We start from the raw sequence: 68,131 nt of genomic DNA, 5'->3' as shown, positions 1-68,131 counted from the left end.
GCTGAAAGGGTCACACGCATATCTGCCCTCTCATTGGCTAGAATGATCCCACTTGATGTTGCCTTCTCCTGACTGCCTTCCATTTTTAGAGTGGCCCCTTGGCGTCTGGTCAATATAATCAAAGAAAGTACATTATGAGGCTAAAATTGCTTCTCCGTTAGAAATCCCCGATCACACTTGTAGGCGATGTCATGCCGACGTTGGCTAGCAAAAGCTCATGTCATCGGCTCAAACAGTCGTCTCGTGCCAAGCTGTGTATGTGTAGGCTGTCAAATCAAAGGCACACCTTTGATATAAAGTTGTTTTTGACAAAAATGAATACCATTCAGTTTGTCACTTTCACAAGGTTTGAGTAATAACATGTTCAACTACTTAAAACATGGGCTCAAATTTAGGTTGTTCCTTTTTTAGATAATACTGTAGCGACCCGCACAGACAGCTGTGTGTTATGTGTTAGGCTAGGAGGTGGTTGTGTTGTACTGACCAGTACCCGGTGTTCGCGGGGTCCGACCTGTCAATCAACCTGCTATCTGCCAATCACGGGAATGCCTGGAATGTTCTGATGCCGGGCATCCTGGTGGTTGGCGGAGTGGCATGGAGGGGGGTTGGGCAGGGGGGTGGAGCATTGGAAGTTAAGACCAGGTTCAGCCTTTGTTCTCTCTCTCTTACGTCTGGGTTTCACAAGAGAAGGTCACGATTGGCTTGTGGGTTATCTGTCATCTATTTGGCGTGTGCTACGGCCCAAACAGTAGCCTGTGTAAAGTTGGTGTAATAAACCGTCAATTCGTAAACTCAAGCCTCTGTCTGGACAATTGTTCATTTATGATCTAGTCAGGTCATTACATTGGTGTCAGAAGTAAAAACGTTGATACAAGTTAGCCAGCTAGCTAGCTGACTTATGTGGCTAGCTACCGTAGGTGAGAACGGGATTGAAAATGCTTCGAGGGAATCCGAAAGTGAAGGTGGAGGTAGGGGACGATTATGGCCAAGGAGGTGCGTGTGAATGGACGTCGGGGGCTCTGTCTGAGGAGATCGCCAGGGCGTCGGAGCACAGAGGCCGCTTGAGGGAGGACGTTAGAGCGATGGCGGCTGAAGCGGGCATGAGTGCTTCGTCGAATGTATTTCGCGGGGATTCTGGTGGGCGGACCGTAGTGGTGACGTCGACGCGGCGTGATGAGGAATCTGGGGCTCAGGATGTAATTATTTATTATTTATTATTATATTATTATTATTAAACAAACATGGTGGCGCCCAGTTCCCGGCTGCGTCCGTATCTGTTAAGACCCCGAAGTATTCCGGTAAGGCGGATTGGGAAGCTTTTCATGCTCAGTTTGAACTGTTAGCTCATTTTAGGGGGTGGTCGGATGAAGAAAGGGCACTGCAGTTGGCTTTATGCCTCACGGATGAAGCTCTGGCCTGTTTGATATTGATTAGCCCCGAGGACAGGCATGATTATGGGGCTTTAGTGGGAGCACTGAGGAGGCGCTATGGACAGTGTGTACAGCCCGGGCTACTGCGCTCCGAACTGAGTAATAGATGCAGGCAGCCTGGAGAGCCTCTACGGGTGCTAGCTAATGACATTGAGAGCCTCTCTCGGCGGGCATATGCTCACATGCCCCCCTCCGTGCAGAGCGAGCTAGCACGGGACCAGTTCATACAGGCGCTCTCTCCTACAGAGCTGCGCATACAGACCCAGCTGGCTCATCCTGAGTCATTGCAGACAGCCTTGGAGATGGCTTTGGAGAGGGAGCTGGTGTGGGCTGGGGCTTCAGCTGGGGCTTTGGTGGGGGTGCAGGGAGACACACCCTCTGTGCGAGCTGGGGGGCAGAGCAGCCCGGAGCCGGAAAAGCCTGCTTGGGTGGCCGAAATGACAAAACTCATTCGTGCTGTGTCGCTACAGGCGGAACGAAACACACGCCCTGGTCCCAGGGTCTGCTGGGGTTGTGGCCAGCCAGGCCATCTGCGCCGAGTTTGCCCCATGTCCCCCAGAGCTCAGGGAAACGGCTCGGGGTCCGCATAGACCGGGTAGTGCGGACCCCTGGCTTTCTATCCCAACCACCATCATCTTCAGGAGGAGCCCACCGGCACAGACGGGGAAGCAAGGCTCCACTTCCCCCAGAAGCAGACGAGGGCAAGCGGATGGAGCCTGTTGTTGTGGTGGGCCGGACCTGTGTTGGGGACATTTGTCATGTCCCTGTCACTGTGGAGGGGGTGCCCTGCTCCGTCCTGGTGGACACTGGGTCCACAGTAACCCTGGTGAGGCCAGATATTGTGCCAGGTTGGACTCAGTGTGAGCCTACAACTGTGCAGCTCCGCACAGTCACAGGTGAGCTGGCACCCATGAAAGGGAAGGGAATAATGACTCTGACAGTAGGGGGCAGGACTGTGCGTCATCCTGTGTGGGTGGCGGCTGTGCAGGACCCTTGTATCCTGGGGTTGGACTTTCTTAGGAGCACAGGCTGCCAGTTAGACCTAAATAGGGGCACACTGAGCTTCCAGGGAGGGACGGAAGTCACCATGGCCCCCCTAATGTCACATTCACTCAACCCAACAAACCCTTTACTCCAACAGTTAAAGCAGCAGAGACTCATGGCTGCGCCCTCCCCCACAGCTGTGTGTGACTTTTCCCCAGTCCCCCTGTCACCTACGGCGGTGTGTTACATTCCCCCAGCTACCTCCATGACACAGCCCTCTGTGAGCCCGGGTCGCACCCCCCCAGCCCAGCTACCCCAGATGGGTGAGGAGAGGACACTGTCTGCAGTGAGGGAGATATGGGGGAGGAACTGTGTTGGTCTTGACCCTGAGCAGCAGGAACGGTTGTGGCAGTTGCTGTTTGAATTCAGAGACAGCTTTGCGTTGAGTGAGGAAGAGGTGGGTCAGACTCATCTGGTGCAGCATGAGATCGACACAGGTGATGCTCGACCCATCAAGATGCGTCCCCGCCGTATCCCGCTGGCACGCCAGGAGGCGGCAGACAAGGCTGTGTTGGAGATGCAGCGGGCAGACTTCATTGAGCCCTCAGACAGCCCCTGGGCGGCGCCAGTCGTCATGGTTCCGAAGAAGGGGGGCAAGCTGAGGTTCTGTGCGGACTACAGGCGGCTGAATGAGGTAACCAGGAAGGACTCATAACCCATACCACGTATCGATGAGTCGCTGGACCTGGTTAGGGGGTCCTTCTGGTTCTCCTCACTAGACCTCCGCAGTGGCTACTGGCAGGTGCCCCTCTCCCCAGAGGCCAGAGCCAAAACTGCGTTCTCCACTAACAGAGGACACTGGCAGTTCAAGGTCCTGTGCTTTGGCCTGTGCAACGCTCCAGCTACTTTTGAGCGTTTGATGGACAGGGTGCTGGATGGCATCCCCCGACAGCAGTGTCTGGTATACCTCGATGACATCCTGGCCCATGGCAGCTCCTTCCAGTCAGCCCTGGGGGCGCTACGGCGTGTGCTGGAGAGGGTGGCTGCCGCAGGTCTGAAGCTCCACCCCGAGAAGTGCCACTTCATGAGGAGAGAGGTGTCCTTCTTGGGCCACCGAGTGGGGAAGGAGGGGATCAGCAGCATGGAGGACAAGGTAGGGGCTGTCAGAGACTGGCCCACCCCCACCGACCAGCGTCAGCTGAAGAGCTTCCTGGGCCTGGCCTCGTACTACAGGAGGTTTGTACGGGGCTTCTCAAGCGTTGCTGCTCCACTGAACCGCCTGCTGCCGAAGGACAAGGCTTTCACTTGGACAGTGGAGTGTGAGGAGGCGTTCAACACCCTCAAACGTGCACTGATCGAGGCCCCCGTGCTCGCCCCCCCTGACCTCACCTTGCCCTTTATCCTGGACACAGACGCGAGCAATGTGGGCATGGGTGGGGTGCTGGCCCAGGTGGGGCCAGAGGGGGAGAGAGTGGTGGCGTACTTCAGCAAAACATTTGACAAACATGAGCGCCGCTACTGTGTCACCCGGCAGGGCTGTTGTGGCTTCCGTCAAACACTTCAAGTACTACCTGGGTGGTCTGCCCTTTACTGTAAGGACTGACCACTCTGCTCTCCAGTGGCTCATGTCTTTCAGAGAGCCAGAGGGGCAGGTGGCACGCTGGTTGGAGGAGCTTCAGCCGTATGACTTCACGGTGGTGCACAGGGCAGGGGCACGCCACTCCAACACCGACGCCATGTCCCGTCGGCCCTGTACTGCAGACGGCTGCCGCCACTGTGAACGGAGAGAGGGACGGGAGAGAGAGCTGCGGGCAGAGGAGGGTGTCTGTGCCACAGTGTGTCGGGCGAGCGGGCCTGTCTGCTGTGAGCTGCAGACTGTCGATGTGGCTGAATGGCGGCAGCAGCAGGGACGGGACACAGACCTACAGCCAGTGCTACAGTGGGTAGAGGCGCAGGTGAGGCCACCATGGGAAGAGGTGACAGCGCTCTCACTCGCGACCAAAGGGTTGTGGTCGAAGTTTGAGAGACTGCGGCTGGCTGATGGCGTGCTACAGCGGGCATGGAAGGAGTCAGCTACGGGAGAGGAGAGGTGGCAGGTGGTGGTCCCAAAAGCATTGCGGGAGGCTGTGCTCCAGAGTACTCATGGGGGGGTGGGGACTGGACACTTTGGGGTCACAAAAACACTGCGCCGTCTCCGTCAGGGCTTCTACTGGGGGCAGCACAAGAGGGATGTGGAGGACTTTTGTCGCCACTGTGACAACTGCACAGCGAGAAAGGGGCCCCCAGGCCGCTCTCATGCTCAGCTCCAACAGTTCCCAGTGGGGGCTCCCATGGAGAGGGTGGGAGTGGATGTAGTTGGGCCGTTCCCCACCACAGACAGTGGAAACCGCTGGGTGCTCACGGCCATGGACTATTTCACAAAATGGCCCGAGGCCTATGCTCTGCCTGACCAGGAGGCAGAGACCATCGTCGACGCCCTGACAGCGGGGATGTTCAGCAGGTTTGGAGCTGCAGAGTCCATCCACAGCGACCAAGGCAGAAACTTTGAGTCCCGTGTGTTCGCCACCATGTGTGAGAGGCTGGGTATGCACAAGACCCACACTACTCCTCTCCATCCTCAAAGTGATGGCCTTGTGGAGCGCTTCAACAAAACGCTTGGACAGCAGCTGGCCATCGTCTCCTCCAAACACCAGCGTGACTGGGACAAGCACCTGCCTATGGTCCTCATGGCATGCCGCTCCGCTGTCCAAGACTCCACTTCCTGCAACGCCTGCCCTCCTCATGCTGGGGAGAGAGATCCGCACCCCTGCGGAGATGGCGTTTGGTCGGCCCCTGGATAGCCCTCATGTTCCTCCGGGGCCGGAGTATGCCCGGAGACTCCAGGACCGCCTGGAGACAGCCCACACCTTCGCCAGAGAGCAGCTGGTGAATGCAGGTGTGAGGCAGAAAAGGAACTATGACATGCACACCCGGGGAAGGCACTTTGTGGCTGGGGAGCTGGTCTGGGTCTACAGCCCCCTAAGGAAAAAAAGGCAGATGCCCCAAGTTGGACAGTCACTGGGTGGGACCCTGCAGTGTCCTGGAGAGAGGGTAGGGGAGGTTGTGTACCGGGTGCAGCTTCCTCCCAGGGGGAGAAAGGTGGCACTGCACCGGGACAGGTTAGCCCCATACAGAGGGGCCTCTTCTCCCCAAACCCCAGGAACCCCCACAATTCCCCTCTCTGGCAATGACATTCTCCAGGCACCCACCCTCAGGTGCCGCAGACAAGGCTCCAGACAGCCCACTCCCCCTGTCTCCCCCCTGTGTCACTGCGTGGTTCCCCAGAGCCACGGACTGTATTACCCGTTCCCGCTTCCTTGTCACCCATATCCCTGCCTTCATCCCCTGGGTCCCAGAGGGGCACTCTGCGACCATCACGGCCACGCAGGCAAAGGAGACCTCCGGGTCGCTTCAGAGACTTTGTTTGTTCCCTCGGGGACGAGGGACTTTGTGGTGGGGGGGCTGTGTAGCGACCCGCACAGACAGCTGTGTGTTATGTGTTAGGCTAGGAGGTGGTTGTGTTGTACTGACCAGTACCCGGTGTTCGCGGGGTCCGACCTGTCAATCAACCTGCTATCTGCCAATCACGGGAATGCCTGGAATGTTCTGATGCCGGGCATCCTGGTGGTTGGCGGAGTGGCATGGAGGGGGGTTGGGCAGGGGGGTGGAGCATTGGAAGTTAAGACCAGGTTCAGCCTTTGTTCTCTCTCTCTTACGTCTGGGTTTCACAAGAGAAGGTCACGATTGGCTTGTGGGTTATCTGTCATCTATTTGGCGTGTGCTACGGCCCAAACAGTAGCCTGTGTAAAGTTGGTGTAATAAACCGTCAATTCGTAAACTCAAGCCTCTGTCTGGACAATTGTTCATTTATGATCTAGTCAGGTCATTACAATACGTTTTTAATTCTCATTCACTTTTCAAACCCCGACCTGGTCTGTTTCGCAAGCGTTCACGGTAGTCTTGCGATGTTGTGCCTCTGGGTTTAGAGACTGTGATATAATGGATCATCTTTGATGATAATAGAGAATTCAAGGCAGCTGGGAAATCTGAACAAAACTAGGTCAAGTCATGATGACAAGTGATCTTCAGGTCGGAAATCCGACTTGGAACTCAAAGTTGGATGAACGTTCAAAACAACTGTGAAATTGGATTTTTTTTAAACTAGCTCCGACTGGGATTAATATTTTATGGAATGCACTGAAATCAGAAGTTAGAGATTTCTGAGTTTGCAGCAGTTTCGAACAGTGAACCACAGTATGACTCATAATACCCATAAAACCTAGAGGTCAAACAAGGAAATGGTGCCAATTTCATTAAATTGACAATTCTGTAAACTGTCTAGTGCAAGTTTTAAATTGACATAATACCTGTTAGCAAAGGTGTCAACTGGAGATTACGTGCTGGAGCTTGCAGGGATTTGTAGTCTTGAGTCTGAGAGTAAATAGAGCCACATATATTAATAAAAGTCACCTTGTCCAATAGAGATTTACATTGTTATCCAAACGTCATGCCAGGGAAAGCCTACACGAAACACAGCTCTTATTTTAAGTGTTTCTAAAATGTCCTATGTGGAAAATGAATGGTGGATTATCGACTGGGACCATTTCCCTCCTTGACTGTGATGAGTGTGTGATGAGTGCTGCGCCCTCTCATTGAGTAACTCAAATTGAAGGCCGACTGGGGTACTGCAGGCTGTTAAAGGACAATACATCTGGTGTATTATAAGCAATTATTGGTACCAAGATTGTCTTCGAAACATTGTTTTATTCACGCGAAGATTGCGATGTTTACATTCAGATCCTGTTTTCTGCTAACAACGCCTGCAGTACCGCGGTCAGCCTTGAACTTCCGTGGACTCAATGAGAGGGGGCAGCCACTGAGCTATACTATGGGAGGCTGTCGTTCTTCACTTGCGGGAAGGAAGACGACAAGTTTAGGTCTAAAATAAGCCCATAGAAATGTATTGGTTTTATTTTGGACAATTTTAGGCGAGAGTGAATACCTCTCGTTTCACCTCTTCCTCTCTGGTTATGTACGTGAAATGAGCTAATTTGCGTTCAAGTGGCTGTGATTGGTTAGTTATCTTACCAACCACACTCCAATTGGCAAATTCTAGCATATGGGTGTGTTTTCAATAATACAAGGTGTCGTCATTTCCTCAACTGCGAAAGAGGGGCCTGGCGAGATCGTTGAAGAAGCCTGTCCAAAGAGTAAACATATTTCCTCAATAATATAGGATACACCTCCATAGACTGTGTTATCGTCTGTGTTGTGTGGAGAAGCTTTAAACAATTTACCCACAGCAATGTCGGCCCAAGCTCAAATGAGAGCTTTGCTCGATCAACTAATGGGGACTGCGAGGGACGGTGAGTAGCAAAAAGGCGGTGGCTAGCTTGTTAGCGTGCTAGCTAAAAGATGGAGCCAGTGTGGCTTGCAGTTAGCCTAGCAAACTAGTTTTTGTGTCGTGTGTCAGATGGGCATACCTTTAATGAATGGCGTACAAGAGGACGTTTGTGTGACACAAAAGGAGCTCATTCATGATTTGGTCCCGGCCTAGTTGTTGTTTCACGATTTAATGTTTGTATCCATAGCTAATGACGTCCACTTCGCCATTAATCGTTGATAGACCAGCCGTCTAGATCAGCGATTCTCAACTATAGGGCCCCTGTGGGCCTCAGAGTTTAAGGGGTCCCTGAAAAAATGTGGGATAAAACTCATGTTATAGCTACATTTTCATAATACTTTCGATTAACTCAAGAATTTTAAGTTATTAGAACTTGCCATGTAACTCTGGTTTTTAGAATATTATGGGTAGTTAAACATTTTTACACTATGCCACTATTACACAATGTTATATGCATGTGTGAAAAAGTATATTTCTACGTAAGTATTAAGCAGTTTGTTGTGCTATGAGGTGTAATGGATCATGATAAATGGATATCAAAACTTTTGGGAAAATTGACGTTTGAAGATGAGACCACCTAATACCCCCATCAACAAGGTTATACACACAACCCTTAATGACAGAAGCAAATGCAACATCCTACAATGCTTGCAGCTCTAGCTCCACCACAATGCCTGCGACTGTGGGTTAAAATGGCAAATAATCTAAAGCATAAAACAATGTTTAACAAGACATGATCACTAGAAGTAACTCATCAAAAATATGAAGTATATCTAACCAGTAATACGTTTTGGAATTGAATTGTGTGATTGAATAAAAGTTTTAGATGCTGGACTTTAACCTTTGGTGTTTAACAAACACACTATATTAATTATATTATAAATAAGAATACATCATGTTGGAAATACAAAAAAAAAGCAAATAGTGAACTCATTTTTTGAAAGTAGAACTACCACAATATTTGTGTTCATTGACAGGAGCTTAAAACTGTCATACCTTGCACTGTATTTACTATATTGTGTAGCATTTGTAGAAGCACCACTTCCATAGTAAATGACGTATCTGGCTACAAGGATACAAACATTAAAAACATAACAGCCGCCATTTAAGTAAGGATGTCACGTCTACAATGGTAACGTAAAGTCGGATAAACTGACTTCAATCCATGGTTCTTCTTTGGGCTTAATCAGACTAACATAATGAGTTTGTCGAGTGGGGTTGTGTGTGAGTGTTGAGATGAATTCAAATTTTTCCCGACATATGTTGCATACAAATTGAACAATTGTGGCCCCTTTATTTTATTCATAAAGGTTCAGTGTATCTTTGCCAGCCTACTTCAATCTGCAAAGGAGTTGCAGAAAAGCCTCATGTTCATCGAGCCGTGAGTCACATGATTTTTAAAGCTGTTATGAACAATAGTAATCCAAACAATTGTTTGCTTTCCGGAAGTTGTTGTACTTTTTTTTTTTAGCATCACAACAAGGATATTAAATTCTTCAATGACTCTTTGAATTACAATTTGGAAGTAGTACATGCAGCCTGAACTAAGACATTGTCTGGTTGCACTGAAGGCCAAGGAGCTTTAGCGGTCTATTGTCAAGCAAGACATCTATTATCAAGCAATACAATCTGACTTGTGTGTCATTCATATCAACTTCCTTACTACAGGTATGGGCAAGGAAACAGTTCCCATTTTATACTTTTCTACCGTGGGTTTAAAATTCTGCAGCTGAGGTCTTGAAGATGCAGATGGGTACAGTATATGTTGCAGCTCGCAGTGTGTATAAAACCATTTTTTTCCCCCTTCTTGGTTTTATTATTTACTATGTTGCATTTGTGCCAAGGACTTGGTTGGCGCCAACTATAGGCTAAGCCAAAATCTTTTTTAAGGGCCTTTTGTTTTGTTGAAGTTAGAAGATCTAGCTGACCCAGTAACAGCTGTTACAGTGACATAGGCAGCCCATTTAAGTTGAATGACAATGCCATGAGACCAAGGTAGCCTGATGAACCTGTCCATGTCAATCATAACACCCATACAGTAAGCTTACTACCATGTTCAACTAAAGAATGTTAGCCTATAGAAAAACAACAAGTGCTTTCAGAAAGACAGGAGAGTGGAAAGTCATTCTGAGTCTTAGCCAAACGTAGGCCTATATTATTACATTATTCATGTAGTTTCGAGGCTCTGGTAAGGTAAGCCTCCAATTCACAGCAGAAAATACATCAAGCCATTAGGGACACGCCACGCAGGCCCCAAGTGGATGTCGTGAATACTGTCCAAAGGCACACATTGTGTCAGTATGATACATTGTAGCTCAATGTATCTGTTCATATCACCCCAATAAGGAGAATCCCAAGATGCAATTGTAAAAAAAAATGTCAAGTCTATGCCCCTTTACCCTAATATGGGCACACATAGTTATGCTAAAGCATTGGATACCTCGCTCTAGTGGATGAGTATGTGAGGTCTTTCTAACTGTTGGGTTTTGTACTGTTTCAGGGGATGAGACGCGGCAGAGGGTCAAATTCACTGATGAGAGGGTCTGCAAAAGCCATCTCCTGAACTGCTGTCCCCACGACATCCTCTCCGGAACTGTAAGTAGACTCTTCTTCCATTGTGTCTCCTCCAGACAGGGTCGGCGGAATACGTTTTGACAGGGGGTGCAGGGAATAAATATTTCTTTAAAGCCTTGTTTAGTTATTTTTCTGCTTATAATTTCTTCCATTTGGTAGGCTATTTGTTAGTGAACTTGTCTCGTTGCGCTAGAATACTAAAAAAAAGCCTTGCTAACCAGAATAATGTCCTACATCGATAGAATGAAAGAATGCATCATCAATAATCTAGTTGACATAGGAAAAGTTTTCTTGTGCATTTCTGCTTCTCTTGTGGAAGCGAAGACATTTAGGGACCGGGAAGATTTTAGTGTCGTCAGAAAGTATTCACGCCCCTCTACTTTTTCCCCATTTTGTTGTGTTGCAGTCTGAATTTAATGAATTAAATTTAGATTTTGTGTCACTGGCCTACACGCAATACTCCATAATGTCAAAGTGGATTTATGTTTTTAGAATATTTGACAAATATTTTAAAATGACAAGCGGCTGTGTCTTAAGTCAATAAATATTCAATCCCTTTGTTATGGCAAGCCTAAGTAAGTTAAGGAGTAAACATGTGCTTAACAAGTGATACAATAAGTTGCATCGACTCACTCTGTGTTCAATAATAGTGTTTAACATGACTTTTGAATGACTACCTCATCTCAGTACTCCACACATACAATTTATATGTAACATCCCTCAGTCAAGCAGTGAATGTCAAAGACAGATTCAACCATAAAGATCAGGGAGGTTTTACAATGCCTCTCAAAGAAGGGCAACAATTTTAATCTAAGATTGCGGCGCAGTAGTACGTGTATATCTGTCTTTGTCTTTATCTTGTAAATAGCCGGTCTTTTTTCATATCTTAATCTCACTTCTATCTACAAACTAAATATATTTTCCTGCAACCCGCCTCACCCAATGCAGTTTGGCTCTGCTATTTTTGTTCCTTATAACTGGAACTTCCATCAGGAGCTAACTAGCTACTAGTCTTTGTTAGCCACGGCTAGCTGTCCTCGCCTCTTTTCCCTGGAATCAGCCAGCCTTAGCTCGGACAATCACCTGCCAGTCTGCACAGCGCGATATCAACCCAGAGCATATCGGACTGCTTCTCTCTACCATATCACTGGATTCCTGCCGTTCTGGATTATTACACTAGATCAATACTCCCAGCTAGCTAGCTGAAAATGAGTGGCTACTGTTAGCTAACGCCTCTGTCCCCAAGCAAGCACCAGCTAGCCTCGAGCGAGGCCCGTAGACCAACTTATTCTAGGTCTACAATTACCTCCTTTGCCAATTGGCCTGGACCCTTTATTGTCGACACGGAGCCCTGCTGATCCATCACGACTGGACTGCTGACGAGATTGCCCGATTTGGTCTCAACGGGCTATTCTGTTACGATATCGCTGCAGAACCATCTACGTGCCCCGGCCTGTCAGCTTTTTCTGAATGCTGTGTCTCCGGCTCGCCCAGTGTAGTAGTGAATACCGCACACCACCCTGTCTCACCTATTGCTATTCTTCACCCTATGATCATTGGGATACACAGCTGATTCCCCCTGGACTGTTTCAATAACACGGTAACTCATTTTATTTACCTGTCGGCCCCAGCCTCGAACTCAGGTCCTGTATGTATCTAACTGACCCGCTCTGCCCTTTCTTTGCCATTTACCTGTTGTTGTCTTAGCTCTCCTGATCAACGCCTGTGATTGCTGTATGCCTCTAATGTCAATATGCCTTGTCTACTGCTGTCTTGGCTAGTTTTTATTGCTTTATTTCACTGTAGTGCCCTCGGTCCCACCCAAATTTCCTTAGATAGCTCTTTCGTCACACCCCCACACACATGCGGCGACCTCATCTACGTTAATTGATGCCTCCGGAGGCAAAACCTCATCACGCAACGTATAGGTTTACCTCCACCGTACTCGCATCCTTGTCTATACATTATGCCTTGACTCTATTCCACCACACCCGGAAATCATCTCCTTTTATTCTGTCCCCAACGCACTAGACAGCCAGTTCTTATAGCCTTTAGCCGTTTCCTTATTCTACTACTCCTCTGTTCCTCTGGTGATGTAGAGGTTAACCCAAGCCCTGTAGCCCCCAGTTCCACTCCTATACCCTAGGCACTATCACTTGTTGACTTCTGTAACCATAAAAGCCTTGGTTTCATGTATGTCAACATTAGAAGCCTCATCCCTAAGTTAATTATTTTCACTGCTTTAGCACACTCCGCCAAAACCCTGATGTCCTAGCCGTGTCTGAATCCTGGCTTAGGAAGGCCACCAAAAATTCTGAAATTTCCATCCCCATCTATAACAATTTCCACCAAGATAGAACTGCCAAAAGGGGTGGAGTTAGCCTGCAGGGTTCTGTCATGCTATCCAGGTCTGTGCCCAAACAATTAGAGCTTACACTTATAAAAATCCACCTTTCCAGAAATAACTCTCCCACTGTTGCTGCTTGTTATAGACCCCCCCCCGCTGCGCCCTGGACACCATATGTGAATTGATTGCTCCCCAGCTATCTTCAGAGTTCGTACTGTTAGGTAACCTAAACTGGGATATGCCTAACACCCCGGCCATCCTACAATCTAAGCTAGATGCTCTCAATCTAACCCAAATTATCAAGGAACCTACCAGGTACAAACCCAAGTCCGTAACCATGGGCACCCTCATATATCATCCGGACCAACCTGCCCTCTAAATGAAAAGCCAACTGACATTTATTCCTGAGGTGCTGACCTGTTGCACCCTCGACATCCACTGTGATCATTATTATTTGACCCTGCAGGTCATCTATAAACATTTGAACATCTTGGCCATGTTCTGTAATAATCTTCCCCGGCACAGCCAGAAGAGGACTGGCCACCTCTCATAGCCTGGTTCCTCTCTAGATTTCTTCCTAGGTTCTGGCCTTTCTAGGGAGTTTTTCCTAGCCACCGTGCTTCTACACCTGCATTCCTTACTGTTTGGGGTTTTAGGTTGGGTTTCTGTACAGCACTTTGAGATATCAGCTGATGTAAGTGCTTTATAAATACATTTGATAAATACACCTCTGCTGTCTTCAACCAGGATCTCAGCAATCACTGCCACATTGCCTGCATCCGTAATGGGTCCGCGGTCAAACGACCACCCCTCATCAAAGTCAAATGCTCCCTAAAACACTTCAGCGAGCAGGCCTTTCTAATCGACCTGGCCCAGGTATCCTGGAAGGATATTGACCTCATTCCGTCAGTAGAGGATGCCTGGTTATTCTTTAAAAGTACTTTCCTCACCATCTTAAGTACGCATTGCCCCATTCAAAAAAGATTAGAACCAGGAACAGATATTGCCCTTGGTTCACTCGAGACCTGACTGCCCTTGACCAGGACAAAAACACAATGTGGCGCACTGCATTGGCATCAAATAGCCCTCACGATATGTAACTTTTCAGGTAAGTCAGGAACCAATATACACAGGCAGTTATGAAAACAAAGGCTATCTTTTTCAAACAGAAATTTGCTTCCTGTAGCACAAACTCCAAAAAGTTCGGGGACACTGTAAAGTCCATAGAGAATAAGAGCACCTCCTCCCAGCTGCCCTCTGCACTGAGGCTTGGAAACACTGTCACCACTGAAATCTACTACAATTGAGAATTTCAATAAGCATTTTTCTACGGCTGGCCTTGCTTTCCACCTGGCTTTCCACCTGGCTACCCTGAACCCGGTCAACAGCTCTGCACTCCTCACAGCAACTTGCCCAAGCCTTCCCCATTTCTCCTTCACCCAAATCTAGATGGCTGATGTTCTGAAAGAGCTGTCAAATCCGGACCGCTACAAATCAGCAGGGCTAGACAATCTGGACCCTCTTTCTAAAATGATCCGCCACAATTGTTTCAACCCCTATTACTAGCCTGTTCAACCTCTCTTCGTATCGTCTGAGATCCCCAAAGATTGGAAAGCTGCTGCGGTCATCCCCCTCTTCAATGGGGGAGGCACTCTAGACCCAAACTGTTAGACTTATATCTATCCTATCCTGCCTTTCTAAGGTCTTTGAAAGCCAAGTTAACAAACAGATCACCTACCATTTCAAATCCCACCGTACCTTCTCCGCTATGCAATCTGGTTTCTAAGCTGGTCATGGGTGCACCTCAGCCACGCTCAAGGTCCTAAACGATATCATAACAATACTGTGTAGCCGTATTCATCGACCTGGCCAATGCTTTCGATTCTGTCAATCACCACATTCTTATCGGCAGACCTCAACAGCCTTGGTTTCTCAAATGACTTCCTCGCCTGGTTCACCAACTACTTCTCAGAGTTCAGTGTGTCAAATCGGAGGGACCTGTTGTCGAGACCTCTGGCAGTCTCTATGGAGGTGCCACAGGGTTCAATTCTCGGGCCGACTCTCTTCGCTGTATACATCAATGATGTTGCTCTTGCGGCTGGTTTTTCTCTGATCCACCTCTACGCAGACGACACCATTCTGTATACTTTCTGGCCCTTCTTTGGGCACTGTTTACAAACCTCCCAACGGGCTTCAATGCCGTACAACAGTCCTTCCGTGGCCCCAAACTGCTCTTAAATGCAAGTAAAACTAAATGCATGCTCTTCAACCGATCATTGCCCGCACCCGCCCGCCTAGCATCACTACTCCGGATGGTTCTGACTTAGAGTAAGTATGTGGACAACTACAAATACAGTGGGGCAAAAAAGTATTTAGTCAGCCACCAATTGTGCAAGTTCTCTCACTTAAAAAGATGAGGCCTGTAATTTTCATCATAGGTACACTTCAACTATGACAGACAAAATGAGGGATAAAAATCCAGAAAATCACATTGTAGAATTTTTAATGAATTTATTTGCAATTTATAGTGCAAAATAAGTAAATGGTCAATAACAAAAGTTTCTCAATACTTTGTTATATACCCTTTGTTGGCAATGACTGAGGTGAAGACTTACAGAAAACGTTTGACAAGGTTTTCACACACTAGTCGCCTTATATTAGCCTCAATATCCGCTATTTTAACAAAGAGTGGAATCTTCAAAATAAATACTTTCCCGACGACCAAATGGCTGAAGCTATAGCATTGATGCTCTCACCTCCTGGGGACTCAGTCAAGACAGACAGGTCAGCATTACAACAAATAGGGGTGTGAACGTGGTGAAGGCTGCTCAAATCAACAAATGGACCCGAATGCAATGTTTTGGACGTTGTCTGCACTTGGCCAATGGTAAGTAACCTTGTCAATTGTGTATATTTGAAGTGGTTGGTAAGATGAAACTAAATGTGCATTTTTTTTTTCATCAACTGATTAAGTAAAATATTACAGTTGTCCATAACTAAAGAGAATTGTTTTATTTTTTTACATTTAACATTTCTCTTAGAGTGGTTAGACACAAACGGGTAGATCGAGCAATTGGAGTGTGTAAGAAAGTGGTAGGTGCATTTTCCTATTTGTGGAAAAAGAACAGAGACCTGGCAGTTGTTCAAAGGAACGCAACCTACCCCAGCAAAAGTTGGTGACAGAGTCACCTATCAGGTGGGGATCACGTCAAAAGATGGTGCAGGAGGGTACTGGAGCAGGAGAGAGACATTTCGCAGGTCTTGTCCAGTGACTATAAGACCTGGCACTTAACTCCCACCTATACAGGTACAGATGATCTTGAGTCCATCATTAACCAGGCATTGACCCCATTCCTAGAATTCACAAATGCTCTGTCTGGTGAGTCTTTGTCAGTGTGTCGTACCTGAAGCTGGAACTACACCTGTTCAATACAGACATCATGAAACAGAGCTCACCCATAACAATAGACATGGACTCTCTGAATGAGAAATATGATGACCTAGCCACAGATTACCTCCTGGACATAACCTCATTAGTCGACCCTCTGTTTAAATCAACACGAGCAAGAACTGTCACACAGATGGTCAATGAGGGACATGAAAACCCAAGCCCAGGACAGGGAGACGTTGCTGCTGCTTCACCACAACTGCCAGCTAAAAAGAGTCTCTGGGCATTTTTTTTCCAAAAAGCCACCACAGGTCTTACTGAAATCCAGCTGGTAGAAAAGGAACTCAGCTGCAAACTTCAGTCTACTGATGCTGACTGTGAAACCAATCCACTGGACTGGTGGACAATCGACCCCAAAAACTTTCCATAAATTGGCTAAGAAATTATGGCTGACCCCAATTAGTCAACTGGTCTATTGTTTAGTCGATAGGCTGTTGGTCGACAAATATTGTTGTTATTTTTGTCGAGCAGTAGCAAATATATGTATCTCTATACGCACATCTATACACACTTCCCCATTACATATAGTACATTCGGAAAGTATTCAGACAGGTGCCTTTTTCCACATTTTGGTACGTTAACGCTTTATTCTAAAATTGATTCAATAGTTTTTTTCCCTCATCAATTTACACACTACCCCTTAATTACAAAGCAAAAACAGGTTTTCAATAAAGTTCGGTTTCCTTTTTAGGTATTCCGATGCTTTACAAGCTGTAGAAACATCTCAAGGATGATCAATAGAAGCAGGATGCACCTGAGCTCTATTTTTAGTCTCATAGCAGTACTGAGTACCTATGTAAGGTAATTGTTTATTTTTAATACATTTGCAAAAATGTCAACCTGTTTTCGTTTTGTCGTTATGGGGTATTGTGTGTAGATTTGAGGGGAAAGGGTCTGAACTTAGGTGACTAATATTTCACGCTGTAACATAACAAAAATGTGGAAAAAGTCATGGTCTGAATACTTTCCAAATGCACTGTGTTTGGAAAAATACACATTGGCTGCATCATGTTATGCTTGTCATTGTCAAGGACCTAGGGAGTTTTTAAGATGAAAAGAAATGAAAGAGCTAAGCAAAGGCAAAATCCTAAAGGAAAACCCGGTTGTCTGCTTTCCAACAGACGCTGGGAGACAAATTCACTTTTCACCAGGACAATAACCTAAAACGAGGCCAAATGTGCACTAGAGTTGCTTATCAAGACCACATTGAGTGGCCTAGTTAGAGTTTTGAATTCAAAAAACATGTTTTCACTTTGCGATGGGCTTTTGTGTGTAGATTGGTGAGGGGAAAAATTATCAATTTTGAATTCCATCTGTAACACAATATGGATTAAGTCGAGGGGTATGAATAGTTTCTGAAGGCATTGTACATGCAAAATGACTGAATGTCATCAGTTTGACCAGTTTTAAAGAAATGAAAAGCTGTGAAAACAATCCACCATGTTTCTGATAGTGTTTTAAGTTGATCTTGGATACATGATTTATGTGGCTGAAAATGAAATGCGGTCAGCTTTTATGTCGCTGAAAAAAATGATCACGTTTAGGCTACACAAGTCCTTATCCATACATTCACATTCTCTCAAGATGCTGAAAGAAACAAGTCATATTTCTCTACTCTTGTTCCTGAGACAAATTTATAATTGGTGGGTCCTTTTACTGCAATAAACTTAATTATGCAGGAGTTAATGGTCTACATATGAGCCTACAGTCAGTGTCCAGACTTCAGTTATTATCACTGTTCCCATCTGAACTTCAAGGTTGCGCTATCCAGGTGGTGTTGCTGCACCCCTACTTTCGCTGTCTCTGCCTCCAGGGCTCTAAAGTGTGATCATGTTAGTCTTCTATGCTCCTACACTTTTATATGGAAGCTCCAAGGAAAAAAAACACCCAAACAATAATTGTAATGATTAGGCTTTGCTAGCCCAAACTTCTTTTGACCGGTTATCACTGACGATTTTTTATTTTTCATTTTTTTGTATTTAAATTCTCCATTCTAGGGGCATATTCCATGTCACAGCCATTCTGAAACCACTTATGGGCTGTTAACATGATTGATCAAGGCGCTTTATAAAATGGTTAACTCATTAGCTAGCTAAACATTTGGGGGGCACGTAAAGAAAGGGATAACTTCTTAGAAGTACATTTTTTTCTTTAGGAGTTGATTATAGCAATTGAAGATCTGCTTCAATATTGCAGGTTGAACCCAAAATAATTGTTTGCATCATTTGTAATCCCTCCCCCACTGGAGTAAACTAGCGGCCAACAATACAACTTCTACTGCTACCAATTACTACAGTGAGTGTACAAAACCATTATGAACACCTGCTCTTTCCTGACATAGATTGACCAGGTGAAAGATGTGAAGGCTTTTTAAGCCTTAAGACAATTGAGACATAGCTTGTGTATGTGTACCAATGGGCAAGACAAAAGATTTAAGTGCCTTTGAACAGGGTATGGGAGTAGGTGCCAGGTGCTTTGGTTTGTGTCAAGAACTTAAACACTGCTGGGTTTTTCACACTTAACAGTTTCCTGTGTCTATCAACAATGGTCCACTACCCAAAGGACTTCTAGCCAACTTAACGCAACTGTGGCCAAGGACATCTTCTAGAGTCCTTGGCCCAACGAATTGAGGCTTTTCTGAGGGCAAAAAAGTGGATGAATCTTAATATTAGGAAGGTGTTTTTAATGTTTTGTACACTGTGTATATATGAATGGACAAAGCCATCGATCACATGGCATCATTTATTCCTATGTGAAGACTCAATAACACATTGAAGCCAAATGAAGTCAGTTAAGTTCGTGTCCCATGGAAGACATAACATACGAAGTTTGAGCTACTCCTGGAAGTGCTGTTACACGCTAGCTCAGTGTTGCCCCCTCTCATTGAGTAACTCCAGTTGAAGGCCAACTAGGGTACTGCAATCTGCCAAAAGCATCTCAATTATACTTCTGTGTGCACCCATTGAGCTATAGAAGAGGCACGACCGTATCTCCTCCCTGTGTGACCACTACCTTCTCTCTCAAAATCAATGACTGAGCACCGACTGCATCCCTAGGCGTCCTACAAATAGAATATCAGAGTTCGGAGTGTGACGGCACATCAGAATGAGTGCTTCATCCAATATCACCTATGACAGCTGTGAGCAGCCAGCCGCATCCCCTAACCAGCCATTAGCCTCCTTAGCTGCTTCTCTCTGTCGGTTCCTTCTGCGCCTCTCCGTCAGTTTTAAAATGTTATGTAGCCGTGACGGTGAGCCAGGATGGGGTTTCTGTTACATTTGTTTAAAATGTTAGCGCAGCTTGCAGTGCGAGCGCAGTGGATACGTATCTTTTAGTTTCGCCTGTAAGAACAAGCAGGCCAGTCTGACTAGGCTTCGTTGTCACATAGCCTCTTAAGTACCACTGCCATAGAGGAAAAGTAGAGCACGGTGACAGCCATGCTTGTGCCTTTACATCACTGAAATCCACGAGTATCTAGCCCAAACTCAAAAGTTATTCCCCATATTGCCAGAGCTACAGTCTCCCCTTTCTACTGCGAATTGGTGCACGTTTTATTTAATTTTATAAACCTTGTCGCTGGCTGCACATTTTTTTGGTTTGATAACGATCATGTTTAGTCATGTTAGCTAGCTAACATGATACCGTAGCTATGCACAGAAGTGGATGGCACAGGAAAAAAGAAAATGCATAGATGGTTTACTCGGATGCTCTAAAGGTACAATTCATATGCCATATCAATGTAATGTAAGATAAATCTGAATCAAATCACTATTTTTCTGATTACTTAAATTATGTTTGGTGCCTAACTTTTGGGAAGAGTATGTCGGCTGTGTGTAAAGTTGTCTGAAGAGTAGGCTAAAGATGGATTCATATAGGACTAGTGGGCTGTCACCTTACTGTCGCAATGAAAATGCAGACTATTGACTGGTATTGTAAATGCATATACACCTACTCATTTCAGGGGCTTTCCTTTATTTAGACTATTTTCTACGTTGTAGAATAATAGTGAAGACATCAAAACTATGAAATAACACATGTAATCCAAAAGGTGTTAGGCAAATCAAAATATATTTGAGATTCTTCAAAGTAGCCACCCTTTATGGACTTGGTCTTTTACCAAATTGGGTTATCTTCTGTATTCCACCCATACCTTGTCACAACACAACTGATTGGCTCAAACGCATTAAGAAGGAAAGAAATTCCACAAAGTAACTTAACAAGGCACACCTGTTAATTGAAATTCATTCCTGGTGACTGCCCCATGAAGCTGGTTGAGATAATGTCAAAGCAAAAGGTCGCTACTTTGAAGAATATCAAAAAAAGAAACGTCCCCTTTTCAGGACCCTGTCTTCCAAAGATAATTTGTTAAAATCCAAATAACTTCACAGATCTTCATTGTAAAGGGTTTAAACACGGTTTCCCATGCTTGTTCAATGAACCATAAACAATTCATGAACATGCACCTGTGGAACGGTCGTTAAGACACTAACGGCTTACCGACAATGGGCAATTAGGTCACACTTATGACAACTTAGGACACTAAAGAGGCATTTCTACTGTGAAAAATACCAAAAGAAAGATGTCCAGGGTCCCTGCTCATTTGCGTTAACGTGCCTTAGGCATTCTGCAAGGAGGCCTGAGGACTGCAGATATGTCCAGGGCAATAAATTGCCACGTCTGTACTGTGAGACGCCTAAGACTGCGCTACAGGGAGACGGAACAGACAGCTAATCGTCCTCGCAGTGGTAGACCACGTAACACCACCTGTACCGGATTGGTACATCTGAACATCACACCTGCGGGACAGGTAAAGGATGGCAACAATTGACTGAGTTACACCAGGAACGCACAATCCCTCCATCAGTTCTCAGACTGCGCAATAGGCTGAGAGCGGTTGGACTGAGGACTTGTAGGCCTGTTGTAAGGCAGATCCTCACCAGACATCACCGGCATAAACCCAATGTCGCTTGACCAGACAGAACTTGCAAGAAGTCATCTTCGCTGACGAGTGGCAGTTTTGTCTCACTAGGGGTGATGGTCGGATTCACATTTATCGTCGAAGGAATGAGCGTTACCCCAGAGGCCTGTACTCTGGAGCGGGATCGATTTTTGAAGGTGGAGGTCCGTCATGGTCTGGGGCGGTGTGTCACAGCATTATCGAACTGAGCTTGTTGTCATTGCCTGCAGTCTCAATGCTGTGCGTTACAGGGAAGACATCCTCCTCATGTGGTACCCTTCCTGCGGGCTCATCCTGACATGCCCCTCCAGCATGACAATGCCACCAGCCATACTGCTCGTTCTGTGCGTGATTTCCTGCAAGACAGGAATGTCAGTGTTCTGCCATGGCCCGCGAAGATCCCGGATCTCAGTCCCATTGAGCACGTCTGGGACCTGTTGCATCGTAGGGTGAGGGCTAGGGCCATTCCCCCCCTGAAATGTCTGAACTTGCAGGTGCCTTGGTGGAAGAGTGGGGTAACATCTCACAGCAAGAACTGGCAAATCTGGCGCAGTCCATGAGGAGGAGATGCAGCTGGTGGCCACTGTTACTTTTGAATTTGGACCCCCCCTTGTTCAGGGACACGTCATTCAATTTCTGTTAGTTACATGTCTGTGGAACTTGTTCAGTTTGTCTGTTGAATCTTATGTTCATACAAACATTTACACATGTTAAGTTTGCTGAAAGTAATTTCAGTTGACAGTGAGAAGAAGTTTCTTTTTTTTTGCTGAGTTTATATAAAATATATTTTGATATGTTTTTAAATTTTTTTTGGTTACAACAAGATTCCATATGTTATTTCATAGTTTTGGTGTCTTCACTATTATTATACAATGTAGAAAATTGTACGAATAAAGACTAACCCTAGAATGAGTAAGTGTGTCCAAACATGACTGGTACTGTATATTCCTTACTACATTCTTTGGGACCCAATCACAGGTAGGCTTTTGGCCTGGTATCACATCGTTAGTACAATTTTGGTATTGTTACAACCCTACTCTGAAAATATGTACATTTTATTGCAGTTTACACTTTCACTCTTCCGTGCAACATTTAATTTAATTTCTGTTACCCGTATGTAATTATTGAATCAGCAGTTGAAGTGTAGTCAGTAATAGTGGTTAATCTATTCTGAATATTTTGACTTCTAAAGTAGTTAATTGCAGACTGTTGGATCTATGGCTATGTCTTGACTGGCTAACGTTGACTTCATCAACAGCGTATGGATCTGGGAGAATGTGCGAAGACCCACGACTTGGCACTCCGGGCCGACTATGAAATTGCCTCCAAGGAGAGAGACCTCTTCTTTGAGCTTGACGTAAGTGATATCCACAGTCGGCTTGATTTAAAAACAACTTAATTTATCTCCTCGGGCAAGTAAGTTGTACTTCTCCCAGTTAATTTTACCAGTGCAGAAGTCTGTGTTCCATTGACTTATATGGAGTTTACTCTTCTATTGTCGGCAATAGGCTGTGGATCACCTGGAGTCTTTCATTGCCGACTGCGACCGGAGAACAGAGTTGGCCAAGAAACGACTGGTTGAGACCCAAGACGAGATCAGTGCGGAGGTGGCTGAAAAGGTGAGTGCAAGATGAACCGTGTTCACTGAATCTTATTGTGGAGTGTTAAGGATGACATGTTGAAAACTTTATGCTGTTGTTGACTTGTGTATTATTCTCCAGGCAGAGACTGTTCACGAGCTGAACGAGGAGATTGGGAAGCTCCTGGCCAAGGCAGAGCAGCTGGGTGCCGAGGGGAATGTGGATGAGGCCCAGAAGGTCCTACAGGAAGTGGAGAAAGTTCGCAGCAGGAAGAGGGATGCTGAGGTGAGGAGGAGGAGGAGGATGGGTTGTTTTACTCACGGCATGCTTATTTTCCATCAAACTAGCCCACCTCAGACCAAATAGGTTACTGAATACAGAACTCAGACCAAATGGGTTACTGAATGCGTCACTTTAATAAATGGATCGCTAGTCACTTTAATGTTTACATATCTTGTCTTACTCATCTCGTATGTGTATATACTGTATTATATACTATCTATTGCCTATGCCGTTCGGTCATCGCTCATCCATATATTTATATGTACATATTCTTATTCCATCCCTTTAGTTAGATTTATGTGTATTGGGTGGTTGTAGCAGAATTGTTAGATATTACTACACTGTCGGAACTAGAAGCACAAGCATTTCTCTACTCGCTTTAACATCTGCTAACCATGTGTATGTGACCAATACAATTTGATTTGATTTTGAATGTAGACCTGGGTCGTGTTCAGTAGGGCTCAATGTAGCAGAAAGGTTTTGGAATGGACAATTAAATATTTTCTTATTGGACAAGGTGGAACCATCCTGTTTCACTTAGTTTTTGCCATACTGAACTCGAAACCCCTTCTTTCCTATCCTGATTCATTATCTTTCTCCATCTCTTCGGTTTTGTCCTTCTCAGGAGGAGTACAGAAACTCCATGCCTGCCTCCAGTTTCCAGCAGCAGAAGCTTCGTGTCTGTGAGGTGTGCTCAGCCTACCTGGGTCTCCATGACAATGACCGTCGCCTGGCCGACCACTTTGGCGGGAAGCTGCATCTGGGCTTCATCCAGATCAGGGAGAAACTGGAAGCCCTGAAGGTATGCTCTGAACCACCTCAGACCAAATAGGTTACTGAATACACCTAGCGAGATGTGGAAGTATAATCCTCAAAAGGGGATTCTTTCCCCTTTTGTGCATTCCACAGGGACTTTGTTTTTGATTAAAGTACAGGAAACATCTCCCTTTTTGGGATTAATTTAAATTTTGCCACAAGAACATTCTTTTTGACATTAGAATGTATTAACATAAGACATTTTAATGTAAACACTGAGGCTAATGTCATTGCTGAACATTTTCTATCAGAAAACCGTCCTGGAAAAGCAGGAGAAGAGGAACCAGGACCGCCTGAAGAGGAGAGAAGAGAGAGAGAAGGAGGAGAGGATGAAGAAGAGGTGGGTCTTAACTTGGCAAAAATCATGAAATTGATGTAGGCAGATTTTATAAATGTGTCGGTGGTGATGGCAGCACTTCTTGGAAAATATAATCAATCCATGTACTGTATGTGGAGACGTGCAAATATTTTCTCTGTGGTATCTCATCAATTGTTTTCTGTCACTTTTATAGGACCAAATCACGGAGCAGGGAACGGAGCAGGGAACATAGAAGGTTAGTATGGGCCACCAGCCATCTACTGCCACATGAACTCTATTCAATACACTATCTCCTAGTTTATTGCTGTATAAAACACTTCTCTGGGTCCGTGCTGCAGGTCCAGCTCTCGCGACCGTAGGAGACGCCGTTCACGTTCCTCATCTCGGGAGAAGCGGCGTTCCTCACGCTCACGCTCCAGGGACCGGGAGAGGAGGCGACGCCACCGCAGCCGATCCCGCAGCAAGGGCGCCCGCCACAGCCACGAGCCCAGCTCCCGACACAAGTAGGAGTGTACACACACACACACACACACGTTCTATCTTATTACTTAAACAAGTGCACACTTAATAATAAATCTTCTTATCATAATATACACACACACACAGATTTGTATGTAACAAGACAGTGTTTATGGTTCCAGGTCGTCCAGGGATCGCGATCGCTCCTCCAGAGAACGTTCACGGGAGCGAAGCAAGAAGAGGGGATCCTCGGAGCGGCGGCAGGACAGCAGGGATCAGAACGGGAGAACAGAATCCCGCCGGGCGGAGGTCAGGGATAGAGACCTTTGAGGACTCTATCTCTCTCTCTCTCTCGCTGTCTCCATCCTCAACACACAACCTCCTTTTGTCTGTCTCTCTTTCATATCTGTCCATTACATCTATTTGAACTCTCTCCTTGTATGAATTCTCCCTTCGTTCCCTTATCAAAATGATCCAGAGATGTTTTGCTTTGACCGATATTCCAGCCAATCCACTGTCCCAAATACATAGCGCTTATATGACCACAGAAGTATATACAGGTAACTGCCAAAATAATGGAAACACTTTAGTAAAACAAAGTATACTGAAAGCAGGTGCCTCCACACGTGGGTTCATGAGTTAATTAAGAAATGAACATCCCATCATAATTAGGGTCATGTATAAAAATGCTGGGCCGACCATTATTTTGGCTACCATGGCTATACCCCTATAGGATGACAATGCACCCATCCACAGGGCATGAGTGGTCACTGAATGGTTTGATGAGCATGAAAATGATGTAAACCATATACCATGTCCCCAGGTCTCAACCCAATTGAACACTTATGGGAGATTCTGGAGCGGTGCCCGAGACCACTGTCAATAAAACACCAAATTATGGAATTTCTCATGGAAGAATGGTGTCTCATCCTTCCAATAGCGTTCCAGACACTTGTAGAATCTATGCTGGCTCATGGTGGCCCAACGCCCTACTAAAACACGTTATTTTAGTGTTTCCTTTATTTTGTCACCTGTATATTGTACATGCATATATATTTTAGTTTCAAGCGTTCAAATATATCCTGGGATAAAGTTGTGGGTGGGTTGTTGAACATTGGGTGTGGGAGTACATAAAGTCCTGACTGTACGTTAGATGTGATGGCTGTTGATGACATGCATATGGTTCTATATTCTATAAAACTGTCCTGAAATATTAATTTCCTGGGGGAATCAGTAGCTGAAACTAGAGAAAGGATAAATGAATGACCGTTGGCCATAAACTTAAAGAATAGAGCATTTCCATATTGCCGTGTTTTATGATACTGTTATTTTTAAACTGTCAGAATTGCTATGTGTGATTGAGATACTTTGCATAAATATACCTCCAGCATACTGTCCTGGGTGGTGTTCATTAGGCACCAAATGGAAGATACTGGACTGAAACGGGGGGGGGGGGGAGACCTACATTTTTGTTTTCCTGTAAAAACGTTGCTAAATGTTTTCAGTTATTGCCCTAATAAACACGACCCAGCATACTGTCTTGGATTGGCTTCTCCGTGCAAGGCTTTCTTCCCTTCCTAGAGGCTATTTCACAATGCTGGTTGCATCAATTTGCCATTTGATGTTGCACTAAATATTTAACATACCAGTAATTATAGAATGTCTTCTGCATATATCTGGCCTAAGATTGATAAACTAAGCCATATTGTTCTTGTTTGACTGGATCAGGACATTTGGAAATCTAAGGGAATTTGGTCAGTTGTGAACATCAGCAAGCTCATTTCTGTCAGCTTGTGAAATACCCTCTGCTTCTATATCTGTGGTTTATACTAACTGAGGATGTTTATCGCTGGAGAGATTGTAGCAGTTCAATTTAATGTCATAACTAATATGGACAAGGTTTTCTTAAGTTTTAGAATTTATTGTCCTTTGTGTTCACAAACAGTTGCTAGTTTTTTTTTTTCATCGAGTTTTACAAGTTTTCATGTTATGAATACAAATATTAACCCTTATTATCATAGTCTTGGCATGCGAGCGGTGAAGTCTGCGTATGTGTAGACATGATGGACTTTGCATGCTTCAGTTTTGAGTAATGCTGTTTTGGATTGAGAATAACTGTTCCAGGCTTCTTACTGTATGTGACCCTAGAAGTTGCCTACGTTACCGTGGTAGTCTGCTGCGTGGCCCTGGTAGTTGCTGCGTGGCCCTGGTAGTCCTCTGCGTGGCCCTGGTAGTCCTCTGCGTGGCCCTGGTAGTCCTCTGCGTGGCCCTGGTAGTCCTCTGCGTGGCCCTGGTAGTCCTCTGCGTGGCCCTGGTAGTCCTCTGCGTGGCCCTGGTAGTCCTCTGCGTGGCCCTGGTAGTCCTCTGCGTGGCCCTGGTAGTCCTCTGCGTGGCCCTGGTAGTCCTCTGCGTGGCCCTGGTAGTCCTCTGCGTGGCCCTGGTAGTCTGCTGCGTGGCCCTGGTAGTCTGCTGCGTGTCCCTGGTAATTCGCTACAATGCTGCATGGCCCTGGTAGTCTGCTACGTGTCCCTGGCAGTTCGCTACATTACTGCGTGGCCCTGGTAGTCTGCTACGTGTGCCTGGTAGTTCACTACATTACTGCGTGGCCCTGGTAGTCTGCTACGTGGCCCTGGTAGTTCGCTACATTACTGCGTGGCCCTGGTAGTCTGCTACGTGGCCCTGGTAGTCTGCTACGTGGCCCTTGTAGTCTGCTACGTGGCCCTGGTAGTCTGCTACGTGGCCCTGGTAGTCTGCTACGTGGCCCTGGTAGTCTGCTACGTGGCCCTGGTAGTCCGCTACGTGGCCCTGGTAGTCCGCTGCGTGTCTCTGGTAGTTCGCTACGTGGCCCTGGTAGTTCGCTACATTACTGCGTGGCCCTGGTAGTTCGCTACATTACTGCGTGGCCCTGGTAGTCCGCTGCGTGTCTCTGGTAGTTCGCTATGTGGCCCTGGTAGTCCGCTACGTTACCCTGTTTTTGGCCTATGACACTTGGTGCTGGGAACAGTATCTTAAGCACAGCACCTGCTTTATGTCCATTTCACTTTCCAATATGTTGATGCTGATTCAGCAGTTTGTAAATGTTCTTTCTTTATTTTTGTTCATGTATGTCAGTCACTTGAAGTTAGATGCACACATATATAAATGAATGCATTGCTTTTCCCAATGTGTGCTGTCTGTAGACTTTGTCAGGTCTGTTTGTATTACTTACTGGAAGATTTGTCTTGAAGCCTGAATAAAAATCCCTTTTTTTTTTATTGTATTAATGTACTTACCTAAGATCTTTGCTCAGGGCCTAAGTGTAAAACTGAAGTTCTAATTGAAGAAAAGGCTTTGTTGTCTAATATATTGTGAGTGTACAAATAATGGACATAAACAAGACAAGTATACATTCATTTAAGTTGGTCTGCAAATAGCAGGGGGAAATGGTACAATTGATTCAATCAAGTCAACAGACAGGCGAGAATATTCAAGAATACCTCCGATTACTGGCTTAACAGGACAATTGCCCTTTAAGTTCAATTTTAATCAACCATTTACAGCAAAAGGCAAAGCCTTGATTCAAGACTCCAGTCTGACTTGAAGAGCCACCAATTACATAAAATTCATATCGGCGTAATATTACATCCGACAGTGAATCTAACTTTTGTTAGAATCAAGACTCTTTGTGATTGTGTGTGCAGGGATTGTTATCTTTCAGCATGAGTCTTTTCATTTTTAGGAGAGTGGTACGTGACGTCTGACACTTGGGTCTTACAGTGTGCTATTCTCCAGTTTCAAATCCACCTTCATCTTCTGCTTTTCCATCACTGCCTCCAGCTCTGTGGCCTTCTTGGCGTCCTGGAAGAACAGCATTTCAATCAGGTAGAAGTTATGGTAAGTGAAAACATGGAAAGGTAACACAGCAGGGACATTGTGGATTTGAAACTTAACTGCAGCCGGAGTAAAATTTGGAAAATATTTGTTTTATACGTAAGATGATGCTGAGGCACACTGCAATCATCTAATTAGTAATTGTATAGGATCTATATGGCAGTTATCAGATTGCCATATAGCTCCAATTGAGTGGGTTGAGTAGTTTGTCAGGGGGGCTAGGGTCAGTCTGTTATATCTGGAGTATTTCTCCTGTCTTATCCAGTGTGTGTGAATTTTAAATATGCTCCCGGACGACGGGGAGGGACCATGCCTCAGGACTACCTGACCTGATGACTCCTTGCTGTCCCCAGTCCACTTGGTCGTGCTGCTGCTCCAGTTTCAACTGTTCTGCCTGCAGCTATGGAACTCTGACCTGTTCACCGGACGTGCTACCTTGTCCCGGTCCTGCTGTGTTAGACTCTCTACCGCACCTGCTGTCTCTAACTCTGAATGCTTGGTTATGAAAAGCCAACTGACATTTACTCCTGAATTGCTGACCTGTGGCACCCTCTATTATTTGACCCTGCTGCTCATCTATGAACGTTTAAAAATCTTGGCCATGTACTGTTATCTCAACCTGACACAGCCAGAAGAGGACTGGCCACCTCTCATAGCCTGGTTCCTCTAGGTTTCTTCCCAGGTTCCTGCCTTTCTAGGGAGTTTTCCAAGCCACCGTGCTTCTACATCTGCATTGCTTGCTGTTTGGGGTTTCAAGCTGGGATTCTGTATAGCACTTTGTGACATTGGCTGATGTAAAAAAAAAAAAAGGCTATATAAATTTGATTGATTGAACAAAGTGAGGTCTATACAGTAAAAGTTTGTCGATCGGCGTGGAAGAACTTGTCTGGCCTGAAAAAGAGCCCTGACTTCAACCCCATTGAACACCTTTGGGATGAATTGGAACGTTGGCCTAATTGCCCAACATCAGTGCCCGACCTCACGAATACTCTTGTGGCTGAATGGAAGCAAGTCCCCACAGCAATGTTCCTACATCTAGTAGAAAGCCTTCCCAGAAGAGTGGAGGCTGTTGTAGCAGCAAACGGGGGACCAACTCCATATTAATGCCCATTAACATACTTTTGGTCGTGTAATGTATAATGTTTATTATAGGCTGATCAGTACCTCCAACAGTGCTTTCTGAACAGTGAGCTGGCTGTACACTCTGGCACCCTCGTCTGGTAGAACTTCTCGTAGGTCCTCCTTGTTCAGAGAGAAGAGCAGGGCTCCTGTCAGCTTTCCCAGTAACGTCACCGTCCTGAGGGTAGTCAGTCACTTGCCTCAGTCTTTATCTGTCCTATTCAATCATCTGTGAACAACTGAGTCATCTCTGTGTAAGAACTAGAAAGATCCATCGAGTACTAAATCCAGGTCTTGAGGACGATTCCAGGTTCAACAATTGATTCATGAACAATTGAAAGTAAATGAATATTGGTATATGGCGACATGTCTATGAACTGATCAGTAAACAATTACATGTAACGAAATCCTGGAGTTACTATAAGTCCACAAAGTTAGTGATACACAGGGAGACCCCAAATTATCTCAACTAACCTGTACGCCCGCACACTGACTCGGTACCGGTACCCCTGTATATAGCCTTGTTATTGTTGATTTGATTTAATTTTTTACTTCAGTTTATTTGGTAAATATTTTCTCAACCACTGTTGGTTAAGGGCTTGTAAGTAAGTAGGTATTTCACGGTAAAAGTCTATACTTGTATTCTGTGCATGTGACAAAGTTTGATTTGACCAGAATAGGTCCCTGATTGGAGTAGGATGAGTTTAGGGTTTGTGGGGGCCACGTCAAACTCACATCTCACTGAAGCCCTTCCCCCTGAGCCACTCCTTCACCTCCTCGGTGGGTGAGCGGTAGTCCAGGGGGACCGAGGTGTCCGAGGAGCGAGCGATGACCAGGGGCCTGTTTAGGCTGGCCTTCCCGTTGGTCAGTCTCTGGAGGAGCTCGTCGTTCACCATCATGACTGAGGAGAGGGAGAGTTATTACTGTATGTTGTCTATCTGGTTGATCTTGTTAAAACGGAGCAGACATAAGAGCTGAACGCACTGTTTGTCGTTCTCCTGTTTTTGTCTTTCACACACAGAGGGAACAGACAACCACTTTCCCCCTCTCTGGAGCCTCCCTCACACACACTTGCGTGTATACACATGCACATTCACACAACAGAGAAAATATATAGTATAGTGCAGCGCCTGAGTCGCCCCTCTGACACAGTGCAGAATATAACGCCTCGCAGTATAGTGTGATACCTTTGTCTGTGTCATCTCCGGCTGGAATGTATTGGTTGTATGATGGTGGGGGAGGGCGGTGGTGGGCTGAGGGGCTTGGGGTCAAGGAGCTAGGGTTCAAGGCTGGAGGGCCTGGAGGAGTGTGAGTCTTGGTCAGGTCAGGCGAGACTGGAGGCTGGCCCGGAGCAGAGGAGAAAGGAAAGAGGAGTGAACAACATTGATATTGACTCAATGAAAGGAATACCAGTAGGTGGGAGTGAGTAAAGGAATGGGCATGGATTGGCGTGTGTGTGTGCATGCGTGTGTTTCATTGGTGTGTTACCTTTGGTGGTCTCATGGTGACAGGGCTTTCTGTGTGAGACACTGGCTCCAGGATGTTGAAGGGGACAAAGCCGACCTCGTTGAAGCGATTACGACACTTCCACCAGCGTTTGGACGACTCCACCACCTGACACACAAAAGGAGAGGAGCCAATGTTTATACAGAGAACAAGTAAGGAAGATTGAAATGAGTGATAGAATTAATCGTGTGCTATTGGCAACTCACAATTTTCTATTTCTAGCAGTGAAAGTTGTTGCCAAGCTAAGAGCCAGTATGTACAGTATGCCCAGAATCTGGCAAGGACAAAGTGTTCAGTACTTGTGCACCAATATTTGTTTACTATGTTTTTTTACATTCTGGCGTTTACACCCTGATTAAGCAATAATGCTTGATTGGACTCACTCTCTACCACACCCGCTGTCTCTAACTCTGAATGATGGGCTATGAAAAGCCAACTGACATTCACTCCTGAGGTGCTGACCTGTTTCACCCTCTACACACCACTGTGATTATTATTATCTGACCCTGCTGGTCATCTATGAACGTTTGAACATCTTGGCCATGTACTGTTATAATCTCCCTCCGGCACAGCCAGAAGAGGACTGGGCACCCCTCAGAGCCTGGTTCCTCTCTAGGTTTCTTCCTAGGTTCTGGCCTTTCTAGGGAGTTTTTCATAGCCACCGTGCTTCTACACCTGCATTGCTTGCTGTTTGGGGTTTCAGGCTGGGTTTCTGTATTGCACTTTGTGACATCGGCTGATGTAAAAAGGGCTTTATATATAAATATGATTGATTGATTCTAGCGATGGATTTTGTACAGTATCATCAACATCACTGGATTTTGCACCAGATTTGGTCTTTGTCTTGTATCTTACCATTAAAAGAGAGCCCTGGTAACGTGGCACAGAGACTAGCTACCAGGCGTGTGTTTTTCAAGAATGTTCCTGAATAGTTCTGTTTAATGTAACGTAATGTCACTTAATGACTTTTCAGATGTTTACCTCCAGTGTATCTCCCTGTTGTACTGACAGCTCACTTTTGTTGCGGGCCACAAAGTCATAGCTGCAGCTGTACATCCTCTCTCCCTCCGGGGGTAGGACACTGCTATACCTGAGAGGGAAACAGTGGATGATTGATATTACTACAAAATAAAAGTAAACAATGGGAAAATAGTTTGTTTTTTTAAAATCCAAAGGTGACTTATGAACGTACAGTTCATCGCTCATATGGGCGACTGGAGGTCCAACTGGCTGAGTAGGCTGCAGCTGAATTAGCAAAGAGAGCGAGGTGGGCGTGAGCAGAGAAAGGGGGGAGAGAGGGGGGCATGGAGAGAGAGAGGGAGAGGATGAGGTCAGGAGCAAATTCATATGTTACTCACTTTGTGAACTCAATGTACATGATGTAGATGGATGTACATCTCATATTCCATACCTTTTGCTTTTCCCACAAGGCTTCATGTTTGTGTTGTGACTCGACCGGATCCTCCCAAACCTGCCCATCTGCCCTGGAAGGCTCTGGCTTCCATCCGTCCAGGAACACAGGTGTGTACGGGGCCATGGGCCCTCTAAGCTGGGAACTTAGAGGAGAGAGAGTAAGAATATAACCAGTGTAGAACTTGACTGAGATGAGCCAAAGGAATTAGGTCATCTCTCTCCACAGTACTGTACTATTTCAGTGGCACATGTTACTGGCTGACTAAATATTGACATCGTCAGGTCATGCTGTCTCATTATGTCACAGCCTGCCGCCGTGTCAGAAAAGAGAGCCATACAGGTCTATCACATGAGACTGCGACACTCAACATTTCCCAGCAGCATACCACCCTGCATCCCACTGCTGGCCTGCTTCTAAAGCTAAGCAGAGTTGGTCCTGGTCGGTCCCTGGATGGGAGACCAGATGCTGCTGGAAAAGGTGTTGGAGGGCGGGGCAACTTTTCTTCAGGTCTAAAAAATACCCCATTACCCTGTGTAGGGTGCCGTATTTCGGATGGGACGTTAAACGGGTGTCCGGACTCTCTGTGGTCATAAGGGTATTAACCCCGGGGGCCTGGCTAAATTCCCAATCTGGCTCTCGTACCATCATGGTCACCTAATCATCCCCAGCTTACAATTGACTCATTCATCTCCCCTGAAACTATTTCCCAGGTCGTTGCTGTAAATGTTATTTTACTTACCTGGTAAAATAAGGGATAAATTAAAAATAGCCAAAAGTTCATTCATCATAAGGGTTCATAGTGGTCCGTGGGGCACAAAGTACTTAGTACCTACTGTGGTAGTGTCCAGTGGGGCCCAAGGGACGTCCATATCTGCCTCTCCTCTTCGGTCAGGTTGTCTTGAAGCAGGGATATGGCTGAGTTGGTCAGGGCAGGGCTGATCACTGAGGCTCCTAAAGCTGGGCCCCCAATAGTCTTCACCAGCTGGGGCCACACAGGAAAGAGATCACAGTTTAGATCAGGATCATTGGAAAGAATGGGTTGACTGGAGAATTTGCAACAGTAGATTCATTATGACGGGCAAGCTAGGCCTAATGAACTCTATGGTCCGGTTTTCACGGACACAGATTAAGTCTAGTCCTGGACTAATAATAATTCTCAATGGAGATTCTCCATTGAAAGCGCTTTTCAATCCAGGAGGAGGCTTAATCTGTGTCTGAAAAACTGAACCTGAAGTATATTGTCAATAACTGACTGGTATAACCCACTATGACTGTCATTACATGTCTGTGGCCAGTTTATTATGTACACCTAGTAATGGGTCAGATCCCCCTTTGCCTCCAGAACAGCCTGAATTCTTCAGGGCATGAAAATGTTGCTCAATTGGTATCAAGGGATCTAACGTGTGCCAAGAAACATTACACCACCGCCATCAGCCCACTACCCCACACCATTACACCAAAGCCACCAGTCTGTACCGTGGACACCAGGTAGGATGGGGCCATGGACTCATGCTGACTGCGCGAGGAGCCCAGTGTGGTCGTCTGCTACAATAGCCCATCCGTGACAACGAGTCGTGCGTTCCGAGATGCCATTCTGCACAACACTGTTTGTGGCCCGCCTGTTAGCTTGCAAGATACTATCCATTCTCCTTCGACCTCTCGTCAACGAGCTGTTTTCGCCCACAGGACTGCAGCTGACTCTGTTTTTTTTTCTTGCACCATTCTCTGTAAACCCTAGACACTGTCGTGCGTGAGAAGCCCAAGAGGCTGGCCGTTTCTGAAATGCTGGAACCGACGCGCCTGGCATCAAAGATCATTTCACGCTCAAAATCGATTCATTCACTAGTCTTTCCCATTCTAACGTTCAATTGAACATTAATTGAATGCCTCAATGCCTTTCTGTCTGCTTTATATACAAAGCAATGGGCACTCCTTGTTTATATGAGCGAACCATTTTTGTGAATGGGTGGTGTACCTAATAAACTGAATTTGACCAAAGTTTCAATCTGTGATAACACACTGGGTGCACTGCCTTGTGCAAATATTTAACAGCCCTCAAAATATCAAAATATTTTTCCGGTAATGTTTTCCCCCGTGTTGAAAACCCTCACAATTTTTCTACAAAATGCATACTTGCCTGTAGGCAAACATACAGTGACTTCAGAAAGTATTCACACCCATTGACTTTTTCCACATTTTGTGTTAAAGCCTAAATTTCAAATGGATTATGTTTAAATTGTCTGTCACTGGCCTACACACAATATCCCATATTGTCAATGTGGAATTCTGTTTATGAAAATTTTACAAATTAATAAAAAATGAAAAGCTGAAATGTGAGCCAATACGTACTCATTCCTTTATGGCAAGCCTAAATAAGTTTGGGAGTAAATGAACAAGATTTTTGAATGACTGTACCCCACACATACAGTTTGGCAAAAAAATATTTAGTCAGCCACCAATTGTGCAAGTTCTCCCACTTAAAAAGATGAGAGGCCTGTAATTTTCATCATAGGTACACTTCAACTATGACAGACAAAATGAGAAAAATAATCCAGAAAATCACGTTGTAGGATTTTTAATGAATTTATTTGCAAATTATGGTGGAAAATAAGTATTTGGTCACCTACAAACAAGCAAGATTTCTGGCGGAATTCACCTTTCAGTAGGACAATAACCTAAAACCCAAGGCCAAATATACACTGAAGTTATTTACCAAGAAGACAGTGAATGATCCTGAGGTACAATTTATACTTAAATCTATGGAAAGCTCTTAGAGACTCACATCTGTAATCACATCTGTGTTCCCAAAAGTGATATTGACTCATGGGTGCAAATGAGATGTATTTCATTTTCAATAAAGTTGCAGAAATTTCTTAAAGCATGTTTTCACTTTGTCACTATGGGCTATTGTGTGTAGATAGGTGAGAGAGAGAGAAATCTATTTAATGAATTTTGAATTCAGGCTGTAACAAAACAAAATGTGGAATAAGTCAAGGGGTATGAATACTTCCTGAAGGCACTGCACATGTGTATCAATACACAAACTATATATGGACAGACATGGGCAAATACTAGATAGAGCATACACATAGCCTATGTACAATAGCCTAGTAAGTATGTAACAAGGAGTCAAATCAACATGACATCATTTCTAAACATACTCACACGAATATAACTGTTAAATATGAGAATCACTCACCTATCGAATTTCACAATTGAGATGACATAGCAAGGAGACTAATGAAAATGTTAAAAAAGTATTTTTAAAGATACTACTTTTGGTTCCCTCCTTCTAGTTCTAAAGATATAATCCTGTGTTGACAACAATAGCAACAGGTGTTGTCCCCATAGCTCTCTCCCTCTGTAGGCCTTTCCTAGCCAGAGCATGAGCAATGGATATAAAGGTTGTCATTGTTGACTCACCATATCCAGTGGTTTGAACACATGGTGGAGCAGCTCTTTTGAGGATGGGTTTGAGATGGAAGACTTGAGACGAGCCTGGGAAGAAATATGATGAGTACACTATCGAAACTGTTTTGTCGACATAGTAGTGGCAATGTTTCCTTGACTCACCAGAAGACTGAAGCAGTATTTACATTTTTGGAAGATATCCATGAATTCTTCTTCAGGTGGAGGGCAAGCTTTTGCAGTAAGCAAGTCCTCTATAATTCAAGAGAAAAGGCAGGGGGGAAAAATAAATGATCGGTGATTTGAACTTTGAATGGCATCCTGAGTTGAACCAGTTCAGGTCACTTGGCTAGCAAACATATTGTTGCCCGTGTGAATCCTGAGCCCTATAGGGTTTGTGAGTAGCGTAGGACAAAACAAAAACAAATTCCTTATCCCTCTTACCCTCTGCTGTTTGCTTGTGACTTTTCTTATTTTTCTTCTTCCTCTGGCTTAGAACTGTGGCAGCCACTGCAGTCTGTTGTAGCTTTGCCATGAAGACCTCAATGTCATCGAAACAATGATTAAGGATCCCCTAAAATTGAGACGCATGAAAAAGACATGTTAACCCTACAGTAAAATTGTGATTAAAACATATAATATTGAAATTGTAAAGTGTATGATAATATTATTACATACCACTTCTCTCTCAGCTCGTAGAAAAGAAATATCAGGCTGAGGTTGGCCGCCGTTTACACCATTCGCTGTTGAGTACAGAAGAGAATATGACTCGCATCCATTTCCATTCATTGCCTAGTTGGAATTTCCTGCATTCAGAATTCCTGCCCACTCTAACTCCCCACACACCTTCCCCCAACACACACAATGTAATCTCTGTATTCCTGAGAATCTTTTACCTTAAATACATTAGTGGCTAATTTCTCCCCTCCCCCTCTCTCTCTTCCTCTCTCTCTCTTCCTCCTTTTAGGCAATTCAGTTCAAAGCATTTAATTGACATGGCAATCATGTCAATTGCCAGAGCATTCACAAACATTGGCTCTCAAACAAAAAGGATGGTTCCCATCTACGCACCTCTGATTCCTGGGTAAGGTGGAGGGTTGGAAGGCGGGGCGTTGGGAGCATGTGGGATGGGGGGGCTCGGAATTCCGTAGGGGTCCATCATTGCTGCCTTGGTATTTTGGGGAAGAACAGGGTCTATCGGAGGAAGTCTGGAGGAAAAGGAGAGAGATTATTTTTAACCAGGACACTCACACTGTTTCATGTACCTTTCTACTTTCAAGTGATAGTTTTTGTAAAGCAACTTTGTAATTTGATTATATGGTTGGAATCCAGGGGATAAAACACAAATGAAGCTACTTGAATATGATTCATGCAAAAAATGCTGTTCCGAAAGACTTAGGTCATGACTGTTGCTAATAGCAACCCTTGATACAACACCATGGGTAACTCCCTTCAGTAAATGCATATGGAACTGTGACATATTTCATCTCCTTGGTAAATAATGATTGACATATAGCGTCAACGGCACCCACCACCTCCCTCTCAAATGTGCACAATAGTGTTACAAAAGGAGGTCTTGAAATGATAGCACAAACAATCTTGATCAGTGACAATCTAGTAAAAAAAATGTACTGTAAAACAATTTAATGCAAGATTTAACAAGCAGAGGTACAAATATCAATATTGACGTAGGCCTAGTGTGACTAATACACGTTAGCTCACATATAAAACTATCTATAGCTAAAATGACAAAGCAAATGTATTCCTCGACAACTTTAGACGGAATTGAAACAACAGATTTTCGACAGATAAAATGACCCTAAAAAGCTTTGGAAATCATTTAAGGAACTAGGCTGTAGTAGTACTAGCAAAAACAAACTAAACAGTATTGGACTGAACATCAGGGGGAGATGGTATATGAAAAGCAGAGGTTGCCAATGAATTCAACTCCTTTTTTACTTCTGTTGCCAGCAATAGTTCTGTCACGTTTATAGATCAAGATATTGTCTGACATTAGTCTGTTTGCTACCCCTCGATGACAGACATACACTCTTGTGGGGGAAAAAAAGTGTTCCAAAAGGGTTCTTCGGTTTTCCCGAAGATGAAAGAATAGTAAATTCTCCGCAACTTTTCAGTCATGCCAACACTTTTGATGGCATCCAGTACTTCGGATTCTGAAGGAATGTTATATACCAAACTTTCATAGTACCTTGGCACAAACCAAAACGATCATTGAAATCCAGTCTGAAATCTAAAAATGAATGGTGGAGATCTTATAACTCTATGCCTTCTCTTATATCCACCAATGCCCTGGACCTCACTTTATCACGAACCCCATCAAACGGCCTATGTACCCAGGCTTCTCTTGTGAACGGTGGAGAAGAGTTCAATCAAAGATGTGGTGTGTTTGAATGCGCGCAGTGGATTCATCTAAAATGCAGTGATTCTAGCTTTGATCACGGGGTCAATTAAGCTTACGGTTCCTGGCTGTGTGCTGTACCCGCGGGGTGTGTGAGCATTGAAAGTGGAGTGGGATCAGAGGACTTACTGAGGGTGGAGAGTGCACCGGAGGAGGGGGGGGATCCACAGCAGAGCGGAGGCCACCAGAGGTGAGTGCCGGGGTACACGTGTTGAGGACGATGGAGTAGCACCTGGGAGGGGTGCTCCATGGCGACAGAGAGGCCACCAGAGGCAGTGCAGTGGGAGGCGAGTTACAAGTGGATCGGGAATTCAATGAGGCCTTTGGGAAGAAGGGCTTACATTTTGTGCACTTAAACGTCCGAAGCCTACTGCGGAAGATCGATGAGATACGACCGTTGGTTTGCAAATCAGAGGTGGGTGTGACTTATGTTTTACTGAGACATGGTTGGATTCATCTGTTTGTGACTCAGAAATTGAGATAGGTAATTACTCTGTTGTCAGGAAGGATCGGAACGGTGGGGGAATATGTGCGTTTGTAAGATCAGACATTGCTTTTAACGTCAGATCGGATTTAAGCGCTAATCTGGAGATTGTCTGGCTGGATATATGCCTTCTGTGTGTTACAGGCCGCCCACGCAGAATGCATTCTATGAAGGTCTTGAAATTGTTTTGTCAAACTGTAATGATTCCATGTTGAAGGAAATAATTTTGTTAGGGGATTTCAATACTGATGTCTGCAAAAAGAATAGCCCAACCCACAATGTAGTTATGCATTTTGTAGATCACTTACTCTGACCCAAATGATACAAGATCCCACCAGGATATGTGAAACAGTGCAATGTACGATTGACTTAATATTGGTGTCTGATAATCTAAAATATCGCAGAGTGGAGCAATAGTATGGGGCGGCAGCGTAGCCTAGTGGTTAGAGCGTTGGACTAGTAACATGACTGTAAGTCGCTTTGGATAAAAGCGTCTGCTAAATGGCATATATTATTATTATTATTATTATTATTAACCGTAAGGTACAAATCTGTCGTTCTGCCCCTGAACAGGCAGTTAACCCACTGTTCCCAGGCTGTCATTGAAAATAAGAATGTGTTCTTAACTGACTTGCCTGGATAAATAAAGGTAAAAAATAAAAAAGTATATGGAATCAGTGATCATTCTATTACATTTTGCACAAGGAAGATTTTTAAAGATATATTTAAGTGTCACAAAACCGTTAGAATCAGAGGACTCAAAAAATAAGGTGTTGAAAACTTTAGGGAGGAAGTGTGTAAAATTGACTGGTCCCCTGTGCTAGATAGTGTAGGGGTAGACAATGCCTGGGATGTCTTTAAATGTAGATTCCTTAATGTGGTGAATGTGATGGCTCCCATTAGACGGGTCAGGGTAAAGCAGAGATCTAGCCCTTGGTTTAATCATGAGATTCTAGAATCTATCCAGGCAAGGAATAAGGCCTTTAAAAACTCAAGAGCAGCATGATTTTCTCCTATATAAACGTCACAGAAATGAAGCACAGAGCAGGATGGATGAAGCTAAGAGCAGGATGGATGAAGCTAAGAGCAGGATGGATGAAGCACAGAGCAGGATAGATGAAGCACAGAGCAGGATGGATGAAGCACAGAGCAGGATGGATGAAGCACAGAGCAGAGATGGATGAAGCACAGAGATGGATGAAGCTAAGAGCAGGATGGATGAAGCACAGAGATGGATGAAGCTAAGAGCAGGATGGATGAAGCTAAGAGGGGTTACTTCGCTGAGAAAATAATTGAGAACAAGAACAAAAATGACCCTAAAAAGCTTTGGAAATCATTTAAGGAACTAGGCTGTAGTAGTACTAGCAAAAACAAACTAAACAGTATTGGACTGAACATCAGGAGGGAGATGGTATATGAAAAGCAGAGGTTGCCAATGAATTCAACTCCTTTTTTACTTCTGTTGCCAGCAAGCTGGTTAACAAGCTGCCCACCAGTTCTGGTTTGTATGGAAGAAACCAAGTCAGTAAGTATTATGTAGAGTTAGGGGTTCAGCCAAACTCTTTTTCTTTCGCAAAGGCAGCAACAGCCAAAATAGTCCGTATGCTGGCAGAGTTGAAATGCTCCAAAGCCACAGGCCTCGATAATATTCCTGCACGGTTTCTTATAGATTCTGCTGAGCAAATTGGCTCTTGTATTACGCATATCATTAATCTCTCTCTTGAACAAGGTACCTTTCCCTGGTACTTGAAACAAGCTAAATTTATACCTCTGTATAAGACGGGGATAAAGTTTGACCCTGGGAATCATAGGCCTGTGTCTATCCTCTGTGTAACATCAAAGATCCTGTAGAGAGTTATACATGAGCAAATGAATGAATATGTTAACAAACAGGGTCTAATGTATGATTTTCAGTCAGGTTTTAGAAAAACATACTCCACTGATTCATGTCTACTTTACTTGACGGACTTCATCAGGAAAGAGATTGATGAAGGAAATCTGTGTGGAATGGTACTGCTTGACCTACAGTTAACCACTGTCTCCTAATCTCCAAACTGAAGGCATTGAGGTTACGCAGTATCCCTCTAGGCTGGGTAAAGTCCTATTTATCAGGAAGGGAGCAAGTAGTAGAGGTTAATGGTTCATTGTCTCAGGCAAAACCAATGAGTTGTGGCGTTCCGCAGGGGAGCGTGCTTGGGCCTCTGCTGTTTTTATTGTATATTAACGATATGAAAGATGCTTGTTCTTGCTGCCTTTTTCTTTATGCGGATGACTCTCCACTTCTGGTGTCTCACAAAAGTAAAACTGTGTTTGAGAGCATACTTAGCACATTATCAAATTACTTGGAGATAATAAGCTATCTCTGCACTTAGGGAAAACTGAAGCAAATAGTTTTGGATCCAGACCTAAAGTAGGTTCAGAGTAGGTCCTCTGAAATTAGTGTGGAATTAGGGGGCGAGGTGCTGACTCCTAAAACCTCTGTTAGCTACTTGGGATGTATCCTTGATGGAAGCTTGGGAGGTGTGAGCATGGCCATTAAAGTGCTAAGGATGATTAAAACCAGGACTAAGTTTTTGGCTAGAAAGTACAAGCTGCTTGATAAGGACTCCATGAAAGTGCTAGCTACTGCCCTCATTCAATGCCATTTTGATGATGCTAGTACTTCCTGGTTTGGGGGTTTATCTAAACTTATGAAGGGGAAGCTGCACATAGCCTAGAATAAGTATTGAAGGTGAGTCCACATACTCACATAGGCAGGAGCTGCTTTCAAGAACTAAACTGGCTGCCTGTTGAGCCTAGGGTGTCCCAGATTAGACTAGGTTTGTTTACAGGAGTATTTATGGTCCTGCACCCAGATATCTAAGTGATTACTTTCCTTTTGTTAGGGATGCACACAATCACAGCACCAGATCAGGTGTTGCTGATGTGTGCTTATACAGGTTCAGGATTAATGCTGGGAAAGGTACTTTCTTGTATACTGGAACCTCAGAATGGAATGAGTTGCCAATGCCCATAAAAACAACATCCTCTCTGGACAGCCTTAAAAATGTAAGAACCCTTTCCACAGAACCCAAAACGGTTCTACCTGGGAACAAAAAAGGGTTCTTCAAAGGGTTTTCCTATTTTTATTTATTAAACCAGGAAAAGCCCATTGAGACCCAGAGTCTCTTTTTCAAGGGAGACCTGGCAAAGAAGGCAGCAACAATCAATACATTACAGAATTAAAACACACACCAATACAATACAACATGATCCAGCCTAAAATAAGCATTTACACTACACTCTGTAACAGGGTCTCCCTTCAAAAATCATATGGGGACAGCCAAAGAACCCTGCAAGGTTCTAGATAACACCTGTATTTCTAGGATTGTACTGTACACAAAGTACTACCTACTCAACAATGTGCATTCCAATGCAGTATATCATTTTCCAAATATACACCAGGTAGCATCTAAATGATCTTACCTTTTCTGTGTGTCCTTTAAATGTCCTTTAACTGTGGGTTTCAAAGTAATTCTGAGTATCAAGCCTGCGTCAGTGAACTGCCACCATTCTCTCTCCTCTCCACCCTACCACCATGGCATTGTTCTCTCAGTCACACCTTAAGTTAAGTAAAACCGGTCAAACGAGTCCGTCCTAATGGTTCTCAGCTGCTCTCTCTCTCTCTCTCTCTCTCTTCTCTTCTCTTCTCTTCTCTTCTCTTCTCTTCTCTTCTCTTCTCTTCTCTTCTCTTCTCTCTCGCTTTCAGTCGGACATGTGCATACATCCATATAGGAACTGAGAATGGATGACCGTGATGCACAGAGGTAAAGAACGTAAAAGTAATCCACGGCTTTGGGACATTTCTACTTCCTTAAAAGTATCTATCTTTTAAATCTCTCTGTGTATGTGTCTGTCTGCAGGTGCATTCTGGCAGACGAGTAAAAGAAGGGATTTTTTTAATTTGCATTTAAAAACAATTTGTATTGCCAATGTAGAAAAGTCTGTATACATATAATAAGTAGATAAATAGACAATGATAACATATGCTAGGGGGTACAACAAATGACAGATTATACAAAGACCTTAAAATAAACACACATATTGATTGTTTTAACTGCTTTCTTATTAGAAGAATGTACTGCTTGAATTCCTTATAGAAAACACGTAAGAGTGGTTTACATTTATGAAGTGGTTCACATTTACATTTATGAATATGAAATTCTGCCATTAGCACAATTAGATTTATGAGGTAAAATGTTTTTTTCTTTATATTTATTATGGTTAAGGAAACCTTGCAGCACATCCTTCCATAAAAAAACAAAAGTCATCAAGAATATCAACAATTATAAAATTGTGAATATCTTTCCATAATTGTTTACATGTAGACAATGCCAAAATAGTTGTGAAACTGTTTCTGGATGCTCAACATAAAAAGTGCAATCAATGTTAATGTCTTTTTTGAGTTTCTTCAGATAATGATTCACAGGGTAATACTTATGGATCATTCTGAATGATACCTCTTTGACCTTGTTAACAAGCAAGTATTTGTGTGGTAATAACCAGACTTTTTTCCAACAGATATTGAGTAAAAGAAGGGATTGAAATTGTTTCTCAGTGAGGATAGCGTCACAACGATGGATAGATGAAACAGGATACCTTTCCAACTCATCCGGCATTAAAACATTTACATTTACATTTAAGTCATTTAGCAGACGCTCTTATCCAGAGCGACTTACAAATTGGTGCATTCACCTTATGACATCCAGTGGAACAGCCACTTTACAATAGTGCATCTACATATTTTAAGGGGGGGGGGTGAGAAGGATTACTTTATCCTATCCTAGGTATTCCTTAAAGAGGTGGGGTTTCAGGTGTCTCCGGAAGGTGGTGATTGACTCCGCTGTCCTGGCGTCGTGAGGGAGTTTGTTCCACCATTGGGGAGCCAGAGCAGCGAACAGTTTTGACTGGGCTGAGCGGGAACTGTACTTCCTCAGTGGTAGGGAGGCAAAAAAAAACAAATACATTCAACATTTAGTTTCAGATATTTTTTATTGAACACACACAAGAATGGTGTATAGGTATACAAGACAGGTATACAATTCTTATCTGAACATAAAAGAGCATACAGGAACAACAACACCCAGAGTTCTGGGTGCAAAACAAATAATACAGAACACGACATACAGAACAAGGACATGTAGAAAGAAAGAGGGTAGATGCCACCCCCCCCCCTCCGCTCATTCTCCCTCCTACCCCCCCCCCCCCCCCCCCAACTGCTCGGGTGGCGGGGCCAGCACATGCTGCCCAAAGGTAGAATATAATATTACAATTGAGTGCGTTAATAAGAACAAATTCACAGCACCGACTCGCCCAGGTAGGAGAGGCAAGGCTGCCAGATTTGATCAAATGTTGATAATTTATTGTTCAGAATATATCTAATTATTTCTAAGTGTACAGTGTTTGCCTACATTCAACAGTTCAAATGGCCAGAACTACAACGCCTCCCATGTAACCATAGCTAATTAAGCAACAATGACCCGGAGGTGTGGTATATGGCCAATATACCATGGCTACAGGCTGTTCTTAAGCACAACACAACACGGGGAGCCTGGATACAGCCCTTAGCTGTGGTATATTGGCCATATATCACAAACTCCCGAGGCGCCTTATTGCTATTATAAACTGGTTACCAACGGGGTTAGGGCAGTAAAAATAAATGTTTTGTCATACCCGTGGTATACGGTCTGATATACCATGGATGTCAGCCAATCAGTATTCAGGGCTCGAACCACCCAGTTTATAATGTCAATTAGACTAAAGTGCTTTTAAATCAGTAGAATCTTAAAGGTCATATGTACAAGCCCCTTAACCGAAATGTAATTTGTGTTTGTTAATTAATAAGCCATTGTCGTATTGTTCACGCCACACAAACCGATGCTGGCACTAAGACCACACTTAATGAGCTGTATACGGGACTTTAATGCAGGGAAACTTAAATCCGTTTTTACCTCTTTTCCACCAGCATGTTAAATGTTCAACCAGAGGGAAAAAACTCTAGACCACCTTTACTCCACACACACAGAAGCGTAGAAAGCTATCCCTCACCCTCCATTTGGCAAATCTGACCATAATCCTATCCTCCTGATTCCTGCTTACAAGCAAAAACTAAAGCAGGAAGCACCAGTGACTTGATCAATGAGAAAGTGGTCAGACGAAGCAGATGTTTAACTACAGGACTGTTTTGCTAGCACACATATGTTTCAGGATTTTTTCCGTTGGCATTGAGGAGTACACCACATCAGTCACTATAAGTGTATCAATGACGTCGTCCCTACAGTGACCGTACGTACATACTCCAACCAGAACCAATGGATTACAGGCAACATCCGCACTGAACTAAAGGGTAGAGCTGCCGCTTTCAAGGAGCGGGACTCTAACCCAGAAGCTTATAAGAAATCCCATTATGCCCTCCAACAAACCATAAAACAGGCAAAGGGTCAATACAGGACTTCGATTGAATCATACTACACCGGCTCCGACGCTCGTCGGGTGTGGCAGGGCTTGCAAACTATTACAGACTACAAAGGGAAGCACAGCCGCGAGCTGAACAGTGACACGAGCCTACCAGACGAGCTAAATGACTTCTATGTTCGCTTCGAGGCAAGTAACACTGAAACATGCATGAGAGCATCAGCTGTTCCAGACGACTGTGTGATCACGCTCTCAGTAGCCAATGTGAGTAAGACCTTTAAACAGGTCAACATTCACAAGGTCACAAGGGCCAGACAGATTACCAGGACGTGTATTCTGAACATGCGCTGACCAACTGGCAAGTGTCTTCACTGACATTTTCAAACTGTCCCTTACTGAGTCTGTAATACCAGCATGTTTCAAGCAGACCACCATAGTCCCTCTGCCCAACAACACTAAGGTAACCTGCCTAAATGACTACAGACCCGTAGCACTCATGTCTGTAGCCATGAAGTGCTTTGAAAGGCTGGTCATGGCTCACATCAACATTATTATCCCAGAAACCCTAGACCCACTCCAATTTGCATACCACCACAACAGATCCACAGATGATGCAATCTCTATTGCACTCAACACTGCCCTCTCCTACGTGGACAAAAGTAACATCTATGTGAGAATGCTATTAATTGACTACAGCTCAGCGTTCAAGACCATAGTGCCCTCACAACTCATCACTAAGCTAAGGACCCTGGGACTAAACACCTCCCTCTCCAACTGAATCCTGGACTTCCTGACTGGCCACCCCCAGGTGGCAAGGGTAGGTAAACAACACATCCGCCAGGGTACTCCCTGTTTACTCATGACTGCATGGCCAGGTATGACTCCAACACCATCATCAAGTTTGCCGATGACACAACAGTGGTAGGCCTGATCACCGACAACGATGAGACAGCCTATAGGGAGGAGGTCAGAAACCTGGCTGTGTGGTGCTAGGACAACAACCTCTCCCTCAACGTGATCAAGACAAAGGAGATGATTGTGGACTACAGGAAAAGGAGGACTGAGCACATCCCCATTCTCATCGACGGGGCTGTAATGGAGTAGGTTGAGAGATTCAAGTTCCTTGGTGTCCATATCACCAAGGAACTATCATGGTCCAAACACACCAAGACAGTCGTGAAGAGGGCACAACAAAACCTATTCCCCCTCAGGAGACGGAAAAGATTAGGCCTGGATCGATAGCTGCACCATCGAGAGCATCCTAACTGGTTGCATCACTGCCTGGTATTTTAACTGCTCGGCCTTGACCGCAAGGCACTACAGAGAGTAGTGTGTACGGCCCAGTGCATCACTGGGGCCAAGCTTCCTGCCAACCAGGACCTCTATACCAGGTGTCAGAGGAAGGCCCTAAAAATTGTCAAAGACTCCAGCCACCCTAGTCATAGACTGTTCTCTCTACTACCACACAACAAGCGGTACCGGAGCGCCAAGTCTAGGTCCAAAAGAGCTAATCAAAGAGTTACCCAGACCCCTCTTTTATGCTGCTGCAACTCTCTGTTGATTATCTATGCATAGTCACTTTAACTCTACCTACATGCACATATTACCTCAATTACCTCGACTAACTGGTGCCCCCGCACCTTGACTTTACCCCGGTACCCCCTGTATATAGCCTCGCTATTGTTATTTTACTGCTGCTGTTTAATTTTTTTACATTCATTTATTAAATATATTTTTACCTAACACTTATTTTTCTTAACCAACAATGCTTTAAGAAGTGCTTTAAGAAGTATTAAGGGCTTGCAAGTAAGCATTTCACTGTAAGGTTGTATTCGGCGCATGTGACAAATAACATTTTATTTGATATAAAGTAACTTTTTCGTCCCACTACATCGTATTGTGACCCCACCTGTTGGAGTCACAAATTTCCTCTACCCACTGTCCTATATATACAGTGCCTTCAGAAAGTATTCATACCCTGTGACTAATTCTACATTTTGTGTTACAGCCAGAATTCAAAAATGGATGAAATTGATCATTTTTGCAAATGGATTGAAAATGAAATAGCGTAATATCTCGTTTACATAAGTATTCACACCCCTGAGTCAATACATGTCGGAATCACCTTTGGCCACGATTACTGCTGTGAGTCTTTCTGGGTAAGTGTCTAAGAGCTTTGCACGCCCGGATTGTACAAAATTTGCACATTCTTTTTTTAAATTCTTCAAGCTCTGTCAAGTTGGCCACTCAGGAACATTCAATGTCGTCTTGATAGCTAACTCCAATGTATATTTGGCCTTGTCTTTTAGGTTATTGTCCTGCTGAAAGCTGAATTTGTCTCCCAGTGTCTGTTTGAAAGCAGAATGAACCAGATTTAGGATTTTGCCTATTCCGTTTCTTTTTATCCTAAAATAACTCCCTAGTCCTTGCCAATGACAAGCATACCAATAACATGATGCAACCACCACAATACTTGAACATATGAAGAGTGGTACTTGGTAATGTGTTATATAGCATTTGCCCCAAACATAACACTTTGTATTCAGGACACAGTTTTTATTTCTTTGCCACATTTGTAGCTATTTTACCTTTGTGCCTTAATAAGTTCCTTTTTTTTAGATGCTTTGGAAAACCTCCTTGGCCTTTGTGGACAAATCTGTGTTTTAAATTCGCTGCTTGACTGGGGTAACTTACAGATAGTATTATGTGTGGGTTACAGAGATGATATACTCATTCAAAAATGATGTTGAACACTATTATTGCACACAGAGTCCCATGCAACGTATTATGTGACTTGTTAAGCACATTTTTACCACTGAACGTATTTTGGCTTGTCATAACAGAGGTTGAATACTTATTGACTGAAGACATTTCAGATTTCCTTTTTTATTAATTTGTAAACATGTGTAAAAACATAATTCCACTGACATTATGGAGCATTGTGTGTAGGCCAGTGACACAAAATCTTATTTGAATCCATTTTGAATTCAGGCTGTGACACAACAAAATGAGGAAAAAGTCAAGGGTATTGTTGTACATTACGGGTTCTGTGTGTCTCTGAGTCGGAGGGCCTCAGGGACGGACTCCAGAACTATCTGCTGGCTCCACAGCTTCTCTGCCCAGGCCAGGAGGGACAGGCGCAACTGGGATTCCTCCACACTCTTCACTTTGCCATTCTGCATGGAGAACATGACTAGGTGCTGCACAGGAGAGAGGAAGAAGAGAAAGAAAGGGATGAGCTGGAGAGATTTGGGATATTTCCAAGGAAATAAATTAGAAACCACATCTACACAGGTATGTACATTAATGTCTTGGTTATAATAACACAGTATTACAATGGTTATATAACCAATTCGGATACGACATAATATAAAAACATTGAAGAAATGTAAAAAAATTCTTCAATGTGACTTTTACTTGGAGGTCTGTGTGTTCCTGGAGGTAGAAGGTTTGAGAGAAAAGGGTTACTTGATAAAAGTGAAGATCACTGTCAAAGGATGATGAGACTAAAGGCCTTCTTATTCATAAAATCAGCCACTTTGCGATTATTTTTTGAGTGGATGGTCATGTGGTCAGAACATAATTACCTTGCTTACATTTGCATACAATCACATATACTCAGTGGACCTTTAACTAGGTATACCAACCCATTCACGAAAATAGTTAGCTCCTACAGACATTAGTCACATGGCAATGGCTTACTATATAAATTAGGCAGACAGGCATCAAGGCATTCAGTTACCGTTTGGAACGTTACAATGGGCAAAATCAAATCAAATCAAATTATATTTGTCACATACACATGGTTAGCAGATGTTAATGCGAGTATAGCGAAATGCTTGTGCTTCTAGTTCCGACAATGCAGTAATTACCAACAAGTAATCTAGCTAACAATTCCAAAACTACTACCTTATAGTGTAAGGGGATAACAATATGTACATAAAGATATATGAGTGAGTGATGGTACAGAGCGGCATAGGCAAGATGCAGTAGATGAGTGCAGTATATACATATGAGATGAGTATGTAAACAAAGTGGCATAGTTAAAGTGGCTAGTGATACATGTATTACATAAAGATGCAGTAGATGATATAGAGTACAGTATATACATATACATATGAGATGAATAATGTAGGGTATGTAAACATTATATTAGGTAGCATTGTTTAAAGTGGCTAGTGATATATTTTACATCATTTCCCATCAATTCCCATTATTAAAGTGGCTGGAGTTGAGTCAGTGTGTTGGCAGCAGCCACTCAATGTTAGTGGTGGCTGTTTAACAGTCTGATGGCCTTGAGATAGAAGGTGTTTTTCAGTCTCTCTGTCCCAGCTTTGATGCACCTGTACTGACCTCGCCTTCTGGATGATAGCGGGGTGAACAGGCAGTGGCTTGGGTGGTTGTTGTCCTTGATGATCTTTATGGCCTTCCTGTGACATCGGGTGGTGGAGGTGTCCTGGAGGGCAGGTAGTTTGCCCCCGGTGATGAGTTGTGCAGACCTCACTACCCTCTGGAGAGCCTTACGGTTGTGGGCGGAGCAGTTGCAGTACCAGGCGGTGAATTAGCCCGACAGGATGCTCTCGATTGTGCATCTGTAGAAGTTTGTGAGTGCTTTTGGTGACAAGCCGAATTTCGTCAGCCTCCTGAGGTTGAAGAGGCGCTGCTGCGCCTTCTTCACGATGCTGTCTGTGTGGGTGGACCAATTCAGTTTGTCTGTGATGTGTACGCCGAGGAACTTAAAACTTACTACCCTCTCCACTACTGTCCCATCGATGTGGATAGGGGGGTGTTCCCTCTGCTGTTTCCTGAAGTCCACAATCATCTCCTTAGTTTTTTGACGTTGAGTGTGAGGTTATTTTCCTGACACCACACTCCGAGGGCCCTCACCTCCTCCCTGTAGGCCGTCTCGTCGTTGTTGGTAATCAAGCCTACCACTGTTGTGTCATCCGCAAACTTGATGATTGAGTTGGAGGCGTGCGTGGCCACGCAGTCGTGGGTAAACAGGGAGTACAGGAGAGGGCTCAGAACGCACCCTTGTGGGGCCCCAGTGTTGAGGATCAGCGGGGTGGAAATGTTGTTGCCTACCCTCACCACCTGGGGGTGGCCCGCCAGGAAGTCCAGTACCCAGTTTCACAGGGCGGGGTCGAGACCCAGGGTCTCGAGCTTGATGACGAGCTTGGAGGGCACTATGGTGTTAAATGCCGAGCTGTAGTTGATGAACAGCATTCTCACATAGGTATTCCTCTTGTCCAGATGGGTTAGGGCAGTGTGCAGTGTGGTTGAGATTGCATCGTCTGTGGACCTATTAGGGCGGTTAGCAAATTGGAGTGGGTCTAGGGTGTCAGGTAGGGTAGAGGTGATATGGTCCTTGACTAGTCTCTCAAAGCACTTCATGATGACGGATGTGAGTGCTACGGGGCGGTAGTCGTTTAGCTCAGTTACCTTAGCTTTCTTGGGAACAGGAACAATGGTGGCCCTCTTGAAGCATGTGGGAACAACAGACTGAGCGACTTACAAATTGGTGCATTCACCTTATGACATCCAGTGGAACAACCACTTTACAATAGTGCATCTAAATATTTTAAGGGGGGGAGGGGGGGGTCAGAAGGATTACTTTATCCTATCCTAGGTATTCCTTAAAGAGGTGGGGTTTCAGGTGTCTCCGGAAGGTGGTGATTGACTCCGCTGTCCTGGCGTCGTGAGGGAGTTTGTTCCACCATTGGGGGGGCCAGAGCAGCGAACAGTTTTGACTGGGCTGAGCGGGAACTGTACTTCCTCAGTGGTAGGGAGGCGAGCAGGCCAGAGGTGGATGAACGCAGTGCCCTTATTTGGGTGTAGGGCCTGATCAGAGCCTGGAGGTACTGAGGTGCCGTTCCCCTCACAGCTCCGTAGGCAAGCACCATGGTCTTGTAGCGGATGCGAGCTTCAACTGGAAGCCAGTGGAGAGAGCGGAGGAGCGGGGTGACGTGAGAGAACTTGGGAAGGTTGAACACTAGACGGGCTGCGGCGTTCTGGATGAGTTGTAGGGGTTTAATGGCACAGGCAGGGAGCCCAGCCAACAGCGAGTTGCAGTAATCCAGACGGGAGATGACAAGTGCCTGGATTAGGACCTGCGCCGCTTCCTGTGTGAGGCAGGGTCGTACTCTGCGGATGTTGTAGAGCATGAACCTACAGGAACGGGCCACCGCCTTGATGTTAGTTGAGAACGACAGGGTGTTGTCCAGGATCACGCCAAGGTTCTTAGCGCTCTGGGAGGAGGACACAATGGAGTTGTCAACCGTGATGGCGAGATCATGGAACGGGCAGTCCTTCCCCGGGAGGAAGAGCAGCTCCGTCTTGTGCGTCGGTTCCAGTATCTCAGAAATGGTCAGCATACTCACCAGACCATGAGCATGTTTGGTTTGTTCTGGATCTAATTGTATGACAGCGTGATCTAGTTCCCACCAATATCCAGCAACTGACAGCGATTTTATTTGACTCCCCAAGTTCTTTAAGCAAAACAAATGAAACTTTTTTTCCCCCGCCAATATCCAGCAACTTCGTATAGCCATTGAAGAGAAGTTGGACAACAATCCACAGGCCACAATCAGCAGGCTGATCAACTCTATGTGAAGGAGATGTGTCGCACTGCATGAAGGAAATGGTGGTCTCACCAGATGGCTTTCTCGTCCACGCTCCTACTTTTTTTTAAAGGTATCTGTGACCAAACGATGCATATCTGTATGCCCAATCATGTGATGCTCAATCATGTGAAATCCATAGATTAGGGCATAATGAATTTATTTCAATTGACAAATGTTCTTATATGAACTGTAACTCAGTGAAATCTTAGATGTGTTTATATTTTTTGTTCAGTGTAGATGGATGTACCTAAAAAAACTGGCCACAGTATATATCTCTCTATTAAGGGTGGCAATACTTTGGAACAGACTTCCAAAATTAAAATCATTTGGATCTGATTTGCTGGTGTTTTTACAGTATTTTATGTCCAACAATAAAGAATAATAAAAGTAATTAGTTTTGCTAAGAGAACTTGGGAAGCCAAATTGGTCGCACTTAAAGCCCTACCTGTATGACCCAAGAGAAACCTGAACATCCTCACTGGGTCAGGTCAATCTATCCCTTTCACTAACCTGTGATTTACCCACCCAACCAATTTGACCACAGAACTGAGAGACAGCTTGTAAGGAAGGACATCACTAAATCATTAATTTATTGCTCACAATACTCTGCCTGGGATTCTGAGAAACTAATATGTGGCAGAGCCAAGCATGCAGGCCGGTCTTAGACAGGGCGATGTGCTTTGATGAACATCAGGCGTATAGCCTTTGCAAGTATGGAAGCTGGGGATGATTAGCCAGGACACCAGGGTTAACACCCCTATTCTTACAATAAGTGCCATTGGATTTTTAATGACCAGAGCGTCAGGACACTCATTTAACATCCCATCTGAAAAATGGCACCTTACACGGGGCAATATCTCAAATTACTGCCCAGGGGCATATTTGTTTAGACCAGTGGAAAGAGTGCCTCCTACTGGCCCTCCAACAACACTTCCAGCAGCATCTGGTCTCCCATCCAGGGACAGACCAGGACCAATCCTGCTTGGCTTCAGAGGCACGCCAGTAGTGGGATGCAGGGTGGCGAACAGAACGTGAATTGCAGACTGCATATCTGGCAGCTTCACTAAATAATACCCGCAAAACACCAGTCTCAATGTCAACAGTGAAGAGGTGACTCCGGGATGCTGGCCTTCTAGGCAGAGTTGAAAAGAAAAAGCCATATCTCAGACTGGCCAATAAAAATAAAAGATTAAGATGGGCAAAAGAACACAGACACTGGACAGAGGAACTCTGCCTAGAAGGCCAGCATCTCGGAGTCGCCTCTTCACTGTTGACCTTGAGACTGGTGTTTTGCGGGTACTATTTAGTGAAGCTGCCAGATATGCAGTCTGCAATTCACGTTCTGTTCGCCACCCTGCATCCCACTACTGGCGGAAGAAACCCGAAACCGCTCTGTTTGTCACAACCACTAAATAGAGCACATCAGAGAAGGGCCTCGATTGGAGGAGGAAGGCAAGATAGGAGACATTATGTATGAGACGAAAACATGCCAACTTCATGGGGCCCCTGATGATGTGAGCCTCAAGCAATAGCCTGAGTTGCCTAATGGTAAGTCCACCACTGACTCTCAAGAACATTTCTGAAATCAATCATACCCCTCGAGTGAAATTTCACACAAGCATTATGTAGCTACCAGAATATCTTATTTACAACTCATCAATGTTGGGGTTCATCTTAGTGGGAGAGTGCATGACAATACTTAAAAATAAATAATTAATTCATTAGTTTTACAGCATAATGGTTGTTGGATTAAATCTGTGAACCATGCTATGTCTGTTCTAATCACTTGCTTACAATCCTTGACCTGAAATCCACTGGTTCCCAAACAAAAAGGTAAATAAACCAAATCAGGAGAAAAGCTAGCATTCTCTGGTTTAGCCTTCAATTCCTTACTGCTGCTCGATCATCCTATTTTTCTAACTTAATTGAGGAAAATAAGAACAATTCGAAATTCCTTTTTGATACTGTCGCAAAGCTAACTAAAAAGCAGCATTCCCCAAGAGAGGATGACTTTCACTTTAGCAGTGATAAATTCATGAACTTCTTTGAGGAAAAGATTATGATTATTAGAAAGCAAATTACGGACTCCTTTTTAAATCTGCGTATTCCTTCAAAGCTCAGTTGTCTGCACAACTCTGCCAGGACCTAGGATCAAGAGAGACGCTCAAGTTTTTTAGTACTATATCTCTTGACACAATGATGAAAATAATCATGGCTTCTAAACCTTCAAGCTGCATACTGGACCCTATTCCAACTAAACTACTGAAAGAGCTGCTTCCTGTGCTTGGCCCTCCTATGTTGAACATAATAAACAGCTCTCTATCCACCGGATGTGTACCAAACTCACTAAAAGTGGCAGTAATAAAGCCTCTCTTGAAAAAGCCAAACCTTGACCCAGAAAATATTTAAAAAACTATCGGCCTATATCGAATCTTCCATTCCTCTCAAAAAATGTTAGAAAAGGCTGTTGCGCAGCAACTCACTGCCTTCCTGAAGACAAACAATGTATACGAAATGCTTCAGTCTGGTTTTAGACCCCATCACAGCACTGAGACTGCACTTGTGAAGGTGGTAAATGACATTTTAATGGCATCGGACCGAGTCTCTGCATCTGTCCTCATGCTCCTAGACCTTATAGTGCTGCTTTTGATACCATCGATCACCACATTCTTTTGGAGAGATTGGAAACCCAAATTGGTCTACACGGACAAGTTCTGGCCTGGTTTAGATCTTATCTGTCGGAAAGATATCAGTTTGACTCTGTGAATGGTTTGTCCTCTGACAAATCAACTGTAAATTTCGGTGTTCCTCAAGGTTCCGTTTTAGGACCACTATTGTTTTCACTATATATTTTACCTCTTTGGGATGTTATTCGAAAACATAATGTTAACTTTCACTGCTATGCGGATGACACACAGCTGTACATTTCAATGAAACAAATTGCCCTTTCTAGAAGCATGTGTTTCAGACATAAGGAAGTGGATGGCTGCAAACGTTCTACCTTTAAACTCTGACAAAACAGAGATGCTTGTTCTAGGTCCCAAGAAACAAAGAGATCTTCTGTTGAATCTGACAATTAATCTTAAAGGTTGTACAGTCGTCTCAAATAAAACTGTGAAGGACCTCGGCGTTACTCTGGACCCTGATCTCTCTTTTGAAGAACATATCAAGACCATTTCAAGGACAGCTTTTTTCCATATACGTAATGATGCAAATGGTGAAGGTGAAAAATTATGCAGAAAAATGTATCTATGCTTTTGTCACTTCTAGGTTAGACTACTGCAATGCTCTACTTTCCGGCTACCCGGATAAAGCACTAAATAAACTTCAGTTAGTGCTAAATATGGCTGCTAGAATCCTGACTAGAACCAAAAAATGTGATCATATTACTCCAGTGCTAGCCTCCCTACACTGGCTTCCTGTCAAAGCAAGGGCTGATTTCAAGGTTTTACTGCTAACCTACAAAGCATTACATGGGCTTGCTCCTACCTATCTCTCTGATTTGGTCCTGCCGTACATACCTACACGTACACTATGGTCACAAGACGCAGGCCTCCTAATTGTCCCTAGAATTTCTAAGCAAATAGCTGGAGGCAGGGCTTTCTCCTATAGAGCTCAATTTTTATGGAACGGTCTGCCTACCCATGTCAGAGACGCAAACCCGGTCTCAACCTTTAAGTCTTTACTGAAGACTCATCACTTCAGTGGGTCATATGATTGAGTGTAGTCTGGCCCAGGAGTGGGAAGGTGAAAGGAAAGACTCTGGAGCAACGAACCGCCCTTGCTGTCTCTGCCTGGCCGGTTCCCCTCTTTCCACTGGGATTCTCTGCCTCTAACCCTATTACAGGGGCTGAGTCACTGGCTTACTGGGGCTCTCTCATGCCGTCCCTGGAAGGAGTGCATCACCTGAGTGGGTTGATTCACTGATGTGGTCATCCTGTCTGGGTTGGCGCCCCCCCTTGGGTTGTGCCATGGCGGAGATCTTTGTGGGCTATACTCAGCCATGTCTCAGGATGGTAAGTTGGTGGTTGAAGATATCCCTCTAGTGGTGTGGGGGCTGTGCTTTGGCAAAGTGGGAGGGGTTATATCCTTCCTGTTTGGCCCTGTCCGGGGGTGTCCTCGGATGGGGGCCACAGTGTCTCCTGACCCCTCCTGTCTCAGCCTCCAGTATTTATGCTGCAGTAGTTTATGTGTCGGGGGCTAGGGTCAGTTTGTTATATCTGGAGTCCTATTCGGTGTCAAGTGTGCGTTCTCTAATTCTCTCCTTCTCTCTTTCTTTCTCTCTCTCGGAGGACCTGAGCCCTAGGACCATGCCCCAGGACTACCTGACATGATGACTCCTTGCTGTCCCCAGTCCACCTGGCCGTGCTGCTGCTCCAGTTTCAACTGTTCTGCCTTATTATTATTCGACCATGCTGGTCATTTATGAACATTTGAACATCTTGGCCATGTTCTGTTATAATCTCCACCCGGCACAGCCAGAAGAGGACTGGCCACCCCACATAGCCTGGTTCCTCTCTAGGTTTCTTCCTAGGTTTTGGCCTTTCTAGGGAGTTTTTCCTTGCCACCGTGCTTCTACACCTGCATTGCTTGTTGTTTGGGGTTTTAGGCTGGGTTTCTGTACAGCACTTTGAGATATCAGCTGATGTACGAAGGGCTATATAAATTGATTTGATTTGATTTGATTAGGCCTGGCTCACAGTTGGCGTTCCAATTCATCCCAAAGGTGTTTGATGGAGTTGAGCTCAGGGCTCTGTGCAGGCCAGTCAAGTTCTTCCACACCGATCTCAACAAACCATTAGTGTGTGTGTGTGTGTATGTTTTTTTAAAAACGAATCTGCTCCCTCCAAAGATTTTCTATTAGGTTCAGGTCTGGAGACTGGCTAGGCCACTCCAGGACCTTAAGATGCTTCTTACGGAGCCACTCCTTAGTTGCGCTGGCTGTGTGTTCCAGGTCGTTGTCATGCTGGAAGACCCAGCCACGACCCATCTTCAATGCTCTTACAGAAGGAAGGAGGTTGTTGGCCAAGATCTCGTGATACATGGCCCCATCTATCCTCCCCTCAATACGGTGCAGTCGTCCTGTCCACTTTGCAGAAAAGCATCCCCAAAGAATGACGTTTCCACCTCCATGCTTCACGGTTGGGATGGTGTTCTTGGGGTTTTACTCATCCTTCTTCTTCCTCAAAACACAGCGAGTGGAATTTAGACCAAAAAGCTCTATTTTTTTCTCATCAGACCACATGACCTTCTCCCATTCCTCCTCTGGATCATCCAGATGGTCATTGGCAAACTTCAGACGGGCCTGGACAGGCGCTGGCTTGAGCAGGGGGACCTTGCGTGCGCTGCAGGATTTTAATCCATGATGGCGTAGTGTGTTACTAATGGTTTTCTTTGAGACTGTGGTCCCAGCTCTCTTCAGGTCATTGACCAGGTCCTGCTGTTTAGTTCTGGGCTGATCCATCACCTTCCTCATGATCATTGATGCCCCACGAGGTGAGATCTTGCATGGAGCTCCAGACCGAGGTTGATTGACCGTCATCTTGAACTTCTTCCATTTTCTAATAATTGCGGCAACAGTTGTTGCCTTCTCACCAAGCTGCTTGCCTATTGTCCTGTAGCCCATCCCAGCCTTGTGCAGGTCTACAATTTTATCCCTGATGTCCTTACACAGCTCCCTGGTCTTGGCCATTGTGGAGAGGTTGGAGTCTGTTTGATTGAGTGTGTGGACAGGTGTCTTTTATACAGGTAACGAGTTCAAACAGGTGCAGTTAATACAGGTAATGAGTGGAGAACAGGAGGGCTTCTTAAAGAAAAACGAATATGTCTGTGAGAGCCGGAATTCTTACTGGTTGGTAGGTGATCAAATACTTATGTCATGCAATAAAATGCAAATGAAATACTTAAAAATCATACAATGTGATTTTCTGGATTTTTGTTGTCGATTACGTCTCTCACAGTTGAAGTGTACCTATGATAAAAATTACAGACCTCTACATGCTTTGTAAGTAGGAAAACCTGCACAATCGGCAGTGTATCAAATACTTGTTCTCCCCACTGTAGATATCATACCACTCAATAATTAATCATTTCCTCATATCAGTCTCATTCTGAATGTCATAGACTCCGCAAATCTGCACAAACCCAGGTCTCACTGATCATTCCGTACCAGACACATTGATTTGATTATTTATTTACTAACAAGCTAAGTGATGACATAAGATACACACACAGTATAGTTTATTGATTCGAAACTTAATACGATGACAAGTCCCCAAAGAGTAATACAATATGACACTGGTTACACAAGATGGCGATTTAAAGAGAGAGAGAGAAAGAGAAACAACACTTGGATACATTTGTAAACTACGCTTAGTTTAGCACCTAATACCTTTCCCCGAACCGCCTCTTTTATGGGTAAGAAGTAATGTATGTATTTACGTGTGGAAGGGCGTCGTTGTGTATCCCTGTTGGGCCCAGGCCTTCGTGGGCTGTGTTCCGCTTGGTGAGAAAGGTTCAACGGAGGCCTTGTTCTTTGGATGGCCTTCTCCTTCGTTCACAGGTGTAAGTCTCTGATTGTCCACAAGATGTCACACTGTCCTTCTTAGTTGTCTGTTTACTTACATTCTTTCTGGATGAGTGGTCTCTTAGAGGATGGCTAATAAGCCGTGTCGATGATCTTAGAGTGGTGATGAAAGCCGTGTTGACAAACAATGATTTGAAGAGAATAACCGGCTGGTCCTGCTTAAATTCACCTTCTTCGATACAGTACTTGGAACAGCGACTCAACCGTAGCATTGACTGTTAAGAGGTTCATTTGTCTTCAAACCCGTGTTGCGTTTTGGGGTCGTGGCTAATCGTAGACCTCGGCTACAGCTTGTGGCCCTTCTAGTCTGATATGTTCATTCCTAACTCAAATGCTTTATACCCTCTGAAAGAAAGGGGGAGTGTCTGTCTTGCTGACACGCTTTCTGGGTTCCCTGAGGCTGTAGCTAGTTACAAGGCAAGGTATCAGAATTTACTATGATCTCGTTAGAGAACTAAAATCAAAAATATTTTCTTTATCCTGGATATTTTCCACACAACACAAAGCATGTAAACATGACATACACTACTGGTGAAAAGTTTTAGGACACCTACTCATTCAAGGGTTTTACATTATTTTTACTATTTTCTACATTGTATAATAATAATAGTGAATCAAAACTATGAAATAACACACATGGAATCATGTAGTAACCAAAAAAGTGTTAAACAAATCAAAATATGTCAAATTATTCAAATAGCCACCCTTTGCCTTGATGACAGCTTTGCACAATGTTGGGGAATGATCAGAATTGGTGGGTAACATAGATAAGATGTTTTATCTTCATCATATGCTTATGAGTTATTTCTCATAAGAATGTATTTTGTTGTACTATAGTGGTTGCCATTGGCAGTTATCTGTTCTATGTCAAGACTAAGTTGCATGGGCCGCATAGAGGGGAGAGGTCAAGGGGTCATCATGTGTAAACATATCTTTTGCTTTTTTGCTCCACTGTGTTTGTGTGCCAGCCACTCCCTACTTTTCTCATCGGGGAAAGGAGGATGGCATTGTCTGGAATCATTCTATGCTCCCTCTTTGTTGACCTATAGGGTCACTCTCCTCTCTGTGAGTTTGTCCAGGATTGGTTGTATTTAGAATTGGTTCTATCTAAATGACAATTTGATATATATCATAGGGTGGGGGTAATGTCTTGGTACCATTTTGTACCAAGGACGAGGTAAGAGCTTTGTTTAGGAGACCAAACTGAACGATAATTTATAGCCCACTCTGTCTGACTAGGGGATATTCTCTCTGAAGTAAGGTTTTTTCTTTGTGTTAAGTTCCTAAAACCTGTGTTTTATCATGTCGGCTAGGAGGGGGTGGATCTTTGCTATAAAGGAACCCATTTGCCATTATGTTGGGGACTCTCAACTTTTCATTAGAGATACTGAACTGTTGAAAGTCAAAATGCTATTGCAAAAGCTTAACTATTATTAAAGGTGAAGATTAAGCATAACTCTGACACGTGTGATTTGCTCTCTCATCATTTGGTAATTATGGAAATTTCCACGACAACAATTCTCTCAACGAACTATGAGGTAGTCAGCTGGAATTAACAGATGTGTTTTCTTAAAAGTTAATTTGTGGAATTTCTTTCCTCAATGTGTTTGAGCCAATCAGTTGTGTTGTAACAAGGTAGGGGGTATACAGGAGATACCCTTATTTGATAAAAGACCAAGTCCATATTATGGCAAGAACAGCTCAAATAAGCAAAAAAAACAACAGTCCATCATTACTTTAAGACATGAGGTCAGTCAATGTGGAAAATTTCAAGAACTTTGAAAAATGTTTCAAGTGCAGTTGCAAAAACCCATCAAGCACAATGATGAAACTGGTTCTCATAAGGACCGCCACAGGAATGGGAGACCCAGAATTGCCTCTGTTGCAGAGGAAAAGTTCATTAGAGTCAACTGTGTCAGGACCCGGTTACGAACCCGGGTCTCCGGAGTGAGAAACAGTCACTTAACCAACTGAGCCACGAATAGTCGGCAGAACCCAGAAGATGAGGCAGACACAGCAGTACTTGAGACGGTGTATTTAATGAAGTAAAAAGTGAAGTTCTTCAGGAAAACATGTAACTCCACAACCTCAAAAGGAATTCCACAAGAACAAAGGTAATCCTCAAGACAAAAAGGTAAATCCACAAGGTGGAAGGTAAAGCACAAAAAGCCTCAAAAGATACTCAAAAACAAACAAACAAGAACAAAAAACAGAATTCCACAAGAGAGTCCACCGGGATCAACAAGAGTTCACAGAGTACTAGGGCTGGGTGCTAACATACAAACACAGAGCAAAGAACTGAGGAAAACAAAGGGTTTAAATACAATCAGGGGAAACGAGGCACAGGTGCAAATAATAATGGGGATCAAGGGAAAACAAAAGGTCAAAAGGCACAATGGGGGCATCTAGTGACCAAAAACCGGAACAACCCTGGCCAAATCCTGACAAACTGCACCTCCAGAAATTGCAGTTCAAGTAACAGACACACCTCAATCAACTGTTCAGAGCAGACTGCGTGAATCAGGCCTTCATGGTCGAATTGCTGCAAAGAAACCACTACTAAAGGACACCAGTAAGAAGATGAAGAAGACTTGCTTCGGCCAAGAAACATGAGCAATGTCCATTAGACCGGTGGAAATTTGTCCTTTGGTCTGGAGTACAAATTTGAGACTTTTGGTTCCAACCGCCGTGTCTTTGTGAGATGCGTTGTGCGTGAACAGATGATCTCCATGTGTATTTCCCACCATAAAGCATGGAGGACGTGGTGTTATGGTGTGGGGGTGCTTTGCTGGTGACACTCTGTGATCTATTTAGAATTCAAGGCACACTTAACCAGCATGGCTACCACAACATTCTGCAGCATAACACCATCCCATCTGGTTTGGACTTAGCCCCACTATCATTTGTTTTTCAACAAGACAATGACCCAACACACCTCCAGGCTGTGTAATGGCCATTTGACCAAGAAGGAGAGTGATGTTGTGCTGTATCAGATGACCTGGCCTCCACAATCACCTGACCTCAACCCAATTGAGATGGTTTGGGATGAGTTGGACAGTGGAGTGAAGGAAAAGCAGCCAACAAGTGCTCAGCTAATGTGGGAACTCCTTCAAGACTGTTGGAAAACATTCCAGGTGAAGCTCGTTGAGAGAATGCCAAGGTAAAGCTGTCATCAAGGCAAAAGTGTAGCTATTTGAAGAACCTCAAACATAAAATATAAAATATATTTTGATTTATTTAACACTTTTTGGGGGGTTTCTACATGATTCCATATGTGTTATTGCATTATTCTACAATGTAGAAAATAGTCTAAATAAATAAAAATCCTTGAATGAGCAAATGTTCTAAAACTTGTGACCGGCAGTGTACACCGTATGAAAACTCTTCCCAGTTACAATGTTTTCGTTATGTCTTCATGCAACTATTAATGACATTACAAAATAGACATACATTTTAAATTTTCCATCTCTCATCATTACCAACATTCGGAGGATGAAAGATATTGTCCCGGTGTCCATTTGTTTGACGTTGTAGTTTGGGAGGTAAACTCATCTAACACAGAGACATTGCACTTGCCCAAATTAGGCCCCAAAATGAATGGTCTGCTGCCCATGGTTTACGATCGACATGCGGTGTCATAAAACCCCCATATCCATCCCTCTTCCCCTCTGTGGGAGAGAGAGCTCTGCAGAGCTGATCCACTGTAACCTGGTCCTTTGGATCCTCACAGGAGAGTCATGACAGTCCCCCTCTGGTGGATTCAACCTTGGAAGGATCCTGCAAGTTGCAACCCACCATAAGAATGATTATTGGATGTCCATAGAAGTCTCCCCCTGGTGGTTTAACCTGGTAGGATTTCTGCAGGCTGCAAACCACCACCAGAATGGACAGGGGAGGTCCGGCTGTGGCTCTGCGTTCCGGCCACGTTGTCCCAGCTAGTGGATCTAGGCAGTATCTTAGGCAGACGTTAATAACACACAACACTCCGGCAATACATCATTACATTTCTTCCCCAAATTAGTGGCGTCGTGGCACTAACTGGTGGCTGTATAGGGAACGGGTTTGTGACTATATCACTTCCTAGGTGTCAAAACGAATTAAACAAAAATGTATAAAATCAAACAAAATATGTAAGATATAGCTACCACATCTTAATCATCTAATTGGACTATGTTCTATATACATCCAAGGTCTTGGCTAAGTGACTATATCATGGCATTGTCTCTGTCATATCTAGGGTCATCCTACTTGAAGCTGGGTAGTTAAGGCACTTAGAAAAGTGGCACCCTGAATGACAAAATCCCACTTAGAGAACAACATCAACGTGTATTGGGATTGCTGTCCCCAGACTATAGGCCAAATGTAACTGAGGTCAATATGTTATGTTCCATTGAGAGAGAGATCTCTTCCTCCCGCAGAGGGAGAGAGGTATGGAGGTGGTTTTTTTATGACCTCACACCCATCGTAAATTGTAAGACAGCAGACCAACTCCTTTCTGGTCTAATGTGAGAGATCGGAATGTCTATTTGCCATATGAGTTTACTGTCCAAAACTAAAACGTCAACATTGGGACGATATATTTGATCTGCCAAATGGGTAGGAATAATGATAGATGGAATATGAAAATGAATGTCTATTTTATGTGAGTAAAAGTTAAATGAAGATGTTATGACAAACATTGTAACATGAAGAGTTTTCATAATGTGTATGCGATGTTTACATACTGTATGTTGTGTAGAAAATATCCAGATGAAAGAGAATGTTTCGGTGACGATAAGACTGATTTTAACTAGTTACGACCCAGGGAACCCAGAGAGTGTGTCATAAAGACGGATACACCCTTTCTTACCAGAGGGTGTAAAACGTGAGTTGAGAATTAACATACTAGACTAAAACGGAGCACCGCTGCAGTGTGATCTAAGATTGTCGCGACCCCACAAACGCAACACAAGGTTGAAAAGGACGAAGGAGCCTCTTAACAATCCATCCTACGGTTGAGTACTGTATCTAAGAAGGTGAATTCAAGCAGGACCACCTTGTTATTCTCTTCAAGTCACCGGTTGTCTACATGGCTCTCCTACCCTCCCCAGAAGATCACTCTCAAAGAATGAGTTTAAGGAAACTAAGAGAAAGGACATTGACATCTTGTGGACTGAGACTTACACCTGAGAATGAAGCAGACCACTAAATACATGCATTCCAATTCTTACCCATAAGAGCGGCAGTTCGGGGAAAGGTGTTAGGGCTGAACTAAGCATAGTTAACAAATGTATCCAAGTGTTGCTTTTCACTCTCTCTCCCTCACGGCCGCTCTCCCTCTCTAAATCCCCATCTTGTGTAACAGGTGTCATATTGTGTTGGTCAGCTAGGGACCTGTTGTCATTGTATTATATTCTAATCAATAACCTAGACTGTGTGTGTGTCTTGTGTTATCATGTAGCTTGTTAGCAAATGAATAATCAACTCAATTTGTGTGGTACGGAATGATTAGTGAGACCTGGGTTTGTGCAGATTTAAAGGATTATGAGACGTTCAGAATGAGACTGATATGAGGAAATGACTGACTGCTATGATATTGAGATCCTGATTTATTCTTAAGTTAATTCAGGAAACGGTAACTCATTAAACAAACTTTAACCGTGGTGCCCCAGATTACTAAGGAGTTGATTGTTACATAATTAATTAAAATCACGTAATGATCAGACAGTTAATTATTCGATAAATAGCGTGTCATCACATTAATGATAAATAAATAGAAGAGCTAACTTCACATAGAAAATCCTCCAATAACAATCTAACCAATTGGACATGGGCATAGTCATGGTTCATGAGGTCTACTAGCTTTCCTACCGACAGGAGGGTTTTGTTCAGGAGAGTAGCGTGTGTGTTTACCACCAGAACAGTATCGCGGAGAAACTTTTCTAGATGTTGCAACCTGAGTTCCTGTGATTTGATCTGTTGCTAGATAAGTGGCATCTCTTCAGTTATCTCCCTAGCATTTCTCTTGACTATGGCTAGACTGACTGCGTGGACGGCAGTGGTGCTTAGAGCAAACAGTGACCCTACGGCTGCACCTATCGAGAGTCTCGCCTTCGCTCTACTAGTTCTGACTAGGTGACTGTGAACTTTTGGAGTTGGGCCAACATATGGGCAGTGCCTAGCTGGGTGGTCCAGTCAGCCCCGGCCCAACTCAAATGTGCCACAGGTGGAATGTGTTGGTGGTATACGTTCTCTGCATCTAGACGGACATACACCCTGTGTGTGTACTCTGCAGTTGGTTAAAAGGAGTCCTGGATCATCACAAAGAACGATTACCCGTAGGGGGTCTGCTCGTGAGTACATCTGTCAGCCAAAGGAACTCCATCCTACAAAAACGCATAATTAGAGACGTTGTTGGATTATTTGTAAACGAAAATGTTATGACACAACAAATGTAACTTATTTTCCTATTTCGAACAGCGCAGAGCAGGACAATATCAACAGTGACAACGAACGTATATCTTGTAGCTAGGAAGAGAAGGTAAGATGTTAGGTGCAACCTACTGATCTACTGGAAGGGATCAGCTGAGTATATTTAAGAATTTTCTTAGTACCTTTGACTTTGCTAGGTTTCTATCTATTCTGTGCTGGCCTGCACCCCTTCTATTCCCATGGGGGTTGTGTACAACTTGATTTGGTTCCTGTGGACCCACTTGAACATGGTGTTTTGTCAACCTTTGCTGATTCTGATTTGATAAACTACAGGTGACAGCTTCACCACAATCTTGTGTGGCCCCGTCCAGTGGGGCAGGAACTTTGTCACGACGCCTACGGGTTTGGGGTATACATTTGAAGTCTGACGTTTCCATACACCTAAGCTAAATACATTTAATCTCAGTTTTTCAAAATTCCTGTCATTTAATCCTAGTAAAAATTCTCTGTCTTTGGTCATTTAGGATCACCACTTTATTTTAAGAATGTGAAATGTCGGAATAATAGTAGAGAGAATAATTTATTTTCAGCTTTTATTTCTTTCATCACATTCCCAGTGGGTCAGAAGTTAACATACACTCAATTAGTATTTGGTAGCATTGCCTTTAAATTGCTTAACCTCTCTAGGGGGTGTGGGATGGTAACGTCCCACCTGGCCAACATCCAGTGAAATTGCAGAGTGCCAAATTCAAAAACAGAAATACTCATTATAAAAATTCATAAAACATACAAGTATTATACATCAGTTTAAAGATTAACTTCTTGTTAATCCAACCACAGTGTCAGATTTCAAAAAGGCTTTACGGAAAAAGCATACCATGCGATTATCTGAGAAAAGCGTCAGGCAGACAAATCATTACAAACAGTTACCAGCCAAGTAGAGGAGTTACACAAGTCAGAAATAGCGGTAAAATTAATCACTTACCTTTGATGATCTTCATATGGTTGCACTCACAAGACTCCCATTTACTCAATAAATGTTTGTTTTGTTCGATAAAGTCCCTCTTTATATCCAAAAAGTTTTGTTCACGCGTTTTGTTCAGTAATCCACAGGCTCAAAGGCAGTCACAACAGGCAGACGAAAAATCCGAAAAGTATCCGTAAAGTTTGTAGAAACATGTCAAATGATGTTTATAATAAATCCTCAGGTTGTTTTTAGTCATAATAATCAATGCTATTTCAACCGGACAAAAGCTTTGCCAATATAAAAGGAAAACAAGAAAGGCGCGCTCTCGGTCGTGTGCATGAAAAAACCTCTGGGACACTGCAGTGTCCACTCATTCAGAGTGGTCTTACTCCCTCATTTTTTCAGAATACAAGCCTGAAACAATTTCTAAAGACTGTTGACATCTAGTGGAAGCCGTAGGAAGTGCAATTTGAGTCCTAATTCAATGGAGTCTGTATAGGCAGTCAATGGAAAACTACAAACATTAAAAAAATCCCACTTCCTGGATGGATTTTTCTCAGGTTTTCGCCTGCCATTTCAGTTCTGTTATACTCAGACATTATTTTAACAGTTTTAGAAACTTTGGAGTGTTCTATCCAAATTTACTAATTATATGCATATCCTAACAGCTGAAGCCTGTTCTACTTAGGGAACTCTTCCCAGTACCCTTTACCTTGGGAAGAGTGTCCTGAACATGGTACCACAACACAAGTTACATAAGAGACATGAGGGGTGCCATAATGAAGTTTGGGAGGAGCTGAGTGCAGGGGAAACAATCGCATGTGACAGTACTGATAAGATACTGTTGAAGGCTCATATCACTTAGTTCCCTGCTTAGCAAGAATAATGCAATGTTTAGCGACAAGGAGGAGACGACACCCAAAGTGGGGTATGAATACCTCCATGGGGGAAGCCGTGTCTGTGTCTGAATTACAGCTGTAACGACCCGTTGGGAAGAATTGAACTTGGTTAAGCTTCTCTAGTGTCCGTGAGTTATTTATTCAAAATTAGAACCTAACACTACTATATAAGGGATGGGTTTCCATTTAGGATACAACCATCACTCATTCATTTCCTAACATTTTCAGTAATGTTGTCCAAGTACAAACACAATAGAAGTCTGATGTGAACCTGACCATTGTCTTTGTCTTTCATCTCAGTGGAGGAATGCACAGCCAGTAGTCCCACCACCTACTTCTGGTTCCGGAAGTAAATATGATAACCTGGCAAATATTACTACATACAGCCTAATACTGGGACTGCTTAAGCACACACTGACAAACAAACCCTTTTATTGTATTTTTTAAACTGTGGGATCGTGATTGTTCTAAAGGGGTATGTGGTTCAGAATTACTCCATTTTTTGCAACCATGGCAATTCACACACAAACTCCTTGCGATCAATAATGCACTAGGCCGAGATACTGTATCTATCGTGGTAGGATTCAGTGCACTGTGCCAGTGTCTAGCCACTGACCGCCCCTTCTCTCTCTCCCCCCAATCCAGCTGGAGATCTGGGGTGAGATGTAGGTATGGCGCCAGGTGGCTACGCAGGTCTTCTTTGCTCTCGGCCTGGGCTTTGGCTCAGTCATGGCCTATTCCTCCTACAACCAGCAACAACTGCCACCGTGACGCCCTCACCGTTTCCACCATCAACTTCCTCACCTCTGTCCTCGCCTCGCTGGTGGTGTTCGCCGTGCTAAGCTTCCGCGCCAGGGAAGCTTGAGTGTGAGGCGTGTTTGGGCGGGGAAAGGGTATTGTTTTTGATCTCTTTGTACTCTCTGTGTGTGTGTGTGTGTGTGTGTGTGTGTGTGTGTGTGTGTGTGTGTGTGTGTGTGTGTGTGTGTGTGTGTGTGTGTGTGTGTGTGTGTGTGTGTGTGTGTGTGTGTGTGTGTGTGTGTGTGTGTGTGTGTGTGTGTGTGTGTGTTGGGATGAAAAGGGGCTATATTGAAATGCCCTGTGTTCGGGGACTGTTTCTGGTGTTATGGTTAGTTATATAATAATATCTATCTACATGCATATCTACTCGGTCATTAAAAAAAAATACTTGGTCGTAGCGATAGTACATAATAGACTGACTGGTTGTTCTCCACACTCCCCTCTCTCAGTAACTTGGAGAAGCTGTCTGAGCAGTTTTCCATGGGGCCCTTAGACCGGGACCTGCTACCCAGGTTTAACATCTCTGACCCCAGTT

The 68,131-nt window shown here is 44.2% G+C and overlaps 2 protein-coding genes and 1 pseudogene across 3 annotated transcripts; 2 read left to right on the top strand and 1 right to left on the bottom strand.

Moving 5' to 3' along the window:
* The first annotated feature begins 7,607 nt into the window (after window positions 1–7,607).
* On the top strand, window positions 7,608–25,435 carry LOC124039900 (putative RNA-binding protein Luc7-like 1). Its single transcript, XM_046356430.1, has 10 exons — window positions 7,608–7,819; window positions 10,358–10,452; window positions 22,442–22,540; window positions 22,692–22,802; window positions 22,905–23,048; window positions 23,671–23,847; window positions 24,113–24,201; window positions 24,374–24,415; window positions 24,519–24,683; window positions 24,822–25,435. Exons 1-10 carry the CDS (start codon window positions 7,759–7,761, stop codon window positions 24,967–24,969), a joined length of 1,131 nt encoding a protein of 376 aa, XP_046212386.1. The 5' UTR covers window positions 7,608–7,758; the 3' UTR covers window positions 24,970–25,435.
* A 2,587-nt stretch (window positions 25,436–28,022) lies between these two features.
* On the bottom strand, window positions 28,023–42,649 carry LOC124039899 (epidermal growth factor receptor kinase substrate 8-like protein 1). Of its 2 annotated transcripts, none has more exons than XM_046356428.1 (15): window positions 42,325–42,649; window positions 37,028–37,164; window positions 36,635–36,699; window positions 36,401–36,530; window positions 36,122–36,210; window positions 35,972–36,046; window positions 33,382–33,530; window positions 32,546–32,690; window positions 32,327–32,379; window positions 32,116–32,224; window positions 31,117–31,242; window positions 30,816–30,969; window positions 30,364–30,529; window positions 29,674–29,806; window positions 28,023–28,476 (listed from the first exon to the last, which is right to left on the bottom strand). In XM_046356428.1, the coding sequence occupies exons 2-15, from the start codon at window positions 37,116–37,118 to the stop codon at window positions 28,390–28,392; spliced, it is 1,572 nt and encodes a 523-aa protein (XP_046212384.1). In that variant the 5' UTR covers window positions 37,119–37,164; window positions 42,325–42,649; the 3' UTR covers window positions 28,023–28,389. The 2 variants fall into 2 exon arrangements, with proteins under 2 accessions (XP_046212384.1, XP_046212385.1); XM_046356429.1 differs by having other exon boundaries at window positions 29,674–29,751; window positions 42,325–42,647.
* A 21,882-nt stretch (window positions 42,650–64,531) lies between these two features.
* The window catches only part of LOC124038999, a 4,993-nt pseudogene continuing 1,393 nt past the window's right edge, over window positions 64,532–68,131 (top strand).

The sequence above is a fragment of the Oncorhynchus gorbuscha genome, linkage group LG07 (assembly GCF_021184085.1).
Source record: "Oncorhynchus gorbuscha isolate QuinsamMale2020 ecotype Even-year linkage group LG07, OgorEven_v1.0, whole genome shotgun sequence".
Taxonomy (NCBI): domain Eukaryota; kingdom Metazoa; phylum Chordata; class Actinopteri; order Salmoniformes; family Salmonidae; genus Oncorhynchus; species Oncorhynchus gorbuscha.
Note: the sequence above shows the minus strand (reverse complement) of the source record. Positions and strands in the feature narration are given on the sequence as shown.

Excerpts from the sequence above, each read along its gene's own strand:
- LOC124039900 (XM_046356430.1), top strand. The coding sequence starts at position 7,759 with ATGTCGGCCCAAGCTCAAATGAGAGCTTTGCTCGATCAACTAATGGGG. Across the intron at positions 24,416-24,518 it reads CGGAGCAGGGAACATAGAAG|GTCCAGCTCTCGCGACCGTA; the intron begins GTTAGTATGGGC and ends TCCGTGCTGCAG. Across the intron at positions 24,684-24,821 it reads GAGCCCAGCTCCCGACACAA|GTCGTCCAGGGATCGCGATC; the intron begins GTAGGAGTGTAC and ends TTATGGTTCCAG.
- LOC124039899 (XM_046356428.1), bottom strand. The coding sequence starts at position 37,118 with ATGATGGACCCCTACGGAATTCCGAGCCCCCCCATCCCACATGCTCCC. Across the intron at positions 36,700-37,027 it reads ACCTTACCCAGGAATCAGAG|CGAATGGTGTAAACGGCGGC; the intron begins GTGCGTAGATGG and ends TGTACTCAACAG. Across the intron at positions 33,531-35,971 it reads TGTTCAAACCACTGGATATG|CTGGTGAAGACTATTGGGGG; the intron begins GTGAGTCAACAA and ends GTGTGGCCCCAG.